The sequence below is a fragment of the Rhipicephalus sanguineus genome, chromosome 5 (assembly GCF_013339695.2).
Source record: "Rhipicephalus sanguineus isolate Rsan-2018 chromosome 5, BIME_Rsan_1.4, whole genome shotgun sequence".
NCBI lineage: Eukaryota > Metazoa > Arthropoda > Arachnida > Ixodida > Ixodidae > Rhipicephalus > Rhipicephalus sanguineus.
The window spans coordinates 19,748,502-19,815,176 of record NC_051180.1 but is presented as its reverse complement, the minus strand read 5'-3'; the positions used below and the strand labels follow the sequence as shown (position 1 = coordinate 19,815,176).

General features: G+C 48.5%; 3 protein-coding genes across 4 annotated transcripts; all 3 read left to right on the top strand.

Annotated features, from left to right (window-relative positions):
* Positions 1–6,968: 6,968 nt before the first annotated feature.
* On the top strand, positions 6,969–18,515 carry LOC119393336 (estradiol 17-beta-dehydrogenase 8). 2 transcript variants are annotated; one of them, XM_037660306.2, is made up of 3 exons: positions 6,969–7,260; positions 16,837–17,030; positions 17,654–18,515. In XM_037660306.2, exons 1-3 carry the CDS (start codon positions 7,110–7,112, stop codon positions 18,068–18,070), a joined length of 762 nt encoding a protein of 253 aa, XP_037516234.1. In that variant the 5' UTR covers positions 6,969–7,109; the 3' UTR covers positions 18,071–18,515. The 2 variants fall into 2 exon arrangements, 1 of the variants encoding a protein (XP_037516234.1); XR_005183891.2 differs by lacking the exon at positions 16,837–17,030.
* Positions 18,516–19,048: 533 nt separating this feature from the next.
* Positions 19,049–38,798, top strand: LOC119392779 (estradiol 17-beta-dehydrogenase 8). The gene is made up of 3 exons (XM_037659734.2): positions 19,049–19,225; positions 25,544–25,737; positions 38,311–38,798. Exons 1-3 carry the CDS (start codon positions 19,075–19,077, stop codon positions 38,725–38,727), a joined length of 762 nt encoding a protein of 253 aa, XP_037515662.1. The 5' UTR covers positions 19,049–19,074; the 3' UTR covers positions 38,728–38,798.
* A 1,131-nt stretch (positions 38,799–39,929) lies between these two features.
* LOC119393335 (uncharacterized) lies at positions 39,930–51,958 on the top strand. The gene is made up of 10 exons (XM_037660304.2): positions 39,930–40,310; positions 40,913–41,267; positions 43,053–43,227; positions 43,896–44,054; positions 44,635–44,697; positions 46,033–46,112; positions 46,805–46,884; positions 48,707–48,941; positions 50,332–50,413; positions 51,666–51,958. The coding sequence occupies exons 1-10, from the start codon at positions 39,930–39,932 to the stop codon at positions 51,865–51,867; spliced, it is 1,812 nt and encodes a 603-aa protein (XP_037516232.2). The 3' UTR covers positions 51,868–51,958.
* The last annotated feature ends 14,717 nt before the right edge of the window (positions 51,959–66,675 follow it).

The window sequence follows — 66,675 nt, the reverse complement described above, 5'->3', positions numbered from 1 at the left end:
CGTTAGTTATATGCAGTGGAGTAAAAGCCATCCTAACCTTATGATATGGTAATAATAATAATTATGGGGGTTTTACGTCCCAAAACTCCGATATGATTATGAGGGACGCCGTAGTGCAGGGCTCCGGAAATTTTGACCAACTGGTGTTCTTTAACTTGCCCCTAAATTAAGTACACGGACCTCTACAGCATTTCGCTTCCATCGAAATGTGACCGCCGCGGCCGGAATACGATTACGCGACCTTCGGGTCAGCAGTTTCGCTCCCTAACCACTAGACCACCGCGGCGTGTTACGCAGTGGTCTCGTGTATCACTATGTGAATGTCTAGCAAGGTGGGGAAATCTGTGTAAGAAGTGATAATGCACTCGATGTTCCAAGTTCAGATGTCAAGGACGAGATGAAGACACGATAATAAATATTGAGGCAGATGGAATCTGTAGCAGCAAGAAAATGATAAATTTAATCACCTTTCCAACTTCGAAAAACATATTTTGCCGAGAAGTGACAGGCAGCACTTTTTTTTTTCACGTAAAAGGCCCTAAACAACCTCTGAAGATACCAAGAGCGAGCACGATAGGTTGAAGAAACAGGAGAAAGTGCCTCAGACAGGCTGGGCGACGTTTCGGTAGGAGGACCTATCTTTGTCAAAGGCGCCTTGTCATCTCTGGCGCGTTAGTTTTAAGGGGTTAGTATTGACGTCATGTACATACAGCGGTGGCGCGGGTCGCTGTTGGTAATTGCTGCTTGAAAAAAACTACAAAGCACAAGAGTGTAACCCTTGCCACATTTCAAGAAAGTTTGCAACGGCGCTCAGGCATCTCAAATTAGAGATAAGGGGAGCTGGAAAAAAAAATACATTGAAGGGAGGAGCGGTACAACAAAGCGAGAGGCGCCAAAGGCACGACGAAGAAAACAGCGGAGCATGAAAGAAACTTAGAAAACCGGCATTGATCTTTGATCTGAAAGTCATTGATCTTTGGCAAAGATAGGTCCTCCTATCGAAACGTCGGCCAGCCTGTCTGAGGCACTTTCTCCTGCTTGTTCAACCAATATCCCACTCGCTGTTTCCATCTGTCGGCTCCCATCTTGACTCAAGAGCGAGCGCGTTATTCTCTTCTGGCGTTTCCCGTCCTTTCGGCACAATTCATGTCGACAGCAGTCTGCTCACGTGACGCTATGAGAAAATAAGCTCTCGATTGTTCCATATACGAGGGCAGTTATGAATTGTCTCCTACCCTGCCTTGCCACGAAGTTGCACGCCAGTGTTGCCTTGTATCCTATGGCTATCGTGCGCGATCAACTGATTTCGCATCGTTCTGTGCGTTTTCCACTGCGCAAGCGGAGATAACAGCCAGTAGCCGAAAAGCGCGAAATCCTGATAGGCTCAACGCTTAATGCTGGCATTGTCCGCGTGTTTTGTGAAGAACAAAGTGGCAAGGAGGAGATTGCTCCTGCAGGAAGTATAGTGAGGACGAGAAAGAAACCGCTCTCTCGCCTGTGAACTCGAAGTGGTTTAGAGGCCCTTTAAGAGTGGCTGTGATAATGTTCTCTACGTCGCAAGTTCGGGTGTCAAGGACGAGATGAAGTCACGATAATGAATATGCAGGTGGGTTGTATAAGAAAATTATGAATTTATTGCCGAGAAGTGACAGACAGTAATCACACAATTTTTTTTTGCTTTCCAAGGACATTGAAAATTATTGGTCACCGTAATCATCCCATCATAAGTAATGGCGCTCTTTGGCCGTAAATTGCCCTTGCGCCACGAAACCCTATGTATCATCATCTAAAGAAAATCTAGTCTGTTTCATTTATGTTGCCATAGAAACACGAAACTTCTCATGCATGTATGCATTGCTTTAATTGCATGTCCGAAAATCCCACGTGCACAAAGTCATAAATCAACTCCTATGACTCGTGCGCTGATTAATAGCCTTGTCATCTGTTAGGATCTATAATTTGTAGTTATAGACTATGAACACGTGCGTTGGATCGGCGCGTTGTTTTTCCTTACACGTCGAGTTTTCTATTTACTTCGTTAGGATGAGAGTAAATTAAATTATCGTTTATTTTTATGGCTATTATACTTATTACATATTGCAATATTATGAGAGCGTTTCCGATTTCATGAGCGCTTTCGACATCTTAGTCCTTCGTATAACGAATCAACGCTAGTCGAATTAAAACGGTAAGCTGTGCAAGTTGGCTTCGAAAATTATGTTCAACGTTAACCGTTCGTGCTAATACGCTGATATTTGCAAATAACTGAAGCGCACCTTATGGCATCTGACACGACCAACGACGGCACGATGCCCTTGCGTACACAGGTAACGCCGGAGAACACATGACATCTTGTAGGATCTTTGCTGAAAATTCAAATAAACTCTCTCTCTTGCTGAAAAATATAGAAACCACCGCGGTGGTCGAGTGGTCATGGTGCTCGAATGCTGACCCGGAGGTCGCGGGATCAGATCGCGGCCACGGCGGACGCTTTTCTAAGGAGGAAAAACGTTAGAGGTCCGTGTGCTTAGATTTAGGCACACGTTATGAAACCCCAGGTGGCCGAAATTTTCCTTCCCCGCGGCGTCTCTCACAATCATATCGTGGTTTTGGGACGTAAAACCCCAACAGTTATTTATATTGAAAATAGGCGTGTTCGGCGAAAACAGATGATACGTAGTTCATTTACAGTTTCCGTAAGTAGAAGTCTTCCGTGCTCGCTCTTCTTCAACAAAATCAATTCATGTTAGAGAAATTTCATTGTAAAGAAATGCTATTAGGCTTATTCTTATTTTTTCAAAGACATTTGACCTCGTTTAACAAGGTGCTGTTCAAAAGAAACATGAACGAGAAGGGAACGAGGACGGGCGTTCTAGTATGCATCTCGTCCATGTTGCTTTTGCGGTTTTGCGCAGCACCTTGCTTAATGATGTGTGACCGACTCGCCAAGTAACATGCATTAGTGAAAACATTTGACCTCGTTAGACATACCGTTTTGTTCAGAAAGCTAAAATCTTATGGCACAGTCTTAATTCGCTCCTCTTTACAACATAGAACTGTTTAATCGTTGCAGGAGCGTTGCTTCCGCACTTCGATCAAATGGGCGCGGTTGTGCGCGCGCCATCTCCGCGGAAATCACCAGACGGCTCATAGTCGCAGACTTTTTCTTCATTCCATATATATATATATATATATATATATATATATATATATATATATATATATATATATATATATTATATATATATATATATATATATATATATATATATATATATATATATATATATATATATATCTTGCAGAGCAGTGGCTCATACTCTAGTAAGTGCTGTGCTGTCACCGCTCGCTTTGCGTAGACAGCACGAAGGTGGCTTCGATCGTTGGAGCGGCCGTATTCCTTTATGCCAGCGTTTTGTTGAGTTACGCCAGGTCGGACGTAAAGGAGTCATCTGCTAGCCTTTCCTTGTATAACATTCCAATTGTTATCACATTCGTTGTTTCGCCCTTGCGGCAAAACTGTGACGTTTTTACCATATGTTACTGAGATCGTAACGATTTACGATACAGCCAAATTTATTGTATATGCAGGTGATACCGTTAATTGTTCGGGCTTTTCCTGTCCTCGTCTTTTCGCGCTGTTCCTCTACAATATGTTGAAACGACTAGCCTGCAACTTCACCCTTCGAGGTACACCTTTATGGTCCGACGTGGCGTCGGCACTCACATTACAGCACAGGTGTCACTTTCATCGAAACGAAATGTAAGCAGCGTTCATTGGCGTATCCCTCAGGGGACAAGCAACGCTAGACTGTATACGTTGCTGAGTCATAGGAGTATATATGCAATGGATTGAATTGGAATAAACTTTATTTGTCCAACGGTTATTGCTGCTGGTTCCCGGGCCTAGGCCGCTAGGGGTGTTCGTTGCTTCATTATAAAGCGGGTTTGTCTGCCATATTTAAATCGCCACCTATAACAAGCGGTAAGTCTTTCTCTTGTTTAAATCACGCTAAGTGTCCTAAAAAAACTTTCCAACGACTTTTTTCGCTGATCCTGGGTTGATATAGGCTGTGAACCACGTGTGACGCATACCCGCATACCGCGGGGTGGGGTATGCGTTACGCCTTGCAATAAGAGTCCAGGGCTGGGCAGAGATACTCGGAAAAGTATTCCGGAATACAGATATCGAAATACATGGACCGGAAGCCTAAAATACAGATACTGAGATACATTTGCCTTTAGCGTAACGGGATATTTCAGAGATACTTTTGCAATATGACGAAAAAAGTATTCCGGAATACAGATACTGCAATACAGATACTATAATACTTTTTTATTTCAAAGATGTTCGCACTCCGCAAAGACATTTATAAGTGCAGCATAATGGTGTAAATAAAGTTGCAGTGCATTGAAACTTTTAGTTTATTTGTTTATTACACTACCCTCAGCGCCATTCAGACATCACAGATGCGGGGGGGGGGGGCGGCTTACAAAGTACGTGATTAGTAATAATGACATAATTACATATATCAATCGCAATAAAAATGTACTCTATTTCACAGCAACAGTAACATGCATTGGGCACCGAAATCGACATGCTTGGTGACAACTAAATGAGCTATGCTAGAAATAGCATAGTTGAAGCAAATCACTCGAATCACTAATGAACACCAGTGAATTGAGAAAAAGTATACATTTACTTTGCACATAAGGTCGGCTTTGCTGAGCAGGTTGCTGTGTCAGCTTTTGAAGCAGGCTGTCTTCTAGACAGCGTCGATTCGGCCTCAGCAGAGGACTCGAGAAAGAAAAAAAGTCTATCTAGCGCTGCAGACGGGCACAAATTCGTGTTATAGTGAATAAATACCGCCCTCATTGCCGGATAGCCCCGGAGCGCGGTGACATCTCTTCTCTGGCCATCTATATATACCGAAACACTTCCTTCCTCACGTGGGGATGTGGACCGCTCAGAAGCCCAAGTCGGTCCCCATCTTCGGAATCCTCAGCCGTCTGGCCCGGTCGGCGCCGGGTCAGACGACTGAGGATTCCGCTGCCCATATAAGCCGGTCATAATTACATACGCGCAATGGATCACAATATGTCGAAACTGCACAATCCTAAAATTGGCTTCCTAAAATCACGTTCTTGGGGGTGGTAAGCGTGTAAGCCCTCCCAAGTCGCTCCAGCAAACTCTCTAAACAGACTCGTCGCCTGGGCCGAAAGGGTCACTCTTCAATAAAGGTGTCACTACCACCGACGCTATACCAGCACCCATTTCAGCAAGCCGCAACAGGCGAAGTCGCCTCCGGCGGTGGGGGAGCCTGGTACCACAAAAGACCGTTTCACGCTTGTGATCAATTAGGAACGCACACTGACCCGCTGAAGAGGTGGTTGAAAGCGCGACAAAGATAGCCATATTCTAGTCACTTCCGCCGCGATTATGGGAACTGCTTGTGGAAGTGCCGCCGCTCTGAGAACTGAACGCACGCGAAGCATTGCAAAACCTCTGTTGCAAGCTAGGCGGTAGCCGCGCGGTGGACCACGAAGTAACGGTTTGCCACCCGAAAAAAACTAGGCGAGCTGCACTGGCCTTGAGTGACATCGACTTTCGTCGGCAGAGGCCGACAACACTGCCTCCGCGATTCTGCCGTCAGCGGCGTTGCGCACTTTACCAAATGGGCCATTCTGTGCATGAGGGGAAACCATGGCCGCCCTTTCTGTCGGCGACCGGCGGCGCGCCTTTGCTTGTCTTGGCACAAAAACAAATGAAAAAAAAAAAAACCGTCGTACCCCCTTGGAAACACGCGTCAACTCATTTCCGACAAAAAGAAAATGTAACGAGATACCCGTGTCCTGCATTGTATCGCGATACAAGCGATACATCGTAAATGTATTTCACTACTGAGATACAAATACATTTTTCAAATGTATCTCGTTACAGAAATACAGATATTCAAAAGTATCTCTGAAATAATATCGCGATACTCTTGTATCGCGATACTGCCCAGCCCTGAATAAGACGAACTTCAGCAGGACGAATAGAGGACGCAATGTGTCTGGCAGGTAAGCAGGTTCGCGAACCTGCTTGTCTGTGATAGAGTAATAAGTAAACTACGCATACCTGCCGCTCACCCTCTTGCCTCTCGGACACACCGCGTTCCCTATCTGCGCAACACTGCCAAATGTGACAGACACTTTATAGATAAATAAGTGAGCTACGCATAGCCGGTTGCGGCAACGGGGTCGGCTAGGGTGAACCGCGCTTCGCATTTTATTATGTTTTACAGTATGTATTTTTTTCTGTTTCTTCATTGAAATACAGTGCCTCCTGACCCTTGAGCCAGCACACCGTACCGTCGTTCGCATCATGTAGGTGCGCCGCAGTGCCACGCCAGATAACATATTGTTTCTCATAAACGGTGTGATGAAACCTTCGTGGAAAGCATGAGTGGCGTGCAGGGGGCGTGCTGCAGGTGGTGTGATACACTTATACTGCACATATTGCGATGCACATATTACGCTATGCCACCTCTTATACCTTTATATTTCTCCTCCATAATAGCCCTTAGCAGGATAAAGCACGTGTGCCTACTACAGGTTACATTCTTGAACAAGAGGCTGCTTGTCGAACTGATTGGATTGCAATATGTGGCGACGAGGGGTTGTCTAGATATCCCGAAAAGAGCCCCCCAGAAATGATAAGCGCGCACGTGATCAATTGAACGGCGCTGTCTCCGATGTCAGGGACGCAAGTGCTATACAGCCGAGTTGCGCAAATGTTACCGCTAATGAATGTATTCCCGTCATTGCATCAGCGTTTTCTCTGTGGGAACAAAGAAAAAAAATTAACATTGCTTCATTTTCTACAGGAAGCAACTTGAACGAGTACGTAGCTCATACCACTGAGATATTTATATATATTTTTTTGCTTCATACGTACCTCAAAGGCTAAATGCCGTGTGCGTCTTTGTAGGACGGAACACACGTGCTCAGCCGCCGTACCTTTCCTCTTATTGCAGAGAAAGGTTGTCCGCGAGTATAAATACCGCGGGTCAGACTCGAGGCACATTCGCGTTTGTAGTGATTTTAACTTTTCAGTAAGCTACGCCATGTATCTCGCCGGACGGCTCGCCTTGGTCACCGGCGGAGCCAGCGGGATTGGCGAGGCTGTATGCCACACCCTGGCCGGTGAAGGCGCTACGGTCATCGTAGCCGACAAGCAGCTCGAGCCAGCGAGAAAAGTTGCCGCTTCATTGTCAGGTACGTCAGTCAATTCATGTCTTTTTGATGCAACGGCTAAGGTTATCAGTGCTTGTCTTTTTTTTTTTCATTGCGCAGGCAGTGACTTTGTTACTTTCGACCACGGTGTAAGAATATACTCAGGTGATGACACTCTTCCCCCAACGCATGGGAAACCGCAATCCACGCGCGTCCAGATAATTTTCGGGTTCTTATCAGATGACTTGGCACCGTCTTGGAGGGCGCTACGAAAAGCGGGGCAGTCGTCTCCATAGCAACGCGCATGCTGCTGATAACGTGCATTTTTCTGTGCCATTTTGCTGGATAATGTGCATCCGCCAAGCGGCGTCGAGGGGCGAAATCGAGAGAGCAACAGGAGAGGGCATGGCGAGCGCTGCGGCGATGACGCAGCACCACCGTGATTCGGCTACTCGCGGGCGCATCTCAGCCTCAAGCCATTAGATGGCGCACCGCTCAACGGACCGACGACCGAACATTTTCTGGCCGCCTAGGCGCGCGCAGTGTCAACACCTGAATATTCTTACACCGTGCTTTCGACGCTCATTAAACGAGCCGCAATCACCGCAGTGACAGTTCCGAATTCCTTCACGTGGAGTGACGACGATGACGCATGCCCTGTGTGTACGTGGTGAGATGTGAAAGAAAGATACGGCCGCAAGGATGGTCAACACTGAAGTGCCGAGAGTGCGTAAACCATTTCAAAGTAGGAGGCCAGGGGCGTAGCCAGCGAAATGCTTGGAGGCGAAATGCTCGAGGCCCGTGTGCTTAGATTGAGATGCATGTTAAACTACACCGGATGGTCAAACTTTGTTTCTTTCTTTCCCCTTCCAGGCTACGCTAGTGATGTCGGCGATCTGTTTTATATTTTCCCGGCTGGTGGACAGGGCCCGGGTTTCGCATACAAGCCATGGCTATTTGTTCTACGAAGCTACGATTGTTCTAAGAGAACGCGCACATGCTTGCAAACTAAGGCTTATCTGTGTTCTCTCGAAATATTCAGTGTAAACGCACAAAACTACTGCATGTTTCGGAGCTATAAAGCGGTGTAGGAAAATGAGTACAAAACAGAATAGAGAAAAAGGAAACGACAATTTAAAAAGGAAAACGAGACGAACCAGCGCAATTATTTTGTCCCTTGCGCAATCCACTTTCTAGTCGGGCAAAGACTCATAAAGTTGTTATCCTGTCTTATATCCTGTGTTTCAGTCCGCTCCGCAGAGCAAGAGCTTAAAGGGATATAGATTACGCAGGATTTGTATTTTACGTGCCTGCGATGGTGAATACATAGGTAGTATTGCAAGAGCACTCTTGTCTAGGCAGATAGGAGAAAAAAAAGAAAAAAAAAGAAATAATAATAATATCTGGGGTTTAACGTCCCAAAACCAGGATATGATTATGAGAGACGCCGTAGTGGAGGGCTCCTGAAATTTTGACCACCTAGTGTTCTTTAACGAGCACCTAAATCTAAGTACACGGGCCTCAAACATTTTCGCCTCCACCGAAAATGCAGCCGCCGCGGCCGGGATTCGATCTCGCGACCTTCGGGTCAGCAGCCGAGCGCCATAACCACTAGACCACCGTGGCGGGGAGAAAGAAAAAAAAAACTAAAGGCCCGTTATATTTACGTGTAACACTGTAATTGCGGCGTCCTTCTTAATATATGTCATGCGTTTCGAGAGCGTGTGCCGAGTGCCATCTTTAGCAAGCGAAGCTTGGCCTGTGCGTGCCCGAGTTTCTTTCTTTCTTTCTTTCTTTCTTTCTTTCTTTCTTTCTTTCTTTCTTTCTTTCTTTCTTTCTTTCTTTCTTTCTTTCTTTCTTTCTTTCTTTCTTTCTTTCTTTCTTTCTTTCTTTGGCATTACGCAATGCTCCTTCCTAACTTTTTCCTTCCTCGATACCGGGAATTGGACCTTCACCCACGTGCTTAGCAACGCAACACTTCGGTTGCCACATGCAGTAGCTACGGCCATGCGTGAAACAATGAAATGTAGCCATGAAAGGCAACAATGAAATGTGGCAACGTGAAGTGATAAACGGCCTCGATAAAAGGTCAGATTGCCATATCAGAAACGGCTTATTGCCGACAAAGCCCATGATCGAGAGAGTGTCAGTTATGGGAAAACGGCGCATAGAAATACGCGTGTGACCGACGCACCTTCGAGGGCCTCGTTTGTGTACACTGGCCGGCGCCGGGCTTTTCGCGAACTATACGCCGCCGCCACTGCCACGGAAATCTGCAACTCATAGAATACTCGCTCAATAAATAAGACGCTGAAATACGTGCAAGGATAGCAAAGGCTTGATTTATGAATCTCCAGCAACGTTTGGTGTCGAAGTTCGCGGATATTGCGAAATTCATTGCGTCACACCAACGTTGCCAGATCTACAGATAGTGAGTGTCAGTTACAGAAGGCGGCCTGACTTTAGGTTCCTCTGACCATGAGGAACCTTTTACCACAAAAGGCCTGTAAAGACCGTTTTCATTGTGCAGCCTCGAAGTCTAAATTAATATAATGTTGGTCACGGGCGTCTTAAAGGGACACCAAAAGCAAATAACAGTTTTCTGTCAGACTGAAAGCTAAATGCTTGAGAACCTATAAAGCATCAATATTATGAACAGAAGCGCTTTAGTAATTGATATTTCTGTAAAACTTCTTTTGGGCCTAGTTGGTTCATAATCCTAGAAGTACATTTACAGCGCAAACGTAAAGACGCACCACAAAGAAACGACACTGCCCCGACACACAGCGCTTGTGTGTGTCGTTTCTTTCTTTGTGGTGCGTCTTTACGTTTGCGCTGTAAATGTACTTCTAGGATTAGTAATTGATAAATCAAGGTAAGTGCGCCACCAGTAGGATATTCTGGAACAAGAGCCCGATGACGGCATTCAGTTAATCACTAATACTAAAAAAACTCGTGATAGAGAGAGAGAGAGAGAGAGAGAAACTTTATTTGCGTATAACGCGGAGCAAAGCAAATGGTCGGGCCCCTATTCCAGGGCTCCGCTGGCCCTTGCCATCTTCTCTGCCCGTTGGATCAGACAAAGCTGATCATCAAAGGCCGAGCTGGACAGCAGTGCCTCCCATTTTTCCTCTGTGTTATTCATGTTGTGGTGTTCTTCGTTGTGAAGTGTACACTCCCATGTAATGTGAAACAGAGTTGGTGGGGCCCCGCACCACGGACATATATCTCTGTATGCTGTGGGGTAGAATACATGTAGCCTGTGTAAGTTCGTATATGTGTTTGTCTGGAGTCTGCGTAACGCCGCAGATTCCATTGCTGTGAGGTTCTTATGCGGTGCTGGATAGAGTTTTCTATTCTCCCTGTAATACTGAAGAATTGTAGCAAAATTAGGGTCTAGGGGCGTTGGGTCCTCTATTGCAGTGTGCAAGGAAGCTCGGTGATTTGTGAAGCCTCGAGCCGCCTCATCCGCAAACTGGTTCCCGGTGACGCCCGCATGCCCTGGCGCCCAGATAATCGTTTGGGTGTATTCAATTGGAAAATCTCTAGGAGCTTTGGTTAGAATTTGGAAGGCCTTCGTACATATTCTACCCCTTTCGTAGTTCCTACATGCAGCCTTCGAATCCGTGATTATTGTCAGTGGGGCTTTTCGCTCCCTGCCCTCCTTGATTGCCAGTGCTAGCGCTATCTCCTCCGCTTCTGTAATGGAGGCTTGGGCTATGGAGGCACAACTTGTAATGTTTCCTTTTCGGTCTGTGACCACAGCCACCATATTTTTTGCATTAGTCTGATATGGTGCTGCGTCTGTAAATCTTGCCGTATTCAAATATTTTGTCTTTTTATCTATGTAAGCTGCTCTTGCTTTACGCCTTCCAGCATGTAGAATTGGATCCATGTTCTTCGGTAGGGGACATATCTTGTACCAGGCTCTGACTAAGCACGACAATTCCTTAGCTCTTCCATGTGCCTGTACTTGTCCACCGAGACCGATCCTCTGAAGAAGTTCTCTGCCGGTTGGCGTCTGTAGCAGGCGGTTAATCTGTGTGGTCACTTGCGCTTCAGCCAACTCATCAAAGGTATTGTGGAGTCCAAGCGCTAACAGCTTCGCAGTTGAAGTGCTTTGTGGTAGTCGCAGAGCCGCTTTATACGCCATCCTTATTATTTTGTCGGCTTTTTCTTTCTCCTCTTTGTTCATGTTGTGGTAGGGTAGCGAGTACGTTAGTCTGCTGATGACTAAGCTCTTTACCAAACGAAGCGCGTCTTGCTCTTTCAGTCCAGCACGATTGTTCGTTATTCGGACTATCATACGAACAATTTGTTGAGCTGTTCGTTTAATCATGTTCAGTGTGTGGAGACATCGCTGATTGGACTGTAGCCACATCCCTAGGATTCGAACGGTCGTTTTCTCTGGAATAATATTGCCTTCTAACTTGACCTCAAGGCGAAGGCTCGGGTCTGTCCTTTGTTTTTTTACTTTTGGAGAATCGAATGAGTTCCGATTTGTCTGCTGAGCACTGAAGTCCCCTTTCTCTAGTGTACTCTTCGATTGTTTTAGCTGCAAATTGGAGCCGTTCTTCTTTTTCTGCCAGGCTACCCTTGGTTGTCCATATAGTGATGTCATCCGCATAGAAGGAGTGTCGGATGTCTGGAATATCTTCGAGTTTTCTGGCTAGACCAATCATAGCTATATTGAAAAGCGTAGGCGAGATCACAGCGCCTTGAGGTGTGCCTTTGCTCGGTGGGTGGAAGACTTTAGATTCGTCTTCTCCTACTTTGATGACAGCGGTTCTTTTAGTAAGGAAGTTTTGGACGTATTGGTACGTCCTTTGACCGCAGTTCGTTTCTGCTAGCCCATCTAGTATGGCCTTATGGCTTACGTTGTCAAATGCGCCTTTTATGTCGATGGCCATGACAATGTTTTCTCCTGCTGTTGGAACATTTGTTAGTACTTCCTCCTTTAAAAGTAGAAGGATGTCCTGTGTCGAGAGGTTTGGGCGGAAACCAAACATGGTGTTTGGCAACAAGTTGTTTTGTTCAAGATGCCGTTGAAGTCTGGTATTTATTAATCTCTCAAACACCTTGCCTAAGCACGATGTAAGAGAGATCGGCCTGAGGTTTTCTATTGCCAATTTCTTTCCTGGTTTTGGTATCATGATTATCACAGCATGCTTCCATTGCTGAGGTATTGTGCCATTTACCCAGTGTTTGTTAATGAAGTTTAGAAGCGCTGTGATGGCTTCATCATTCATGTTGCGAATCATAGCATTGGTGATTTGATCCGCCCCAGGCGCTGTGTTGCGTTTCATGCTGACGATTGCCGCTCTTACCTCGGCATGCGTGAAAGGCGCATCCAGTTCTGAGTTTGGGAGCCCAGTGTATTTAGCCTGGTAAGGGGCTGTGATGGCTTGGGCTCCGAAACACTTGGTATAGATGTCTCGAAGGAGGTCGTCTCGTGTGCCTGGATATGTGTGCAATAATCTTTCTAAAGATTTTTGTCCTTCGCGTTTAGTTTTCAGTGGGTCAATCATGGCTCTGAGGATATTCCATGTCTTCGCTGTTCCTAGGGTTCCATTTAGTGAATCGCAGAATTGTTCCCAGTTGGCTGTCGCGAGTTGATTAGCATACTCTTCGGCTTGCTGCGTTATTTCTTTAATTTTCGCTTTGAGTTTCTTATTTCGTTTTTGCCTTTTCCATCTTTTAGTGAGGTTCCTTCTTGCTTCCCACAGGTGGAGGAGGTGAGCGTCTACTTCAGTGGTGTCGTCTGTTCTAGCGACAGTTTTGGTGTGCATTTGCTTTTCATTTCGGATTACTTTGCACCACTCGTCCAAGTCGTCTATGGCAGTCATGTGCCCTTTTAGTGATTTTCTATATGCATGCCAGTCTGTTATTTTAGCTGTGCCGATGTGTTTGCGGATTCGGCCCGTGCGGATTGTGGTGCTTAGTATGTAATGATCACTGCCCAGGTTTTCAATGGTGTTGCACCAGTCCACGCTGTGGCAGTTTTGTACTATGGTCAAGTCCGGACTTGTGTCCATGGATATGGTGTTCCCTGTTCGCGTTGGGATTGCAGGGTCCGTTAACAGTGTCATTCCCAGTGCCTCTATTTGTCTTGCGATATTCTGGCCTTTGGTGTCTTGGATCTTATATCCCCAGCTTGCATGCCTGGCATTAAAGTCCCCAACTATGATTAGTGGATTCCCTTTCGCCAGTTTTGCTGTCTCTTGAAAGAGCTTGTCGAACGTTGCTCTCTTTTGTCTCGGGGGACTATAGATATTAAGTACGAAGGCGCTCTTGCCATGGCTCCCTTTGTAGGCAATTTCTGTTATGAGATGCGGGATATCCGTCCCTTCTATGGGCTTATGGCGTATTGCTGTAATTGCGTTATCGACTAATGTTGCAACTTTCCATTCTGCGTCCCCGGTACTATAAGTCTCGTAGCCCCGTAATTTTGGATGTGTTCCGGCTTCCTGGACTGCTATGACAGCTGGTGGCCTTTGTTGCGACACCACCAGCTGCAACAGTTGCCCTCTTTTACGCCGGAAACCACGGCAGTTCCACTGCCATATTTCGCACTCTTCTGATTGCTGCGTTTGATATTTAGCCATTATGCGTCTCCTGGTTCATGGCCGACAAACCGGGCCTGTTGTAAACTTTCTCTGCTTTTTCTCTGATGTTGGCGCCTGTGGCGTGCTTTCGCAAGGCTTTCGTGAATTCAATGTGTTGTGCCTGGATTTTCTTGTCCAGAATCTCTAGCTTTCTATCTACCTTTATCATGACTTGCTCTATAACTGTCGGTATAACTTCCTTCAATGTTTCTTTCAGCATCGACAAGGTAATTAATGAGTCGCCTCCTGAATTCGGTTGCGTCTGCGATTTCTGGCCACTCTGGGCTGGTTTAGAGTCTTGTTGCGGTCGCTGCGTTTGTTGCTTTTTTAGTTGCCTATTTTCGCGTTCTAGGTCGCCTATCCTTACCCGCATTATCTCTAATTCGCGTTCTAAGCGCGTGAGTTGTGGTGTTTGATGTGAGTGTAGGGAGGATTTTGCCTTTGCTGCCCAGCTCACCTTGTTCTTAGCTTTCTTGTTCTGCGCCTTCTTGCCCTTGTGCTGTTGTTGCTTTGCTTGGGCCCGCTTGTGGTCACCATTCTTGGACTTGGAGTCATCTCGAGAGCCGGACCTGGATCGGGATGTAGACCGAGACTTGGATCGGGAACTGGAACGGGCCCCGCCTGGTGGTGCAGAGTCCTCGCGGTCCGTGCTCAACCAGCGTCTCTTGAGTAGGCCAGTGGTTTGTGGTGTGCTGTGCTTGTGCGACAGCGGCGGCCAGCCCCTTTGAGGGACGCGTTTGAGTTTTTTGGTGCACTCCGATGCCGCCGTGGGGTGGCCTCCACCGCACAAGGCACATTCCGGTTCGCAAGTGTGGTCTTCAGGTGGGTCTCTTAGCCGGCAGTTGCTGCACGCCTTTGTCATTGGTGTGGGGCAAACATCCGTCCTATGTCCCTGGCTCTTGCAGAGTTTACAGTACTGCCGTGTGGGTTGATAAGGCACGCACGGCATTTCTCCACCGTAATAATACACGAAGCGCGGCAGTATTGGTCCATCGAACGTGATCACTGCAGTTTGCGACTGTCCGAGCATGCGAGCTTGAACAATAGTCACTCCTTGAGTGCGCACTCGAAGATGGCTCAGGAGTTCAGCTTCTGGCGTTTCGCGTTCTAAGCCGTGTACCACTCCTTTCAAATATCCTGCAGGAGTGGATATGTAGGTGTTCACTGGGTAGTTGGTACCATTGAGCTCCAGTGTCTTGATCTTCAAAATCTTTTCCGCTACGTCTTCGTAGGGAGTGCTTGCAATGATTATGTTTGAGCCGTTGCGAAGGCGAAGCAGAAATTTGTGGCTGTTACAGGCCTCCGGGTCACCGCTTGCATGTTCTATCGCTCGCGCAACCTCGTAGGTTTTCAGTTCCTTCACAATTAACCCTGGTCTGGGCCGCATGATAATCTTCATGTCGTTTTTTCGGCAGCGGCGCCGCGCGCGTTCGTCGTCGGTCCCTTTCAGATGCTCTTCCGCGTCGCTCTTCTGCAAGCGTTCTGGCGCCGCGGCTGTTGCTCTCAGTTACGCCTCGAGCAACGCTGTCATCAAGGGCTGCGCGTTCTTGTTTTCTGACACGTTTTCGCTGTCGCAATGACATTGCAACCTGCCACTGACCATTCTTGGTTTCGTCGTCGCGTTCCTCCGCAGAGTCTTTGTCCTCGCACCCGGCGGCGCTGGTCGACTCCCCTTGTAGCACCTCGTCAGGTGAAAGGAAATCATCGTCCGCGTCCGCCGCAGAGCTCACTTGGGTTTCGATGTCGTGGTCATCCGTGTCCATAAGTGCCTTGGCTAGTTCCGGGTCGTTGTCCGTTGGGGTTCGGGCCGGTGCAGCGCTACGCGTGGGCCGAGAGCTGGCTGCCAGGGCTCCGCGTTCCGCTTCGCCGCGAGGCTTAGCGGGGCGGGTTGGCATGCTCTGGCGAAGGTCTTCGCTCCTCAGAGGAAACCGGGTTCGCTTGTCCAAAAAGTTGGTGTCAGCGTGTACCTGACGTCTTCCTGCACAATTCCCGTAGTTTCACTGGCAGTCACATGATTTTAACCGCTGCTAGGCACGATGATTGATGGAGCCGATGCGAACGCGTGTGCACTCCTCGGCGCCACCTGGCGGTCCTCCCAACTCGTGATAGAAAAGAACATTGCAGTGCGTCACAAGACGGAATAAAATGCAACTTGTGCGTTTCATGTTGATTCATGAAAGAAACAACTTCTTGACGTTACCCTTGAAAGCGGCGCAAGTTCCGTTTTCTCCGGGCTGTGCTCCTCTGCGCCGCCTGTCGGGCAGTGAGGGCATGGCGAGTGCTACGTCACAAGGCCGTTCTCGAAGGCGGGTGGTTTGAAATGCGCCAACCATATGCGGACCAATAAAACGGGATTTTCTTTCAAACTACGGGATTCCTGGGCATAAAAGAAGCACGACTAGGATTCTTGAACTCTATTTCAACAATCCACGTCGGTTTAATATTTGCCTTTAGCGTCTCTTTAAATGCAAAGGTATTAAATGCAATAATATTAGGCATGGGGACGTTAGTCAAAATATGACAACCGAACAAAGACACACTGGAAATGGACCAAATAATTCACATCAGGGTGTCCCTCTACATTTAGTGCGGCGTCCCGCATGGACGATGATTTTCATTCTCCCCTGTCTTAATGAAATTTGAGAAGTTAAGGACTGCGTAGCGTGTAACAGAACTGAAAGTAATTGGGCATTAAGAGACCGGAAGACAGCCGGGTGAGCGAGGTAGCAATATGGAGCTGGGTAGGCCACGCATAGTGCGTGGGACAGATAATCAGGGGCCGGTTAGAGTGATCGAGGGAATGGGTATAAGCGACGGGGAGCGCAGGCGAGGAAGGCAGAACGTTAGGTGGGATGATGAAATTAGAAAATTGGTAGAAATACGCGCAAGACAGTGTAAATTGGAGATCACTGGAAGAAACGTTCGTCTTGCAGTGGACATATCGATAGACTGACGATGATTATGATTACATATACGGATAGAAATTGAATATCCAGTTCCTTCTGCGACACAGGAGATGCGGCGCACCGTGCCGAGTACGTGGATGTCGGAGACTCCTCGTCCGTGGAGCAGCTGTTCGCGAAAATCAGAAGCTCGTCGGCACTTCCACTCAGCATCGTCGTCAACTGCGCTGGCATTCTTGCTCGGTCGCTTCTCGTCGACTCGACCGACGAACATTTCGACGAAATTATGAGGGTGCACCTGAAGGTAAGCTCACTGACCCCAGCATCTGCTCTCGCAACGTTAGACAGACAGACGGACGGACGGACGGACGGACGGATGGACAGACGGACTCATACAGAACACAGGCTTCATAGCCCACATTTAATACACATATGTCTTAAGGGCAAGCCTTAACGCAATAAAAAGAAAGAAATAGGCACTCACAGCGCAGCGAAGCTCTATTCCTGCTGTCTGTGTTTGATTCTCTACGTAATTTGAGTAATGCGGTACAAAACTAGTCAAATGCCCAACTTTCTTGAAGACCTAAAACGTTAACCTAACATACATAGATTGACGCCTGTAGCCATGTCTAGCGCTCATTTAATGCGCGAACATGCAGAGGGGCTAATGAAAAAAAATTTTTTTTTTCGTTTTAAGCATAGTTGGGAGTCCGCGCGTGTAGTTTGACACCTCCTATGTCAAGCCTGTCCTATATACTCGCATAGTGCAGGCACCGGCTGATGTTGCCTTACTGCTGGTGGATGCCGGCTAGTGTTAGGTATCATGATGATTGTATGTAATTAGAGGTAAGTAAAGGCAAGGCTTCTGTCATTCTCTCCTGCTTATCACCATATTGCCGCTGAATTTCTTTCCAACTTTCATTGCAGGGCACTTTCCTGGTTACCAGGGCAGCCAGTCGTGAGATGATACGTGTCGGGAAGGAGCTGCCCGAAGGAGGCGCTGCCATCGTTAACCTGGCCAGCTTGGCGGCTAAAAGCGGCTGGTTCGCCTACGGCGCCTACGCCGCGGCGAAAGCCGGCGTCGTGACCCTCACCAAGACGGCGGCACAGGAATTGGCAACGCACGGTATCCGTGTGAACGCTGTTCTGCCCGGCTGGACGGAAACAGCCATGACAGAGCCTCTAACCGAAGAAATCAAAGCGAAGGTCCTCTCAATGACAGCGCTTAAGAGGGCCGCGCAGCCCAAGGAAGTTGCTGAAGCTGTCAAGTTCCTTTGTTCTCCCGCAACAAGTTCCTACGTCACAGGAGTTGCACTAGAGATCACTGGAGGATTTAATATGTGATTTCCTGTCTTGAGAGTTGAAAGATAATAAACAATAAGGAAAAATAAACAAAAAGAAACATGGAACCTAAAATAAGCGAGAGCCAAGGGCGAAGCAATGAATGCGAGAACAAGAATTTGGAATGGTATACGAAGTAAGGCGAGCAGCTCACTCCTGTAGCATCCGACCTGGCGTGACTCAACATAACGCTGGCGTAAGGTGGCCGCTGCAGCGAGAGAAGCGACCGTCACGCTGTCTAACGATTCAACGCAAACTTAGTGGTGAGAACAGTGAGGTGAATCTTCGTACAGCTGCCATTGGGGGCCTCAACTCAGATGCCAGCGCCAAGTGCCCCTTCATTTGCGGCCCTTGTGGATGGCTGGATTCAAAGAAGGCGGCGCACACGGTGTACGTCGTCATGGCAGCAGGTACTGGAGCCGGCTGAGCATGTTCCTACAACATAAAACATTCTGATGACAACTCTTTCTCCTTTTGATTTATGCATTTACTATTGGGCCAACACGCGTGTCTGGTATGATGGTTTAAGAGCTCGTCTTCATGTAGGAGAGATAGAGAGAAGTGGAGAGCTCTCCTCACACTGGTTTTCTTTAACGTTAAAGGCGTGATATTCCCACGGAAAGTTTGTGCAAGTAACTCTAACGTGTTCCTTCTTTGTTTTCTATCAGTTACCTTCGATGTAGCGGAAATTTTGTGACTTAATTTTTTCTAGCCGCATTTAGCTTCACGGCGTGTCTGCAACGACAGCTTTGCATCGTATCCGCATACATTGCACTATCGGTCAAACCACCCCACAGATTTCAAGTCAACTACTCAGCGGAGAGATAAGCGTGCGTTGAGGCGCCCTTGAAGGCGCTCTTTAACAGCGTCCGCCCTCACCTATGAAAGGACTGTTTCAACACCCTTCTTTTCTCCACACTGTGAACTTGAGTGGTTATAAGTACCGTCCATTTTGACTGAATATAGCCTCTGTTCACGCTCGTTGAGGTAGAGCTTACGCGACATCCATGGCTCTCAGCGGACGACTGGCTCTTGTAACGGGCGGTGCCAGTGGCATCGGCAAAGCAATTTGCCAGACCCTGGCAAGCGAAGGGGCCACCGTGGTCGTCGCCGACAAGCAGCTCGAGGAAGCAACCAAAGTGGCCGAGTCTTTGTCAGGTTGGCTGATGATTGCTGAATCCAACTTTATTGTGTAGTATTTTCTGGCATATCTTACGACAGGTCCTAGCAGCTCGATACTTTAATCTCGCTGGCGGCTCGCTGAAGACGACGATTGTGGCGATGACGACGAGATCACAGATGCGCGGAAGATGAGGGGTGGTCGTAGCGCTTACAACATGGCGTATTTACTCGAAAACAGGTCGAGCGCGAGTATAGGTCGACCCCTATAAATAGCGCTCTCCAAGATATATATATATATATATATATATATATATATATATATATATATATATATATATATATATATATATATATATATATATATATATATATATATATATATATATATATATATATATATATATAGGCCGAACCATGAGAGTGAAATAACTAGAAGAATAACGATGGGATGGGGCTCATTCGGCAAGCATTACCAAATCATGAATGGTAATCTACCACCATCCCTCAAGAGGAAGGTATATAACAGCTGCATCTTACCGGTACTTACCTACGGAGCAGAAACCTGGAGACTTACAAAGAGGGTTCAAATTAAATTGAGGACGACGCAGCGAGCGATGGAAAGGAAAATGATAGGTGTAACCTTAAGAGACAGGAAGAGAGCAGAGTGGGTCAGGGAACAAACGGGGGTTAAGGACATCATAGTTGAAATCAAGAAGAAGAAATGGATATGGGCCGGGCACGTAGCACGTCGGCAGGATAACCGGTGGTCAATAAGGGTAACTGACTTGATTCCAAGAGATGGCAAACGCGTGACGGGGAGACAGAAAATTAGGTGGGTAGATGAAATTAAGAAGTTTGTAGGTATAACGTGGCAGCAGAAAGCGCAGGACCGGGTTGATTGGCGGAACATGGGAGAGGCCTTTGCCCTGCAGTGGGCGTAGACAGGCTGATGATGATCATGATGATAGGCCAAAACATATCTAAGAACGGCAGGCACGACAGTAGAGCTTCCTTAGCTCGATACTAATACTGGCTTTGATCACTAACGTGGGCGGGGTTTCTGTGGTCCCTAATATAAGTCGACAGCTAATTATGAGTGGCATTTCCGAGGAAAAAAAGGTCAGTGGACCTATATGCAAATAAGTACGGTATATATTCTGCAGGGCTTTCGAAGCAGCCGCTTGAAATAATCTGGGGTTGCTCTGTCTATGCTACAAATTCAGGAGATTACCGTATTTGCTCAATTATAGCGCTCCCCCGATTGCAACCCGCCCGTAATTTTACATTAGGAAAATTTTTAAAAAGAAAACAAAATAACTTGATGGCGATTTCGCTTCTGAGCCCGAATGTAACGCGCTCACAAATTTGAGGGCTACATTTAGTGAAAATATAGTGCGCGTTAGAATCGTAAAATTTGCGCCTCCTTTCGAAAGATCTGTGTATCTGGACATTGTACAATTGTGCCGTATAGAAACAAGGTTGCTATGTACAGAGACATGGTCAGAAAATATTGGACCACCCGCAGAGGAGCTGCCGGAATTATCCGTCAGTGCCGAATATATGGCAGCATTGCATGGCCCGGCAATTCAAACAGAAGTGTAGTGGCACCTAGAGGTGTAGGCGAAGCGACAAATCTGACAACAGCCTCATATTTTAACCGAAAGTATTGCGCAATGCGACCAGTTTATGTTATCGAAGGCATACATTTTTTTTTTTTGTTTAGGAGCGGTGAAGACTTTTGGGCTAATCCGCACAACTGTTCTTGCTGCAGACTTATAGGCGTACGTAGATAGGGGGGGGGGGGGGGGGCAGGGGGGTGACCGCCCCTCCCCCCTAATCCTCTAAGGGGGCGGGGGGGGGGCAAGCCTTTTTTGTCATTGCTTAAAGTGCAGGGCTACGGTCATGCAGGTTTTTGGCGATAATGGCAGCCGAGGACCTCTAATGTTGCATTCCAGGAACTGTTTCCCTCTCACCTTTATCCGCCACCAAATGCAGCCCGCTGTGAGAAGCACTTAAACGCTTCATTTTCATTTTCGAATACGTTGCGATGCATGTTTTCTTTAGGACTCGACCAACGAAGGGAGGGCGGGGGTGCTGCGGTGGAACTTGGCCCTCCATAATGAAGAACCCCGCGCAGGCCTCTGTGCAGACTATCGTGTTTCTTGTTGTCCGCGTACTTCGAATTGCCTCCTGTACGGAATGTCAAGTAAAGCATCTACGCAACACGTGTCAAGGAAACTTAATCTACAATGTCGTTCGCACAAAACGACCATTCTTTCTGCACGTGGACGGAAGGGCTGTAAACTTGCAACACACGATGAGACAATCTCGGTGCCCTCGATAACATTCCCGCTTTGATGTAGAAAGAAGCTTTACGGCCCGCCCGTGGACAATAGCGCGGACAGCGACCTGTGTGCAATCCCAATAACACGACTTATCAGAATGTCCGAAGCTTCGACGTGGGGTTTGTACGAGACACCGATAAAAATATTGAGCTTAGACTGAACGCAGGGTTCTCTGTCAGCCGTGGACAATAAAGTTTTTAAACTCAAAGTACTCCATTGATATGTTCGCGTCGGTTCTATTGTGAAGGTCTTGTCGTCAGTATCTTTTGTTCCTTTTACAAGCTTTGATGACTCCTCCACGGGTCACATCTTCACAGTAACTCCTCTTCGTAACGTAATTTTCCGATAGTGTAATACAATGTCCTACTCATGCGTCTTCTATCCTGGGCCAATAATCTCCTTTTTTTCTCTGAAAAAAAAAGAGCACATCCTCATTTTTACGAAGACTAGCTATTATACCTTGAACAGCAACTCTATCATGTACGAGGGTGACCAGCATTGCCATTGCTACCTCCCTTATCGAACGTTGCCTCAGAACAGCGCCACTGTGACGCAAAAGCGTGTTATCGCTCTTGACAAGGTAGTCAGCTTGCAGCCACTATAATATTGAGGGGACATCAATAGCTGTTCCCCTAACAAATAAATAACGGTTGGCTTTCTTAACTCTACAGTATATTTCTTTAAAAAGTTCCGGGCTTTCTTTTTTCGTGGCGTACTTACAACTACCACATGTTTTTTTCTGGCACTAATAACGCATTTCAGAAAGTTAGCATGCTCACCTGACAGCCGTCCCACCAGTAAATGTCAGGACACAGTCCTGTTTTTCTTGGCCGTCACCAAGTCTGGCTCCGCGTGGTTCCACTAGTGGGGCTGTGCTGCATTCAGGTGGAGCGCCATCATGAGGAATTCATAAAAGTTCTCATCGTACACATAATTCTGCTCGAAACCGTGCCCCTCCCTGTACACGCGTGCTCAAAAGTCAAGGAAGGATAAATGCCACACAAGTACAAGAAAAGCGTTCTTGGAGGAAGTTTTATTTCATCTGCTGTCAACAACAGCCACAAAGCGCAGAACCTCATTTGGGAGTTGTCTAAGCGTTGCATACGCGTAAATTTCTTTGGTAGGAAACTTATAGTGATTGTGGCCTTCCCTAGGACGTTGTTGTCGGGCGGCATCGGAACGGTGTCTTTCCTCTTTTTATCTAACTTTCGTCGGCGTCTGGTAAGGCCCAACGGAAAGCGCATCTCGCGACCGCTGAAACACGTGTCTGGCTTTAAATTTTGGCAAGCTTGAAATTTTCCTGGTTCGTTTTCCTGATGTCTTAGAGAGGGTTTTTACTCCACCATCAGGAAAATTTCAACAAAGCCTTAATTCATCGAAAGTGTTCTCTAAAAATTTTTTAACAGCGAAGCTTTTTAAGCTGTAGCCGTAATTTGCGTGGCCTATCAGAAAACTATCATCATCATGAACGGCAATGTGCCACATAAATTGGGCAAATCCCACTACTCACCACTGGTTCACAAAGATAGAGAAAGTTATAGAAAGAAAGAGAGAGAAAAACTGAGAGATATAATGGGAATAAAGACATAAAATGATAGACAGGAAAAGAGATAGAAAGAGAAAGAAAGAGAAACAGTAAAAGAGAGAATGAAGCAGAGAGAGAAGGTGATAGAAACTAAATAAAAAGATCAAGGGAGAAATAAAGAGAAAGAGAGAGAGGGAGAAAAAGCAGGGGTAAAGAAAGTGTCGTTCTATGAGAGGTGCGAACGCTCGGTTCTGGAGTTTGGACATCCCTGTCGTGACTAACCTAGCTAAAGCCTAGCAACAACCTAGAAGCAACCAGATTAGATTTCAGAATCGTCCAATTTCGCTGTTTCAAGCTTCGCCAATTGTATTTCTACCGCCGATAAAATGCATTCAAATGGCTCAGATATATTCGCCTTGTGTAAGAACTGGTGTTAAACCTAACAGGTAAGACACTCGGTTTCTGAGGGTGGGGCAGTTTGTTCGAAACCCATCAGCGCGAAGAACGTTTGTTTGATACCATATAGCGATTCTTACGTAACAGAAGGACGGACGGACACACAATGTATTCGTTGAGTCGGCAGAGAAATGCTCACGCATTCAGAAAAAAGATACTGTCAAACTCATGCGCGAAGCGTAACGAATGAAGAAGTTCATTTATTGAGAAGAGTTACGAAGAAAAGGCTCTGATAGATGAAGAGGTACATAGATAGGCCAGATAGAAGTGCGCTATAAATCACGCGCAGCTAGCCTCGTCATCGTAGCGGACCGTTTATCTCTCCACGATGTAACTGACGCCTGGGCTCGAACGCGAGTGCTTTATACGTTGCGTTGGACGCTACGGCATGACACTGTAGTTGACCTGCTTGGTAAGCGCACGTGACGAAAACAACTACTCATTTTACGCAAAGACGTCGATCCGTTTCTTAACGCTTGGCTCACGGTTATGCAGTTTTACGCAGCCAGCTCCTCGGCGAATGTCTCGCATGGCACCGATTTCCATAATGCTGAGATCGGCCACATTCTTTTTTTTTTGTTTTTTTAGGGGCGAAGCTTCTTATAGCATCATCTGGTGGTCGTCGCTCCATCCGGCGTTCCCCCGCCGTCGCGTCTGCCGTATCATTCAATAGATGGCGCTGTCCCATACAGATGCATGCAAACTGCAGTTGGGTGACGATATACTAGATGGCGCTGTCCCATAGAGATGTGTGCAATATGTGTGAAAAAAAAGAAAAAAAGGAAAAAAAAGAACAAAAAAGCAGCAGCACCCTGCACGCTAGATGGCGTGCAGTAATCAAAGCGGCGTATCGCTTTGATTACTGCTGGGCGAAACCACTGAACATTTCCCGGTGTAACCATGATTGCTTCAGGAGCTTCGCCCAAGCTCTTCATCATTAACCCGGGGATATGCTGTAATTTTTTGATGCAGAGTTTTGTGCTCGCTTCATCACGTCAATGGTGTCATTTCCCTGTTTATTACGGGTCTACTGTTGTTGTTAGTACCGACGAGTCGAAATTGCAGGTCGCGAGGCGACTGTTACTTAGCATCTAAAATAGCATTTGAACTACCCCTATAAGGATAGGACTGCTGAACGCACTCTTGCTCAACACGGCGCTCGCTCGCTCATCTCCTTCCTGGAGGACGCAAACCTGATCGTGCGTCTTTTCTAGCCGCTCGACACGGTGAACTAGCTCTTCACCAACCTCTTCGCGAGCTACGACCTTTTTTTTATTCTTTTTTTTACTACTTCCTTTTTTTCCCTTTTCTCTCTTTTTTTTCTCTTCCTTTATACTACCCCCACGCTCTCTCCTTCATTCCCATCCCCCGCGAGTGTTTCGGTTAAGGTGTCCTCACTGAGAGACAGTTATCGTGCACTCCTCCCCTCTTTCCTACCTTCTTCCTAGTTCTTTCCTGTTTAATGAAATAAAGAATCACTCACTCGCTCACTCGCTCACTCGCTCGCTCACTCACTCACTCACTCACTCACTCACTCACTCACTCACTCACTCACTCACTCACTCACTCACTCACTCACTCACTCACTCACTCACTCACTCACTCACTCACTCACTCACTCACTCACTCACTCACTCACACTCAATCAATCAATCAATCAATCAATCAATCAATCAATCAATCAATCAATCAATCAATCAATCAATCAATCAATCAATCAATCAATCAATCAATCAATCACTCAATCAATCAATCAATCAATCAATCAATCAATGACTTATCAATCAAAGGCTAGTTGAATATCATCTGCACGAAACATCTGAAGCCAAATTATTCCACCGAGGACTTGCGCGAGGAAAAAAAATTCTTGAACAAAATTGGTTCAAGCAGGGAATGGCGGCAGGTTACGTTTATGACGGTGAGTAGGTGTGCATAGTAAGAGACGGCTTTTTGTATACATTTGCGTGTTGACTTTCAGCTTGTTATTGTAAATACTATAACGTAACAATCGTCAACGCTGGTATGCAGGAGGCGCAAAGCACCATGCCCTGTACGTGGACGTCGGCGACTCCTCTTCCGTGGAGCAACTCTTCAGCTGCATGAGGAGTACGTTGGCTCTGTCACTTGCCGCCGTCGTCAACTCGGCTGGCATTTACATTCGGGCATCACTGGTAGATACCAGCGACGAAATGTTCGACGAGACTATAAGGGTACACCTGCGAGTAAGTGAGCATACCAAGTCAAGTCAGTGCTTAGCATGGCTAAAACAACGGGACGTGACATACATTACTCATTAACCCGACCGTCCTTCCCTGGTCGGCACCACTGTAATTAAGGAAGCGTTGAAGCGAAAGACAAGGTAAGGAGTTATGACTGGAATATGGAAAGCACGTGCGCTATTTGTAAGCATGTGTTTCAGCGCTGGACAAGAGCTGTGAGAGTTTGGAGCGCTGAGCCACTAGAAAACTCTACACTTACTCGGTATCGCCAAAGTGGTCGAGGGTGATACCGTTTCACGCTCACAATGTCCTGTCTAAATACGCGTCAAAAATGTGTATGACCTTCTTTGAAAGTGATAGTTCTATTCCTCCACGTCCAAATCAAGAAAACAGCTCGTTCCGTGAATATGACCTTCAAGCTCAGCCATGGTCATGCCAGCGTCTCTGAGCTGCGTCAGCGGTGCAGAAAATTTTTCACACACTGCCCGCTTGATGGCACAGAGTTGTCGCCGGTGAGCTCGCGCCGAGGTAAAATTACTGGAAATTCACCAGAATGTTCCAACAGGTCACTACTATTGTAAGCATGCGTCAGCTTTGACATGCAGTTTCGTTCACAAGATGAGGTTTCTTTTCCTTTTATTTTCTATTCAGTTACTGCGCGGTGTACAGTCGGCTTCGAGAGATGGCGCGACATGTGCCTGTCCCAAAATCCGGCATAAGCAAGCATATAAGCACTACCTATAAAACATATATAACAGCTGCACCTTTACCATGGAACAGAAACCTGGAGGCTTACGGAGAGGGTTCAACTTGAACTGAGGACGACGCAGCGAGCAATGGAATGGAAAATGATAGGTAACCTTAAGGGACAAGAAGAGAGCAGAGTGGGTCATGGAACAAATGGGTATTAAGGACATATTATTCGAGGTACAGAAGAAGAAATGGGCATGGGCAGGGCATGTAGCGTGAAAGCAAGATAAACGCTGGTCATTAAGAGTAACAGATTGAATTCCAAGAGAAGGCAAGCGCGCGAGGGGGAAGCAGAAAGATAGGTGGGCAGATGAGATTAAAGGGGCCCTGCAACACCTTTCTTAGTTATAATAGAATAGTCTCATTATTGACGTATGACTCTTCAGGAGTCATATGCCGCAAAAATTTTTCGAATCCGTCAAGTCTAAGTGGTGTTAACAAATTATACAGATCACGTTCCGCAGCTTTCTCCCTCAACTCAACGCTGCGAGCGCGCGGAAAGCTGCGCGGGGCCTGAAGGGAGGGAGGACGGAGGTGCGAGGAAGCGCCGAAGAGTTACGTCAGCGCCGGCGGCATTTTTTTCTCTCTGGCGTCTCGGCGCAACCACGTGGCCTGTGGCGCCACTACCGGTCGGCTTGCGTGGTCGTCGTCGAGCGGAGCCCATCGCACCGTGTATCGCGCGTGCTTGAAAACTGCGAGTCGGTTTGGTAATGTTGGGTGTGCACCTCGAACTGCCGTAGTGTTTTCATCGCTCTGCCAACCAAGGACGCAAACCTGCATGCGCGTTTGGAACGAATGGCAGCTGAGATGGGTTTCGACCCACACTCCGATACACCGCCTCGTCGCACTGCTCGCGCTTGAATCGTATTCAACACGCAAAGCTGCGTGCACCCTTCTCCCGGTGGCGGTACATCGACGCTGCTTGCTCTCCGAATGCGGGCGCACACAGCGAGTGCGGGCTGACAACAAAGAACTAAAGACTAGAAGAAAGGATCGTGGGGCATCGGGCCGGCGCGGACCCATCCCCCGGCTGTCTGCAGCTACCGTGAAAATGCGAGTCTGCTTGGTTGCTGTGTCGCGGTTTCTCAGGAACGTGATACTACGGGGAGGATACGCCGAGGTACGGCTCGATGACATACTGAACAGACAGCGAACGGGACTCTCGCCGTACAGCGAACACAGGTATCCTAAACTAGCCAGCGCCAGCGTTATCGGAGAAATGCTGCGCCGCTGCCTCGGTCGGTCGTGAGAACGTGCCGACGATGCAGTTTCCAGCTGACGAGGCAACACTCGAACGGCTGCCACTCTCAACGGCAACCGGCGATGGTCAAAATCACAGAAATATTCACAATTTCGGCACTGCGCATGGTGAAGGAAACGCAACCACGCAACTACGAGCAGACGAGCTGTCGGTGAAACCGGAAGTGCTAATATTAATGTTTGTTTGGTGTTTTAACGGCATAACACAATATAAACATACATATTATCTACTTATTGAACTCAATATTAACAACGAAGGTAATAATGAGGGTGTTATCTTGATTATAACATCAGCCAATGGTGGAACTGCCGACGATCGCGTCATGCATTGCGGACTAATACATCATTTGTCGAGAGAAGAGGGAGCGATTTTCAGCTGACTTCGAGAATTTATTGTAAGTTCCAGGCCGCTCACTTCGCTATATTTGGCTCGCGTGTTCTCGGGAGCCTCCACTACCGAGTGGCAGCGCTTTTTGACTCTGCTCAAAAAGTGTTGCAGGGCCCCTTTAAGAAATTTGCGGGGATGGCGTGGCCGCAGCAAGCACAGGACCGGATTGATTAGCGAAACGTGGGAGAGGCCTTTGCCCTGCAGTGGGCGTAGTCAGGCAGATGATGATGAAGCGCTGCTAAGTTCCAGGCCGCTCACTTCGCTATATTTGGCTCGCGTGTTCTCGGGAGCCTCGACAACCGAGTGGCAGCGCTTTTTGACCCTGCTCAAAAAGTGTTGCAGGGCCCCTTTAAGAAATTTGCGGGGATGGCGTGGCCGCAGCAAGCACAGGACCGGATTGATTAGCGAAACGTGGGAGAGGCCTTTGCCCTGCAGTGGGCGTAGTCAGGCAGATGATGATGAAGCGCTGCTAAGTTCCAGGCCGCTCACTTCGCTATATTTGGCTCGCGTGTTCTCGGGAGCCTCGACAACCGAGTGGCAGCGCTTTATGACCCTGCTCAAAAAGTGTTGCAGGGCCCCTTTAAGAAATTTGCGGGGATGGCGTGGCCGCAGCAAGCACAGGACCGGATTGATTAGCGAAACGTGGGAGAGGCCTTTGCCCTGCAGTGGGCGTAGTCAGGCAGATGATGATGAAGCGCTGCTAAGTTCCAGGCCGCTCACTTCGCTATATTTGGCTCGCGTGTTCTCGGGAGCCTCGACAACCGAGTGGCAGCGCTTTTTGACCCTGCTCAAAAAGTGTTGCAGGGCCCCTTTAAGAAATTTGCGGGGATGGCGTGGCCGCAGCAAGCACAGGACCGGATTGATTAGCGAAACGTGGGAGAGGCCTTTGCCCTGCAGTGGGCGTAGTCAGGCAGATGATGATGAAGCGCTGCTAAGTTCCAGGCCGCTCACTTCGCTATATTTGGCTCGCGTGTTCTCGGGAGCCTCGACAACCGAGTGGCAGCGCTTTTTGACCCTGCTCAAAAAGTGTTGCAGGGCCCCTTTAAGAAATTTGCGGGGATGGCGTGGCCGCAGCAAGCACAGGACCGGATTGATTAGCGAAACGTGGGAGAGGCCTTTGCCCTGCAGTGGGCGTAGTCAGGCAGATGATGATGAAGCGCTGCTAAGTTCCAGGCCGCTCACTTCGCTATATTTGGCTCGCGTGTTCTCGGGAGCCTCCACTACCGAGTGGCAGCGCTTTTTGACCCTGCTCAAAAAGTGTTGCAGGGCCCCTTTAAGAAATTTGCGGGAATGGCGTGGCCGCAGCAAGCACAGGACCGGATTGATTAGCGAAACGTGGGAGAGGCCTTTGCCCTGCAGTGGGCGTAGTCAGGCAGATGATGATGAAGCGCTGCTAAGTTCCAGGCCGCTCACTTCGCTATATTTGGCTCGCGTGTTCTCGGGAGCCTCCACTACCGAGTGGCAGCGCTTTTTGACCCTGCTCAAAAAGTGTTGCAGGGCCCCTTTAAGAAATTTGCGGGGATGGCGTGGCCGCAGCAAGCACAGGACCGGATTGATTAGCGAAACGTGGGAGAGGCCTTTGCCCTGCAGTGGGCGTAGTCAGGCAGATGATGATGAAGCGCTGCTAAGTTCCAGGCCGCTCACTTCGCTATATTTGGCTCGCGTGTTCTCGGGAGCCTCGACAACCGAGTGGCAGCGCTTTTTGACCCTGCTCAAAAAGTGTTGCAGGGCCCCTTTAAGAAATTTGCGGGGATGGCGTGGCCGCAGCAAGCACAGGACCGGATTGATTAGCGAAACGTGGGAGAGGCCTTTGCCCTGCAGTGGGCGTAGTCAGGCAGATGATGATGAAGCGCTGCTAAGTTCCAGGCCGCTCACTTCGCTATATTTGGCTCGCGTGTTCTCGGGAGCCTCGACAACCGAGTGGCAGCGCTTTTTGACCCTGCTCAAAAAGTGTTGCAGGGCCCCTTTAAGAAATTTGCGGGGATGGCGTGGCCGCAGCAAGCACAGGACCGGATTGATTAGCGAAACGTGGGAGAGGCCTTTGCCCTGCAGTGGGCGTAGTCAGGCAGATGATGATGAAGCGCTGCTAAGTTCCAGGCCGCTCACTTCGCTATATTTGGCTCGCGTGTTCTCGGGAGCCTCGACAACTGAGTGGCAGCGCTTTTTGACCCTGCTCAAAAAGTGTTGCAGGGCCCCTTTAAGAAATTTGCGGGGATGGCGTGGCCGCAGCAAGCACAGGACCGGATTGATTAGCGAAACGTGGGAGAGGCCTTTGCCCTGCAGTGGGCGTAGTCAGGCAGATGATGATGAAGCGCTGCTAAGTTCCAGGCCGCTCACTTCGCTATATTTGGCTCGCGTGTTCTCGGGAGCCTCGACAACCGAGTGGCAGCGCTTTTTGACCCTGCTCAAAAAGTGTTGCAGGGCCCCTTTAAGAAATTTGCGGGGATGGCGTGGCCGCAGCAAGCACAGGACCGGATTGATTAGCGAAACGTGGGAGAGGCCTTTGCCCTGCAGTGGGCGTAGTCAGGCAGATGATGATGAAGCGCTGCTAAGTTCCAGGCCGCTCACTTCGCTATATTTGGCTCGCGTGTTCTCGGGAGCCTCCACTACCGAGTGGCAGCGCTTTTTGACCCTGCTCAAAAAGTGTTGCAGGGCCCCTTTAAGAAATTTGCGGGAATGGCGTGGCCGCAGCAAGCACAGGACCGGATTGATTAGCGAAACGTGGGAGAGGCCTTTGCCCTGCAGTGGGCGTAGTCAGGCAGATGATGATGAAGCGCTGCTAAGTTCCAGGCCGCTCACTTCGCTATATTTGGCTCGCGTGTTCTCGGGAGCCTCCACTACCGAGTGGCAGCGCTTTTTGACCCTGCTCAAAAAGTGTTGCAGGGCTCCTTTAAGAAATTTGCGGGGATGGCGTGGCCGAAGCACAGGACCGGATTGATTAGCGAAACGTGGGAGAGGCCTTTGCCCTGCAGTGGGCGTAGTCAGGCAGATGATGATGAAGCGCTGCTAAGTTCCAGGCCGCTCACTTCGCTATATTTGGCTCGCGTGTTCTCGGGAGCCTCGACAACCGAGTGGCAGCACTTTTTGACCCTGCTCAAAAAGTGTTGCAGGGCCCCTTTAAGAAATTTGCGGGGATGGCGTGGCCGCAGCAAGCACAGGACCGGATTGATTAGCGAAACGTGGGAGAGGCCTTTGCCCTGCAGTGGGCGTAGTCAGGCAGATGATGATGAAGCGCTGCTAAGTTCCAGGCCGCTCACTTCGCTATATTTGGCTCGCGTGTTCTCGGGAGCCTCCACTACCGAGTGGCAGCGCTTTTTGACCCTGCTCAAAAAGTGTTGCAGGGCCCCTTTAAGAAATTTGCGGGGATGGCGTGGCCGAAGCACAGGACCGGATTGATTAGCGAAACGTGGGAGAGGCCTTTGCCCTGTATTGGGCGTAGTCAGGCAGATGATGATGAAGCGCTGCTAAGTTCCAGGCCGCACACTTCGCTATATTTGGCTCGCGTGTTCTCGGGAGCCTCGACAACCGAGTGGCAGCGCTTTTTGACCCTGCTCAAAAAGTGTTGCAGGGCCCCTTTAAGAAATTTGCGGGGATGGCGTGGCCGCAGCAAGCACAGGACCGGATTGATTAGCGAAACGTGGGAGAGGCCTTTGCCCTGCAGTGGGCGTAGTCAGGCAGATGATGATGAAGCGCTGCTAAGTTCCAGGCCGCTCACTTCGCTATATTTGGCTCGCGTGTTCTCGGGAGCCTCGACAACCGAGTGGCAGCGCTTTTTGACCCTGCTCAAAAAGTGTTGCAGGGCCCCTTTAAGAAATTTGCGGGGATGGCGTGGCCGCAGCAAGCACAGGACCGGATTGATTAGCGAAACGTGGGAGAGGCCTTTGCCCTGCAGTGGGCGTAGTCAGGCAGATGATGATGAAGCGCTGCTAAGTTCCAGGCCGCTCACTTCGCTATATTTGGCTCGCGTGTTCTCGGGAGCCTCCACTACCGAGTGGCAGCGCTTTTTGACCCTGCTCAAAAAGTGTTGCAGGGCCCCTTTAAGAAATTTGCGGGGATGGCGTGGCCGCAGCAAGCACAGGACCGGATTGACTAGCGAAACGTGGGAGAGGCTTTTGCCCTGCAGTGGGCGTAGTCAGGCAGATGATGATGAAGCGCTGCTAAGTTCCAGGCCGCTCACTTCGCTATATTTGGCTCGCGTGTTCTCGGGAGCCTCCACTACCGAGTGGCAGCGCTTTTTGACCCTGCTCAAAAAGTGTTGCAGGGCCCCTTTAAGAAATTTGCGGGAATGGCGTGGCCGCAGCAAGCACAGGACCGGATTGATTAGCGAAACGTGGGAGAGGCCTTTGCCCTGCAGTGGGCGTAGTCAGGCAGATGATGATGAAGCGCTGCTAAGTTCCAGGCCGCTCACTTCGCTATATTTGGCTCGCGTGTTCTCGGGAGCCTCCACTACCGAGTGGCAGCGCTTTTTGACTCTGCTCAAAAAGTGTTGCAGGGCCCCTTTAAGAAATTTGCGGGGATGGCGTGGCCGCAGCAAGCACAGGACCGGATTGATTAGCGAAACGTGGGAGAGGCCTTTGCCCTGCAGTGGGCGTAGTCAGGCAGATGATGATGAAGCGCTGCTAAGTTCCAGGCCGCTCACTTCGCTATATTTGGCTCGCGTGTTCTCGGGAGCCTCGACAACTGAGTGGCAGCGCTTTTTGACCCTGCTCAAAAAGTGTTGCAGGGCCCCTTTAAGAAATTTGCGGGGATGGCGTGGCCGCAGCAAGCACAGGACCGGATTGATTAGCGAAACGTGGGAGAGGCCTTTGCCCTGCAGTGGGCGTAGTCAGGCAGATGATGATGAAGCGCTGCTAAGTTCCAGGCCGCTCACTTCGCTATATTTGGCTCGCGTGTTCTCGGGAGCCTCGACAACCGAGTGGCAGCGCTTTTTGACCCTGCTCAAAAAGTGTTGCAGGGCCCCTTTAAGAAATTTGCGGGGATGGCGTGGCCGCAGCAAGCACAGGACCGGATTGATTAGCGAAACGTGGGAGAGGCCTTTGCCCTGCAGTGGGCGTAGTCAGGCAGATGATGATGAAGCGCTGCTAAGTTCCAGGCCGCTCACTTCGCTATATTTGGCTCGCGTGTTCTCGGGAGCCTCCACTACCGAGTGGCAGCGCTTTTTGACTCTGCTCAAAAAGTGTTGCAGGGCCCCTTTAAGAAATTTGCGGGGATGGCGTGGCCGCAGCAAGCACAGGACCGGATTGATTAGCGAAACGTGGGAGAGGCCTTTGCCCTGCAGTGGGCGTAGTCAGGCAGATGATGATGAAGCGCTGCTAAGTTCCAGGCCGCTCACTTCGCTATATTTGGCTCGCGTGTTCTCGGGAGCCTCGACAACCGAGTGGCAGCGCTTTTTGACCCTGCTCAAAAAGTGTTGCAGGGCCCCTTTAAGAAATTTGCGGGAATGGCGTGGCCGCAGCAAGCACAGGACCGGATTGATTAGCGAAACGTGGGAGAGGCCTTTGCCCTGCAGTGGGCGTAGTCAGGCAGATGATGATGAAGCGCTGCTAAGTTCCAGGCCGCTCACTTCGCTATATTTGGCTCGCGTGTTCTCGGGAGCCTCCACTACCGAGTGGCAGCGCTTTTTGACTCTGCTCAAAAAGTGTTGCAGGGCCCCTTTAAGAAATTTGCGGGGATGGCGTGGCCGCAGCAAGCACAGGACCGGATTGATTAGCGAAACGTGGGAGAGGCCTTTGCCCTGCAGTGGGCGTAGTCAGGCAGATGATGATGAAGCGCTGCTAAGTTCCAGGCCGCTCACTTCGCTATATTTGGCTCGCGTGTTCTCGGGAGCCTCCACTACCGAGTGGCAGCGCTTTTTGACTCTGCTCAAAAAGTGTTGCAGGGCCCCTTTAAGAAATTTGCGGGAATGGCGTGGCCGCAGCAAGCACAGGACCGGATTGATTAGCGAAACGTGGGAGAGGCCTTTGCCCTGCAGTGGGCGTAGTCAGGCAGATGATGATGAAGCGCTGCTAAGTTCCAGGCCGCTCACTTCGCTATATTTGGCTCGCGTGTTCTCGGGAGCCTCCACTACCGAGTGGCAGCGCTTTTTGACTCTGCTCTAAAAGTGTTGCAGGGCCCCTTTAAGAAATTTGCGGGGATGGCGTGGCCGCAGCAAGCACAGGACCGGATTGATTAGCGAAACGTGGGAGAGGCCTTTGCCCTGCAGTGGGCGTAGTCAGGCAGATGATAATGAAGCGCTGCTAAGTTCCAGGCCGCTCACTTCGCTATATTTGGCTCACGTGTTCTCGGGAGCCTCCACTACCGAGTGGCAGCGCTTTTTGACTCTGCTCAAAAAGTGTTGCAGGGCCCCTTTAAGAAATTTGCGGGAATGGCGTGGCCGCAGCAAGCACAGGACCGGATTGATTAGCGAAACGTGGGAGAGGCCTTTGCCCTGCAGTGGGCGTAGTCAGGCAGATGATGATGAAGCGCTGCTAAGTTCCAGGCCGCTCACTTCGCTATATTTGGCTCGCGTGTTCTCGGGAGCCTCCACTACCGAGTGGCAGCGCTTTTTGACTCTGCTCAAAAAGTGTTGCAGGGCCCCTTTAAGAAATTTGCGGGGATGGCGTGGCCGCAGCAAGCACAGGACCGGATTGATTAGCGAAACGTGGGAGAGGCCTTTGCCCTGCAGTGGGCGTAGTCAGGCAGATGATGATGAAGCGCTGCTAAGTTCCAGGCCGCTCACTTCGCTATATTTGGCTCGCGTGTTCTCGGGAGCCTCGACAACCGAGTGGCAGCGCTTTTTGACTCTGCTCAAAAAGTGTTGCAGGGCCCCTTTAAGAAATTTGCGGGAATGGCGTGGCCGCAGCAAGCACAGGACCGGATTGATTAGCGAAACGTGGGAGAGGCCTTTGCCCTGCAGTGGGCGTAGTCAGGCAGATGATGATGAAGCGCTGCTAAGTTCCAGGCCGCTCACTTCGCTATATTTGGCTGGCGTGTTCTCGGGAGCCTCCACTACCGAGTGGCAGCGCTTTTTGACTCTGCTCAAAAAGTGTTGCAGGGCCCCTTTAAGAAATTTGCGGGGATGGCGTGGCCGCAGCAAGCACAGGACCGGATTGATTAGCGAAACGTGGGAGAGGCCTTTGCCCTGCAGTGGGCGTAGTCAGGCAGATGATGATGAAGCGCTGCTAAGTTCCAGGCCGCTCACTTCGCTATATTTGGCTCGCGTGTTCTCGGGAGCCTCCACTACCGAGTGGCAGCGCTTTTTGACTCTGCTCTAAAAGTGTTGCAGGGCCCCTTTAAGAAATTTGCGGGGATGGCGTGGCCGCAGCAAGCACAGGACCGGATTGATTAGCGAAACGTGGGAGAGGCCTTTGCCCTGCAGTGGGCGTAGTCAGGCAGATGATGATGAAGCGCTGCTAAGTTCCAGGCCGCTCACTTCGCTATATTTGGCTCGCGTGTTCTCGGGAGCCTCCACTACCGAGTGGCAGCGCTTTTTGACTCTGCTCAAAAAGTGTTGCAGGGCCCCTTTAAGAAATTTGCGGGGATGGCGTGGCCGCAGCAAGCACAGGAACGGATTGATTAGCGAAACGTGGGAGAGGCCTTTGCCCTGCAGTGGGCGTAGTCAGGCAGATGATGATGAAGCGCTGCTAAGTTCCAGGCCGCTCACTTCGCTATATTTGGCTCGCGTGTTCTCGGGAGCCTCCACTACCGAGTGGCAGCGCTTTTTGACTCTGCTCTAAAAGTGTTGCAGGGCCCCTTTAAGAAATTTGCGGGGATGGCGTGGCCGCAGCAAGCACAGGACCGGATTGATTAGCGAAACGTGGGAGAGGCCTTTGCCCTGCAGTGGGCGTAGTCAGGCAGATGATGATGAAGCGCTGCTAAGTTCCAGGCCGCTCACTTCGCTATATTTGGCTCGCGTGTTCTCGGGAGCCTCCACTACCGAGTGGCAGCGCTTTTTGACTCTGCTCTAAAAGTGTTGCAGGGCCCCTTTAAGAAATTTGCGGGGATGGCGTGGCCGCAGCAAGCACAGGACCGGATTGATTAGCGAAACGTGGGAGAGGCCTTTGCCCTGCAGTGGGCGTAGTCAGGCAGATGATGATGAAGCGCTGCTAAGTTCCAGGCCGCTCACTTCGCTATATTTGGCTCACGTGTTCTCGGGAGCCTCCACTACCGAGTGGCAGCGCTTTTTGACTCTGCTCAAAAAGTGTTGCAGGGCCCCTTTAAGAAATTTGCGGGAATGGCGTGGCCGCAGCAAGCACAGGACCGGATTGATTAGCGAAACGTGGGAGAGGCCTTTGCCCTGCAGTGGGCGTAGTCAGGCAGATGATGATGAAGCGCTGCTAAGTTCCAGGCCGCTCACTTCGCTATATTTGGCTCGCGTGTTCTCGGGAGCCTCCACTACCGAGTGGCAGCGCTTTTTGACTCTGCTCAAAAAGTGTTGCAGGGCCCCTTTAAGAAATTTGCGGGGATGGCGTGGCCGCAGCAAGCACAGGACCGGATTGATTAGCGAAACGTGGGAGAGGCCTTTGCCCTGCAGTGGGCGTAGTCAGGCAGATGATGATGAAGCGCTGCTAAGTTCCAGGCCGCTCACTTCGCTATATTTGGCTCGCGTGTTCTCGGGAGCCTCGACAACCGAGTGGCAGCGCTTTTTGACTCTGCTCAAAAAGTGTTGCAGGGCCCCTTTAAGAAATTTGCGGGAATGGCGTGGCCGCAGCAAGCACAGGACCGGATTGATTAGCGAAACGTGGGAGAGGCCTTTGCCCTGCAGTGGGCGTAGTCAGGCAGATGATGATGAAGCGCTGCTAAGTTCCAGGCCGCTCACTTCGCTATATTTGGCTGGCGTGTTCTCGGGAGCCTCCACTACCGAGTGGCAGCGCTTTTTGACTCTGCTCAAAAAGTGTTGCAGGGCCCCTTTAAGAAATTTGCGGGGATGGCGTGGCCGCAGCAAGCACAGGACCGGATTGATTAGCGAAACGTGGGAGAGGCCTTTGCCCTGCAGTGGGCGTAGTCAGGCAGATGATGATGAAGCGCTGCTAAGTTCCAGGCCGCTCACTTCGCTATATTTGGCTCGCGTGTTCTCGGGAGCCTCCACTACCGAGTGGCAGCGCTTTTTGACTCTGCTCTAAAAGTGTTGCAGGGCCCCTTTAAGAAATTTGCGGGGATGGCGTGGCCGCAGCAAGCACAGGACCGGATTGATTAGCGAAACGTGGGAGAGGCCTTTGCCCTGCAGTGGGCGTAGTCAGGCAGATGATGATGAAGCGCTGCTAAGTTCCAGGCCGCTCACTTCGCTATATTTGGCTCGCGTGTTCTCGGGAGCCTCCACTACCGAGTGGCAGCGCTTTTTGACTCTGCTCAAAAAGTGTTGCAGGGCCCCTTTAAGAAATTTGCGGGGATGGCGTGGCCGCAGCAAGCACAGGAACGGATTGATTAGCGAAACGTGGGAGAGGCCTTTGCCCTGCAGTGGGCGTAGTCAGGCAGATGATGATGAAGCGCTGCTAAGTTCCAGGCCGCTCACTTCGTTATATTTGGCTCGCGTGTTCTCGGGAGCCTCCACTACCGAGTGGCAGCGCTTTTGACTCTGCTCTAAAAGTGTTGCAGGGCCCCTTTAAGAAATTTGCGGGGATGGCGTGGCCGCAGCAAGCACAGGACCGGATTGATTAGCGAAACGTGGGAGAGGCCTTTGCCCTGCAGTGGGCGTAGTCAGGCAGATGATGATGAAGCGCTGCTAAGTTCCAGGCCGCTCACTTCGCTATATTTGGCTCGCGTGTTCTCGGGAGCCTCGACAACCGAGTGGCAGCGCTTTTTGACCCTGCTCAAAAAGTGTTGCAGGGCCCCTTTAAGAAATTTGCGGGAATGGCGTGGCCGCAGCAAGCACAGGACCGGATTGATTAGCGAAACGTGGGAGAGGCCTTTGCCCTGCAGTGGGCGTAGTCAGGCAGATGATGATGAAGCGCTGCTAAGTTCCAGGCCGCTCACTTCGCTATATTTGGCTCGCGTGTTCTCGGGAGCCTCCACTACCGAGTGGCAGCGCTTTTTGACTCTGCTCAAAAAGTGTTGCAGGGCCCCTTTAAGAAATTTGCGGGGATGGCGTGGCCGCAGCAAGCACAGGACCGGATTGATTAGCGAAACGTGGGAGAGGCCTTTGCCCTGCAGTGGGCGTAGTCAGGCAGATGATGATGAAGCGCTGCTACTTGTTTCTGCAGGGAACTTTCTTGGTGACCCGTGCAGCCGCCCGCGAGATGACGCGCTCAGAGAATGTCCTGCCCGAAGGCGGTGCGGCCATCGTTAACGTCTCCAGTATCGGAACCAAGACTGGCTGGCCCCTCGCCGCTGCGTACTGCGCGGCCAAGGCCGGTGTGGTGGCCCTGACCAAGTCTGCGGCGCAGGAACTGGCGGCTCACGGCATCCGCTGCAATGCTTTGCTGCCCGGACTGACGGCGACGCCCATGACGGATTCACTGCCAGAGGAAGGCAAGGAAGAGGTCCGGTCATTGACTCCACTCAAGAGGCTAGCAAAGCCCAGCGAAATAGCGGAAGCCGTAAAGTTCCTCTGTTCGCCCACCGCCAGCTCCTTCGTCACTGGAGCTGCATTGGAAGTCACCGGAGGATTCATGATGTGATGCACCAGCCGGTGGCCAACCATCCTGCTGTATGAGATGTCTGAGAAAAATAAGTTTGGACTGGAATGTTGTATGCAAGTTCTGAGCATACGCGCTATGCGTTTGTTGTTGAACTGTTGGAAGCATCTATAAGCGTTTGTTTACCTTCAGTGATGCAAAAAATTGGTATATACAATATTAATACTATATATTTCCACCTTTATTGAATAAAGCTTTGTGTCTTTAATAAATTGTCTGCAGGAATTCTTTTGGCTAAGCGTCATTCAGTCCTAGTAATCAACATGTCTGGACTCGAATTCACATAAGCCACATAGCGAAGTTATAAGCAATATATACAGGAAGCTTGTTCTCGCTAGAAGTTAAGTGTGTTAGTATGTGAACAAATTACTGCTCGTAGGATTAGCTCAGAAGTACACACGTCGCAATTAGTGACACTGTGTCACCTGACCTACGCTTAAAATGCTTTCGACCACATAATAGTAATAATAATATCTGGGGTTTAGCGTCCCAAAACCACGATATGATTATGAGAGACGCCGTAGTGGAGGGCTCCGGAAATTTCGACCGCCTGGGGTTCTTTAACGTGCACCTAAATCTAAGTACACGGGCCTCAAACATTTTCGCCTCCATCGAAAATGCAGCCGCCGCGGCCGGGATTCGATCCCGCGACCTGCGGGTCAGCAGTCGAGCGCCATAACCACTAGACCACCGTTGCGGGGCACTTTCGACCACAGATGCAAATGTTACTTTACAACGCAGTTCTGGCGGGCAACCTGGTGCTCTAGCTCATCCTCCAATATTTACCCTTACCCTTTCCATCACACTACACTCAAACGCAAAGAAAGTAACGGAAAGTGTTTTCGCTTTATCGCCATCATTACTGCCAACATGTCTGAGTTACTGAGAACTTACAGGCGAAGCAGAAGCATGAGCAGTTCATCTTCATTTGTTCCCAGATTTTCGGTTTTCCAGTTATCCACCCATTTGTTCTTCTAATTATCTGTGCGCTCAAACCTGCTCCAGATTCTTGCTTTTCCTCATCTTCTCTTCTCGTTCCAATCACCACTGTGGGTACGTGCCATACCTTGAAGATTCATCATCATTATATTCGCTCGCGGCGGGGCTTCCGGCTGTCATTCTGTCAGCGTCGTTAGCTTTCAAATCACGGCTCCGCCAGTGATACGCCTCCCTCGTGAGTCGAAATGTCCCCTGCACTTGCGACGCTGTCTCTGATCAGCCTGGTGGCCCTGAGTTCAGCCCGTACGCCTACAGCACGCACTGCCAAGACGACGCCGGCGCCGTACACGAGGCAGTTCTCCGAGCTACCAGACTACGACACCTACCGCTTCGTGGAGCGCCTAAGGTCCGAGCAAGCTCGACAGCTTCGTGAGCGCGACGGCAGCACCAACGCAACTAGCCGCGCGCGCTTCCTACCTCGAATGCCACTGAGCAAGCCGATCTGGTTGAGTTTCAGCGGCAGAGGTGGACGGCAAGATCGGGCGGCTGGTGACCGTCGACGCGCCACCGATGATTCTAGTTCTGCCATTCGTCGCCAGGTGCTGCAGTTCATCCAGGACCACCAGGTATGTTGCAGAAGAGCCACCATCTGGACTAGTTGGCTCTCTTGTCTTGATGATTGTTGGAATTACCATACTCACCGAATATATCTAAGCTCTGCAGAAATGCGTTTTATTTTTATCTAACATCAGAAGGAAAGAGGAAGAGGAGCAGGAGAGGTTGACGAGAGGAAAAGACGCCATTTGTGCAGACTTAGTTGGGAGAAGGGCTCAGCGTACTCACATTTACAGCGAGCGTATTCATATTTATACTCACGACTCCGCGTACGCAAATATGCTTGCTCATATTTGTCGAGGTTACGGAATCCAAGCACGACAAAGAGCTCACTTGAAAACTGGGACTTGAGATGAGTAGCAACATAGTTACCATAGTGAAAACAGGTCCCGAGTAAAAACTTTAGCTTCAAGCTGAGAGTTCTTCTTTGCCCACAGTCAGTTACGAAGTTACGGAAGACACATACTATAAAGTTCAGTAACCGCCGTAGATAACGCGCGTCTTGAAGCTATAGCAGGCGTACAAGCGGCGCGTGCCTTGCCTTATTTCATTATAAGGTGCGCTCGCCCTTGAATTAAACCCCTCCATCCTATACCCTGCCCTTGCCTTACAGCTCATCCTTTACATAGCATGCTCGTGCGTGCTCACGGGCGTGGTTCTACTGGTCACGCTCATGGCCTTTCACGGCAACCATCGCGGCTCGGACGCCAGGAGCACGTTGTACGGCGAGTCGTACGCTTTGATGGACAGGCGGCCGCTGCTCGGCAAGAGGCGATCGGTACTCGAGGAGGACAGCGAGGACGAAGAGGAAACAGCCATCGACGGCAAAAACGCTCGCGGCACCGGAGAGGGACGACGACCACAACCCGAAAGACGTGCTGGCTTCGTGGACGATGGGAATTTCGAGATCACCACGTTGTCCGAGATCGGCGTCGGTGAAGGGGCAACCAGCTGGTCGGAGCCGGACGGTATCGGAGCTACATTTTATGTTCATTTTCTTGTCGTTATCTTTAGTATAGCGCCAGCGGAAAGGTATAATAATGACGTGTTACATAACTTACTTATTTATTTATTTATTTATTTATTTATTTATTTATTATTTATTTATTTATTTATTTATTTATTTATTTATTTATTTATTTATTGGTTGATACGACAATATTTAAACTTTCTTAGGGGACACGGTTAAAGGCAAACATTGCCTGACTGAGCCGTGTCACCCATAAAGCAGCAGCAGCAGAACGACGACAATTACAAAACACAAAAGCACCCTTGATTATCGATTAGTACACTTATTTCAGACAGATGAGATGTACAATTAATGAAAAATTAAAGGCAACAAACGAAAAAAAGAACATCAACGTTACACAGTGTGCTAGGCACTTGATAAGCACTTCAAAAGCAGAGGCACAAGCATATACAAAAGAACCATAGTTCACGAAAAAAAAATCAAAGAAAGGCAACCAAAAATAACCTTAAAAGCTCGCCAACCACCTGCACCGAAAAACAAACTAGTGTCATCAGTTCAGTTAATACTCAAATTTAAGGGCGCAAGAAACGATAGGCCAGGAGAAGTGGAGGACGCGGGCACAATTTAACAACAGGTTTAATGACTGAAAAATGAAAATATGCAAGCACAGTATTAACACAAAGCCTAAACATTCGGGGCCAGATAGAGTGTTTCAGATTCATGCCTCGCAGAAAGCGTCGCAACACACGTGTCACCGGACTCGTCAATGTAGAACGCTTCGATGGTCTCCCGCGTAATCTTATCTTGGTGCCTCGATAACACCTATTGGTGTCAGACAGCAGTGGCTTACACGTGCACGCCCTGCAATGTAGTGAAAGATTAGATGTGGGTTGCCCTTTTCTTTCAATAGAACATTCTTTCAATGGAACATTAATAATACCTGGAGTTTTACGTCCCAAAACCACGATATGATTATGAGGTACGCCGTAGTGGAGGGCTCCGGAAATTTCGACCATCTGGTGTTCTTTAACGTGCACTGACATCTTTTCAATCGAACATTAAGCACCAGATATTCCGTCGCTACAAGCCGCAACGTTCACATTATGAGACGAAGCTTTCTTCCTTGACACAGTCGTGCGCATCATATTCGGTTGTATAGCAACTAGACGCTTCACAAAAATTTCGCCTCATGATTTTCAGCATATGCTTTGTCCCTGCAAAATTTATTCTTTCTTTTCAGAGCCATCAGAATCCATCTGGAAGGACCAAGAGCCAGTGAACCGGGTAAGTACAGCTCAAGTGGTACCGCAATTGGACAATTACAAGGAGCCATATTTATTGTATTTGTGAGCAACGGTAAAATATGACGTACGTTCATTCATTCGGTCGTCTCGTCATCTTATTGTATTTGTACCAAGGCTAAAGCGCTATCGTAATGTCACCCTATAGCAACAGTATCGGCGTAACGCGTCAGCGAAGCGACGTTCTAAAAGCACAGATTTTAGGTATATTTAGCAATCAGAAACAATCATACGATTGAGAACACCCGGTACGTTACCTATGTCCATTCTCGGTATCGTTCTTGCCACCGTTTCAGTCTGCATGTTAGGAATACTATCGGCCTGCGATTCTTTGTACCGGCAATCCCGCTCAAGTCTGAGCATCTTTTGTAATGATGGTCCTACGCATTACTGTTGTATGGTGATGGAGGCGATACGCCTGCGGGAGTCCAGAGGGCAGTATCCCTTTTTCTTTTGTCAAACCAATCTACTCATGCGTATAGCAGGGCTAACGTCTCCAGTTTCACTGATCACGTGCTTATTTTTTTCTCCCTCTCTTTCATTTTTTTTCCACAACGATACACTTCTCACACAGCCCACGGACGTGTTCCCTAGCCGGCTGTTGGATCTATGCAATCAGGAAACGCCCCTCCCTTTCCTGGCTTTCCTGCCCAACGGGTAAGTACAGTAATGCGGTGTGGAGGTCGAAACTAACACTTGAAGTACGGCGGGATGCCAGTATCTGCAGTAGCCAAACAAGAACATATTCGAGTCAAACGGAGGCCGATGAAAAAGCTGTCGTCAAAAGGGACTCTGCAGCTTTTCTTTTCTTTATTTTTTTTGTGCAAAACTGTGCTTTTGATCACCTGGGCTGCAGTTTTCATGAAGCGGTAATGCTGAAAAATGCCTTGCATATAAGATTTAAGCTGACAGCGTACGGCTGAAAATGCAGTAGACACCTACGACATCGTCAGCAGTAATCACCGCTTAGCGAGGCATCCGTAGCACCTTTCTTTAGCTGCCCTTAGTGCTCAGGCAAAATGCGCTTGCGTCATGTCGCTGTATATTTTTCGAATCTGGTCCGGTCTTCCCGTGCTCTCAAGAGCGAGCTCATCGGCAGGCCTTGAGTAACGAATTGAACAAGCGGCAAAAGGTGGGCTAGTTGGTACATACATGTCTCATGCAAGGGATCAACAGCGCAAAGACGGGACGAAAAAAAAAAGGAATAACAGCACGCGTCCTCGTGTGTTTTTTTTTTTCGTCCCATGTTTGTGTTGTTGATTCATTCTTTGGGCCTTGAGTAAAATGAGCTGCATATGAGATGACAACAGCCGCTTGCGATGCAGATGCCAGGATCGATCCAAATGGCTTGCCCACGGCCACCACAGCGAGGTCTTCCAGGTGGCGTCCACGCTGAAGCGAACTGTCCTGAAGGTGATTCCCGTAACGGGAATATTCACAGATCAACGTGTGGACGCCATCGCAGCAGCCATAGAATGCAGCGTGTAAGTTGGCTTCAGAAAGTTAGGGTTTAAAAAAAACGACGAAGTCAGCGTTGAAGGACGCGTACGCAAGAGAGGATTTCACGAACACACAGCCCATCGCGTCCTTCAAGGCTGGGTCCTTCAAGGCTCAATACGCATCCTTCAGAGTGGGTTTCGTTGTTTTTTCAGACTACGTACCTACAGGCCCAGCACCAGACTCTTCTGAGTTAGGGTTCGTGTGTTGCTTAGTCCATTTAATTATCCACATGAAATACCAACCGAATGGAGTCAACGAGACAGTAGCGTGTAACTTGTGTACCAAACAAATGGTTCAGAGCTTCATAACCTCATGAACTTGAAGCATTCATCAGCAATCATTCCACAGTTTGTGTTGCTATCAACTTCACTTTGTTAATAATTCGTTACCGAAAAAAAAAATACGTTAAGGTCCTGTCTCTGTTAGAAAAATGGCCTTTATCCCTTTAAAAAGCTTTACAAGGGAAGATTAAATTTACTTAATATATTTCATTTTATATCGCTCGCGTAGAAAATACCCTAGATGCCGCGTGGTTGCGAAATTTTCTTTTTTTCTTTTTTTCAGCAAACTTAGCCTGCTGAGACACGGAGTGCGCTACAGAACGCCCAGTTTCGTCGAAACGCAAAGGTTGGACGCTGAGGCTCTCGTTTCGGTGTCATAGTTTTCTACCATTTAACAACGAATGCGCTGCCGATATGTACCCTGTGCACCTGTATGAACCGTAGAAGGACATTGCACGATGTCCTGCGCGTCCACTATACTTCAAGAGGCCTTTCTGCGTTCAGTAAGCAATGGCTGCATCGCGTTCTTAGAGGCCAGGCACACGCGAGATACCTCTTAAAGGGCCCCTCAACAACAACAAAAAAAAACAAAACAAAAAAAAAACAAACGAGCGCGTTATCCTCTCTCGGCGTTTCTCGTCTTTCTGGCGCACTTCTTGACGCAAGGACGGCGACTCACTTGACGTCATTACGGTACATACTCTCGATTGGTCCATACGCGAAATATCAGTTGTGAATTGTCTCCTACACTGCTTTGCCATGCAGTCGCCCACCCTTTATTCTTTGGCTCGCATGACTATTGTGCGCGATCAACTGATTTCACTTCATTTTGTATGTTTCCGACTGCGCAACCGGAGATAGCGTGTAGCCGACAAGCGCGAAATCCTGATAGGCTCAGTGCTTAGTGATGACATCGCAAACGTGCTTTTTATAAGTAAGTGGTGAGGAGGAGATATCGCTTGTAGGAAGCGGAGCGTAGGCGAGAAAGAAACCACTCCCTCGTATTTGAACGCAGGGTAGTTAGGGGCCCTTCAAGCTGCCACGGGAGTGTGGCAGCTTGCGCGCTCACAGTCTGTAGTTATGCGGCGTTACTGAACCGGAAGAGCGTTTGCTTGCTTACGGCTTTTATTTTCTTATTGTAAATGTTTTGAGGCCTTACTAACTTTTTAGGAAAGAAAACGTATCTGAGAACTCTTCAAGCCAATCATGAAATCATGCTTCATGAATGGAGGTATCAACTTTGTTTCCCACGTTCAAATAACTCGTACGCCAAGATCTGAAAACCGGGGCGCCTCACCGAAAAATATTTGTATGTTATTCGCTGAAGCCAGCATTCTTTATACCCTCAGACAAGCGATCAGGCTTGTTACTTTTCGACGTGCCTATAGACCATTTTACGGATGGGTTTCGGTGCCGCCTTATTAGGCTGTCAACCTTGCCGTTTTTTATCTTTAACAACTAAACGGTGGACATGTACATATGAAAACGATTGCGTTGGTGCATTCAACGTTTGCTGAGCTTATCAATTCACGTCACGATATACGAAAATAAGAAAGCATTCATTTGATAGCCCAAGGCGCCCATATGTCTTACGTAAAATCGTTCATATAGACTTCCGTGATTCTTGGTGCGCGCTGCAAGACACATTTGTCCTAATTTACACGACATCGTTTTACCATAGGATCGCATGCGTGTTTGACCAGTTCCCAAAGTGGCTGCTGCGCGGTGACCATGGTCTCGGGTCCAGGGACTTCCAGGCAGGTGCGGTCACTGGCGTCATTTTTTTTTACACGTGCACTTCCGCTCGTGAAATATTGTTTGAAGCACTGCGCTGTTCTGGTGCTTTTCATTTCCACTCGCTACAACTAAAATTCAATGTTCAGCAAACATTTATACTCGAGTCGAGTTAAGCAGCACGTCCTCAGACTCGACCCACAGCCTCACGTTCCAGAAAGTGCTATACGCAAGTGTACACGGAAGTATCGCTTGTCATGCACATATACGCCACGTCGTGTGGCGAAATTCGCGGCCACCGGAACCGCAACAACATGACTGTTGCCCGCAAGGTCATTCTCCAAAAAAAAATAATGGTAATAATAACGTGAGAATTATTAGCAACAGCGCGCTTCGTATTCTATGTCGTGTTTATATCAGCTAGGCAATGTATTCGGTGAGCTGAAGAAAAATGACATTGGCATTGGCCAGTGTTCTAGAATAAGAACTTGTACTTCGATCATTACAACTTTAATGCATACATGGCAGCTTTCTTCTTAGCAAAGTGTCACATTCCTCGGAGCACTATGTAGGGTGAAACTATCGCAGATGCCAGTTAAATTCTAGCGGAGCCATAGCGAAGGAGACATTGTATGCATCGGTGCGGAGCGGCGTTGCTTCCCTCTAATATACAGCACAACGCGCTCCATCTACAAGTAAATAATTTCTTTACATTCCAGGCAAAAACCAATGCTTCCTAACGCGACATTTCATCGTGCTTGAACTGGGCTACGCTGGAAAACCACTATCACGGATAACGGTGAGCTTTACGATTATGCGCCGACCTTGTGTGATGGCCCTTCACAACGAATCTTCAGTTCCGCCTTGCTCATTGCTGTCGCTCTTACGCCGTGAAATTTTGCAACTTAAGTGTGCCCTTATCATGCGGGCATTTTAACGATAGCGTTAAAGAGCCCGTGTCGCGTAAATTTCGAGGTCAGTGTCGTTGGTTGTGAGCGAAAAATTGTCGTTGTCCGTAAGAGAAATATCGCGATGGACGCAAATGAAAAAAAAAAAAATCATCCGTCCGAGCCGGAATCAAACCCAGGCCTTCTCCTTGGCAAGGAAGTGTTCTACCACAGAGCCAGACTATGTATACTGTTTCGAAAAATAAAGAAAAGAAAACCTATGCAGGCGTCACGTGGTGCCAGGAATCGGGTTAACACGTAATACTGCGTGGCAGAAGCGTATATAAGCGCATAACGCTTCACACCGTATGAATTGCGCAACGAGTGGGTGTTTTAAAGGCACATCCATTACGAAGCGCTCAGGCATAATTAATCATCATCAGCAGCATCAGCATTAACAGTGTGTGCAGCAGCGTAGGTGCGCGCATTGTCTTACAAACGCGTACTGGGTACTTCGCTAATTGCAAAAGGAATAATGGCCTACTGGGGACTTCGTAAGTGTACTTGCAGTAAGCGCGCATTCCAGGAGAGCTTGAAACGGCTAGTGTTACGCGCACAAACGTTGCTAATTCCCTCACGGCAGGGTTGAGGTGTCCACCGAGAGAGAGAGAGAGAGAGAGAACAAAACCTTTTTAATGAAAACCAGTGGCTTCCTCGATTGTGGGAGGCGACGACGGCTAGTCGGCCAGGAGCCCCTGCTCCTTGGCGGCTGCCTCTGCCCGCCCCGTGATCCAGACCTGCACGCAGCAGTGGGAGGCCACACTGCTCAGCTCCACCGAGAAAAGAAGCCTGGCTAGCGGACGAAAATTCGCCAGCCAGGCGATGCGAACGGGGCCTGATTACGTTGTCGCGTTCTACTCCTGAATGCGAAACGCAAGCGTCCTCCAAATTTTTTTTGTGGCGGTGTGTATAAAAAATTTACAATTATATTCCGGGCTTTCACGTGCCAGAGCAACGAAATGGCTATGAGGCACGCCGTATATTGGGGACCCCGTAATAATTTTGGCATTATCAGAAAAATCGATTAACGCGGAGGTTGTTTTGCATTTCTCCCCCATCGAAATGCGGCCGATGCAGCCGGGAATCGAATCTGCACTCTCGGGCTCAGTTATAACTGCTAAGCCACCACGGTGGGGCATAAAAAAAATTACGACTCTGCAAATGCGCATTACTTGGCTGCCTCCTGCGCTAAAGAATATCTAGTATTGCATTGCGTCTTAACATCACCGAAAAATAAGAAACGAACATTGCAAACAACAACAACAGTAACGACAACAACAACAACAACAATAATAATAATAATAATAATAATAATAATAATAATAATAATAATAATAATAATAATAATAATAATAATAATAATAATAATAGCATGTTGCGCATACACGAGTATAGAGCACTGTAGAACTTATTCTTCAGTACTGCGATCTGCTCTATTATGCATTTACATGTTTCGCTCGATTCGCCGGTACGTTACCCGCTTTGATAAGTAATGTCGCGGGTAAGTGGGAACAAGAGTTCCAAGCCGCGCTCACTTTGGTTGCAAGCGTTTGAAGAACTAAACGTTTTTTTTTGTTTCCTTATTCAGTGTACGGAACTTCGACGCGTTCCCTTGCATCGTCACGTTTGGCAATTCCAAGATATTCAGGCGATTTATTGTCTGTTTTCGTGCAGCTACGCAGTGCAGTGCAAGGCCGGAGCGTCGTATTGCAGGCATCTTGCTGCATGGCAGTGGCCGAACGCGCTCTGGGGTTCCGGCACCTTAGCGCGAACCCTGACAAGCTGCTGGTGACGGCGACCGATGCGGCGAGCCTCGAGTACCACTTTCCGGACAGGTCTCCGCTGTCCATCGACAGCGCGGGCCTCAGGGTGCACGTCGCTGGTTGCTTGTCCTTTGCGCTCGGACCAGGTAAGACAGCTTACGAGCTGAACGTCTTGATAGGGCAGCGCGCTCCACAACAACACAGGGAAAGAAACAACACAAGGCAGCTATTAGTCACAGCTATTACTTTATTACTTTATTAGAAAGCAGACAGATACTTAAAGGGACACTAAAGATACAAACGATTTTTCTCATATTAGTAAATTACTCTTTCACAATTCCGAAATCACCACGCTTGCCGCGAGAGGACGCTTGGTAAGCGAGAAAACGCGTAAAAAGAAAATGCGAGGGGCGACGCCACCTTGAAATTACTGTACCAAATGCCGTGACGTCATAGATTTTGACGACATATATTAGGTCCTACTTAGTTCCTAATCAGCTAAAATGAAGTACATTGTCATCTTAGGGAAACAGAAACGCCGTGACGTCATAGATATTAACTAGGACCTACGTAGTTCCTAATCAGTAAAAATGAAGTACGTTGTCGTCTGAGGGGAATATACACTTAACATTCCAAGTTGCAGGAAATTTAATTTAGCCAACGTCGCCAAAATACGTAAAATGCAATTTGAAATCCGTGACGTCGCTCGCGCAGATTTCGGCAAGAAATTTAAAAATGAAGCTTTCACCTTGATTTTCTCCTCTAATAAAATTAATTATAATAGAGTTCTCAGAGTACAATTTATCAATGTAAACCGATTCATTGTTTCAAATTAGTGTCCCTTTAAGATATCCGATACACCCTCGTGTTCTTACATCAGTGACGCTATTTACATTGCAGCAATTCTGCTTGCTCGCGCGCGCGCGCGAGTGCGTGTGTGCTAACACGAAATTACAACCCCTTCAGGCGCAACGTCCACATATGTGGACGCAACTTATTTTTGCCAGTTTTTTGGACGAGTCGGAAAGAAAGAGCAAGATACATTGCGCATAGCATCAACTGAACATTCTGCATTGTCAACGTGTCTTGACTTAACCTCAGTGTGTCATGTATGACCACAACCGATCACTTTGGTGAAGGCACTACGATGTTCGACGGGTTGTTCGACGTGCCGCATTCCAGGACCAACATCATAAGTATTATTTTCTCCGCACGAAATGAACACAACCGAACACAAATTGTGCATGCATTTTAAGCCAACACTTTCCTTATTCTTACGTCGAAATGGAACATGACGGATTGCAAAGTAATTAAACATTCAATTATCCACTAATTAGGAATAATTAGCAAAACTCGCACAAAACAGCGTATTACTTTATTTTCTTTCTTGAAATGTATTATTGAGTGCCTTAGAATTACGTTGTGCAAATTTGAGAGATTTGCAGACAGTGCATCATAATTCGCGCCTGAAGGGGATATAGACCTGCTCGCTTTCCCATTTTGAAATGTTCCATACTTCAACCATTCTTTCTGCAGAAGCCAAAGAAGACGACAACAACTCGCCATCTTCGCCACCTCGTGCTAAGAGCGCGCTCAGCAACGCCCCTTCTCACAGCAGGTGCGAATTTAGCAAACTGTGCGTAGCGGACTCTGCATGCTTGAGAGCGCTATAAGAGATCGCTGTGGATATCGCGACAGCTACGGTGCGAAGCTGTGTGAAGAAAGAGCTCTCGGAAACTCTTTGAATACGACAGATAAGCGTTATCGGTGACTCGGCAACCCTGTCGCAAACACCTGATCGCCGTTTGGGGATACTGGCACGTAAATAAGAAACGTCACGAGTATGCACTACAGGCGCGTGTCGCAAATCGATCGCAGTGATTATACGCGTGCTTCTATGACGTCCTATACGCCATTGTGGCCACCATATTCAGTGCTATAGCGCGGTCACAAGACGCGTCCGTGATGCCACATGAGAACCATTTATTACTCGCCTACACGCGACAAAACATAGCTCGAATATCTTTGCAAATGTCGACTTATGATCTTGCTGGTTAGACATATTCTCAGCGTTTAGCGCAGAGACTCGTGAACACGGGGACAACGAGGAGGAAGAACATACACAAGCGCTGCACCCTAGCGCTTGTGTGTGCTCATCCTCCTCGTTGTCCCCGTCTTCAGAAGACTCTGCGCTCAACGCTAAGGAGAATTGAATATTCTTGTAGCTTCACTTTATTCCAGGGAGAACGAGAGAATATAACCGGAACAGAACACGGGCGCGCGTCTATAGCTCCTGCGCTCGTCTGTAGCTTGGGGTGTCCTGACAGACCAGCGGCGGTCGACTATATGTAGCTTAAGCTGGTTTATCGAGTCTGAGCTGGACAGCGCTGCTTCCCACAGGCGTGTTGTGGGATGCGCTGCGGCTGTGAACTTCGCCGTGTGCTTGCCCATGGCCGCACAAACTCGTAGAGCGTTGCGCATGCTTAGTGCAGTGTGTCTAGCGTGGTATACAAACCAAAATGAGGACATTTCTATGCAGTTTCCGCCATACTACGGCTTCCTTTCTCATCGGAACGTTGTGCAGTGGTAATAGTGTCCTTCGTGCAGGCGCTAGTGATGAGATGGGTGTGTATGGAAACGGTCCCGTTATATCGTAGTAGTCGGTTAGAGTAGGCGTCTCCCATAATCATAACGTGGTTTTGGGACGTTAAACCCCATCAATTATTATTGGTCGGTTAGAGTAATGCGATGTTCTTTGTTCAGTGGTTTCCTTGCGTGTCTACGTTATAAGAGAGGTATTTCGTCAACACGCAATAGGGTAATTACAAGGTGCTCGCGTAGTTCTTACATTATACCCTGTTGTGCTGCAGCAGCAGCGAAGCACTGCGCTTCAAAAGCAACGTGACGTGGCTGGGCGCCGTGGTGGGCAGCGTGGTGCGCAAGCTGCGTTCCGAGTTGCCGGAGTCCCGTGCTCGTGCGGAACGCGGTCTCGTCGAGGAGTTGTTGATGCTGCAGAGGCGCCTGCAGCAGTGCGACTCTGTCGGAGAGTTCTTCGACACGCTGAGCATCTGAAGATGGCGCCTCGAGCGCTATTTTCTTCCGTCATCTGATCGACGTCTCTCGATGTTTTATTTATTTTTTTTTGTTTCTTACGTTACCTCTCGAATGCAGCCCCTCGTTGATTCCAAGCGCTGCTCGCTTTCGAGCGTGAAATAAACGAGACAACATTTAGTCGACTCGTTCACAAAGTTGGAAATATAGCTAAACCACAAAGTCAGTTACAAAGGGGGTCCTGTGTGCGCTACCTTTATTTACGCTACCTATAATTCCAAATGTATGTATAGCAAGCGAGGCAATGGACAGGTTCTGTTCGTTCACAGGGCATTGGACCAGTGGTAACACCACATTTAATCATCCCCGCATGCACGTGATTATTCTGGATAATGCCGGGATGGTGCAGTACTGTGTGAACGGTACGCCTACATTAGTATTCTCGAAAACACTACGACTCGTTGCTTCTCTGGCAGTGGTACCTGAACGGAACCACTCAAGCGGTATTTTCTTTAAAGTAGATCTGCGAACCGCGGCATGTCGGATCGTCTGTTCTGATCGTCTGATTTGCGTAATACGTTACCAGGGGCTTACCTCTTCTGCGTAACGAAGCTATAAATCGCGGCATGAAATGTTTTTGATGTCGTTTTATATTCATCTTTATACTACGCGAACCTCTCATAAAAATGTGGGAAAATAATTGGAACCGAAGGACAAAGTCGCACGGCCGCTTTTGCTTTCGCCTTGGACGATGCGAAGGCGAAAGTAGTGTTCTTCTCTTCTTTTTCTTAGTCAATTCATGTGTTGTTCGGGTGACTAAAAAAACGCCAGGCCTGCGCTGAAACCGCAGCACAGTTACAGCGAAAGCTGGAAGAGCGGCGTTCCTAGAGCCGGTTGTAAGCTCTCTTGGGGCTACTAATACAAGTATCCACTACGCCATAAATACAAGCAAGGTACCCACTACGCCATAGATCACAATTTTTGTGAAGTTGGGAAGCACCTACTAAGTCGTCATTCGTCATTCTGCGGAGAAGCGAGGCACCAGCTACACGTCTGTAAGGCATTATGTGCACTTTGTTGACGCGACGACTGATGACGATGAAGAATTATGGCTCAGCCCTTTGTAATGGGTTGGAAGCTTTAAACGGCCCACCAGTTATGCAATTTGCATTGGGTGACGCCCGGTCGTTATTTCCCTCTCCTGCCATGCTGTATAACATACGTTGACGTGGGAGCGCGAGGGGGGGGGGGGGGGCGAAGAACTTTACTGTTACCCCGAGGAAATATATCATGCGCTTATGGGCTTCCTTGGCAACCAATACAAGTGCACTTGCGAGGAACCCACTACGCTATAAATCAATACTATAGTTTCTGAGAAGTAGGGAAGCAGGCACTGTGCCATTTTTCGTCATTCTACGGAGAGCCGTGGTACCTGCTAGACGCATGTAAGGCATTATGCGCTTTGTTGATGCTGTGCCTGATGACGATGAAGCATTATGGCGGAGCCCTTTGTAATGGGTTGGAAGCATTCAACAACCTACTCGTTGCGCAATTCGCATTGTGTGACGCCTGGTTACAGAATTCGCGTTGTGCGACGCTTGGTGCTTATTTTACTCCTTTACCACGCTATAGTGCATATGTTAAAGGGACACTAAAGGCAAATATTAAGTCGACGTTGATTGTTGAAATAGCGGTCCAGAAACCTCGTAGTGCTACTTTTATGCCAAGGACGTGCTTATTTTGAAATAAAATCACGTTTTAGTGGTCCGCACCGCGTTAGCGCACTTCAAATCACCCGCCTGAAATCCGACTCTCATACGTCACTGCTGCCGTGCCCGACGTTGCCCGCCTTTACTGCGCGGCCGCCGACACTAGTAGCATCAGAGCGAAAGTAGCGGGACCCACAGCAGCAACAACGGCCATCAAAGCCATCGAAGCTTGCCGCAATCGCCGCAATGGATGTGGACGGAGAACTTGACAACGAGACATTGGCTCACGACGCTGGGCTCCAATTCAGCGACTTGAGCCCCGATGAACGCGGTATGCTGCTGAGGGCTCGTAGTGCCGGCGTCGTTGCATGCGGCATTTTGTCGAAGTGCCTGTCAGAGCGACTTTCACGAGCGCTCAAAACACACGCGGCAGTACGTGACCCCGAAACTACCACTGAGACGCGACCGCGTGAGCGAAGCAGCGCGCCGGGTGAAGCGCAGTTCGGCGAAAACGGAACCTTTGAACCACGCGCGCCGTTCCCCATGGCAACGCCACAGAGGTTCTTTTTTCCACGAATCAAATGGAAACGAACAAACAGCATTTTATTACGTCTTTTGATGCACGGAAGGTTCTTTTTTTATTGCTGCTTATTTGATTACTAGTGATTTATTGTAGGCCGACTTCCATACGTCATCGGGATCACTTCGAAAATGTCCCACTCGTGGCGCTCATCATGTGATACATTTAGCTTAATTTCTCGGTAAGTAGGGCACTGCTGTTGATAATATTGCCGTTTTAGAAGTTGTCATACATTGAGCTTTCACTCTGACATAAATTGTTATTTGCCTTTAGTGTCCCTTTAATGTGGTTCCTTCCCGACATGAAGCCTGTATAGGGTACGGTACGAAGAACTTTATTTAAAGATCCGGAGAAGTGCCACCCCTTAGAGTGACACCGCGGGCCGCTCCCACGTGGGGACAGTTAGACCTAGCCTAACCGCCGCATCGCAGGCTCTCTGGACAGCCCAAAGTTGTTGCTGATATTCCGAGCTCTTGAGGGCCGAGCTCCATTTCTGCTCTGTGAGGTCCTTATCCCCACGTAACGAGGGGCACCGCCAAAGCATGTGCTATTTTTGCAAAACAGTTTCAAGCACCGGCATGGCTCAGACTGCACCTTTCCCAGTTAAGGTGCAGTCGTACAAATTTGTTTAGAAGGGTAAAGAGTGGAGGCCTTGGACTGGTACATTTGTTCATAAAACAGTTGGTAAATAGGTTTTTCTTTTTCCGTGAGGCAAGCGACCCCTTCCTGTTAACAGTGTGCCAAATAAGACTTGGTCGACTGTTGCCCGAGTTTGTTGTCAGCACTCAAACGATGAAAGGTGCAGTACAAGGCTATATGAAGGAAGTCGTGGCAAGTGTGCGTTTTTTTAGCGTCCGCTTTTCAACCGAGTACCTTTTTTCTGTTGGAAAGAAAAAGCTTTATAAGGATGTACGTGACCTTGTGTTGCCCATCCCAATGTACAGAGCGCTATATGCTGCTGGCAAGGGTCAGAATGTACTTAAGCAAGTCAAAAAAATGGAAGCACCTCCAAATGCAAAATCTTTCTTCTTTTGCACACAGGAACACTACCGGTAAAAACCTTTTTAGAGGAGCGAGGTTTCTATATGCCATGGGGCTCCGATTGCTTAATATGTAGCCAACCTGAAACAATTGACCACGTCTTTCTGCACTGTTGGGAGGGGGTGCACTTTTGGGACGTGTTGCAGAGGACAATAAAAAAAGCATTTCCGTTAGACCCTCATGGAATTCGGTATTTAGCAATAGACAATGAGGACGGGCTACCTTTTGACTTAATCATGATGACTGGCTTGCACAGTATATGGCGCTCACGAATGGCTGGATTTTACTGTGACCCGGATAGAAGACCAGCAAGACAGTTTTTTCAAGAAAGTATGGCCTGGTTTCTTGAGGTAGAAAAAACAAAAGAATGTGTTCCTTCATGGTTGGCTAGGGTAGAGCCCCTGCTTACTATGAAGGAATTTTAAATCACAATGTTGGTTATCCAGTGGTTGACGGTACGTGTGTCTACATGTTTGTGGTGTCTTGTAAAATAATTCTGTTGTCCCCGTTTGTGTGATGTACAACCGGAAATAAAGACAAAAAAAAAACCGGCATGGCTCAGAGGTTGAATTCTGGGCTCCCACGTAGTGGGCCCAGGTTCGAACCTCGTTCCATCCTGGAATTTTTTTTTCTTATTTCGTTTTTTCTTATTTCGAGCGATAGTGATTACGGACACCGGCGGCGGCGGCGGCGGACAACTACGGCGCCAAAAACGGCCGCTGAAATGATCTCATAACAGCTTTCGCTGTAAAAAAGAAAAAAAAGGGAAACGAAAGAAAACTCACGGGGTCCCTTACGCATTCGCCTAAAACGACTGGAAGGCGAAAGCCATCCGGTGTGGCTATCTGGTCATCATCATCGTCACTACAATCGATGATGACTGTTTTTGGTACCATTCAAGTTGACGACGACGACTACGCGGACGGTCATTTTTCCTGTTTGTCGCGGCATATAGTGCTTTAAAAAAATAAAATAGCGGCGTTCGCGTGACTCAGCCTACTATGAAGTAACGCGGAAAGGGCGCGCGATGGAAGACGCTGAGCCCAGTGGATGGTGTGGTCAGCCGAATAAGTACGCAACGCCAGAGGGAGCCTCGGTAAGCACAAAATGAGGCACGACGAGCCTAATGTCTCATCGGATTCTGACGGGACGTCTCATTCTTTAATGCATCGGCACTCAGTTTTTCGCTTTCGAGTCGTCACAGCAGTAGTGTATGAGACCCTCGAAATTTCTGAGCAACGTCGCCACATTAAACAGCCTTGGAAGAACGGTGGAATCGTCTCTGAAGCGAGACTTGCCGGATGGGTCAGAGTATATCATGTTAAAGGTTGATAATGTGTGTAATTATTGTTTAGACAAATTGCAGGATGCGCAGTTAATTACCTTTGTTCATGGTCGTACTATGCCGCTGCCGACATGTCGAGACAGACACGGGCGCCGGAGGCACCGCCCTAACGTGAGAATAAATTGTTGCATAAGGGAGACTTAAAGGAACACAAGGTGCCTAATACCCAGGGAAGTACAGAAGTAAATCCTGCTGAGGATTCAGGGACAGCGTCTGTCACTTTTAACGCGATAGCGGTAAAGAGCTCGTTTCTCGGAAATTCCGGTGTCTGTGTGGGTGTCGTTGGTTGTGAGCGAAAAATCATCTTGTCTGTGACCGAAAAATCGAGAAAGCTGCAAATAAAATAAATAAAAAGGTTGGCTCCGAACTAGAATCGAACCCAGGCCGTCTGCGCGGCAAGCAGGTGTTCTACCACACAGCCAGTGGCGTAGGCGTAATTTTTTTTCGGGGGGGGGGTGGGGGGGTGGGCACCTCCTTGATCCGACATTGGGCCCGGGCAGATAAGTGGTGTCGAGTGTCATTTTGTCCTCTGTATCCCGTGGGGATAGAAATTTGGGGGGGGAGGCACAGGCCCGCTGTGCCCCCCCCCCCACCTGGATACGCCCTTGCACATAGCCACGCCTCTGCTTGGAACTGCGCTGAAAGTAACTGCCATGCTTCACAAGCGTACGCGTCCTGTATGCACGTGTCACAGTGCGAGATGTAATATAGCAGTAATATTGCGTGGCACAAGCGTACATTGCCATCGGACGACACACCATGTGAATATCATAACGACTTGGTGGTTTAAAGCCAGCCACCCATTACAAAAGGCACACACATTACTGCGCGTGTTCCCTTAAGATCACGTAGTGGGTGCATCGAAACTTCGAAAAAGTTTCTCGCGCATAATTGCCCTTGGTTTGAAGCATGCTGCGCGTTACATATGGCATACACATTAGTGCACATTTTGTTACACACACGTTGGTGGGTGCACTGATACTTCGAAAAAAATGTCACGCGCACAGACGTTCTCTCACGCCACCGGGCTCTTGACACGTTTGTGATGTATTCTGTGTCGCCTACAAGCGCCAACCACACTGCGGTGTCTTCCTCATCGGCGAGTTTTGGTGGGCATCAGTGTCAAGTAGCGCACGACAACGAGGGCGGCAGACACCAAAGCTCGGTGTGCTGGGGCTATGCGACCCCATTGTACTTTGTCAATTATGCTGCAGTAATGCACAATCTGAACTTCTCGAGTAACAACATACAATAAGTATGCACTAAGTTGTTCGGTACGCACTAAGGGCAGGATATCGCTATCACGTCCTACTCTTAATGGCGAAGCTTAAGCGTCCCCCATTTTTTATAATTCGACCCATGCACAAATGAAGCACCACGCCGCTGGTACAGTCAGTGCGCTTAGAATGAATACGTCAAACGTGCTTGCATATTGCACTTTACGAAGTCCTGTGTCAGCCTTAGTGACGCTGCTGATATTAAGCGAACTGCAATCTACAACGACACAACACAGTTGTATAATGGGAAACGAAATAGCAGAGCGTTTAATGCGGCCGATGAGGGTGAACGTGGAGCTTTGAAGTTTCGTCCTCTAGATGCCCATTGTAGCGACGAGCTCGTGAGCGCAATTGCACTGCTGCAGCCGAGCTTGCCACGAGATCAACTCGTCGAGGACGGCACGCTCGGTACGCGCGCGGTTCTCAGGCACCTCGGAGCGCACTTTGTGCAGCACACAGTCCACGACTGCACCCAGCCACATCACGTTCCCGTAGAAGCTAGGGGCCTCACGGTCACTGCGTGAGGCGTGCAAAGGCAAAGTGCGTTTTCAGAAAGAAAAAAAAAGTCAGTGGCGATTTAGTCGTTCAATGCGTCATCATACTTAATGAATAGCGCGAAGAAAACAAGAGACAAAATGTACACGGGATGAGCGCTGCAAATATACTATCGGATACAACTTAAGAAGTCCGGAGAGCTAGTCGACTCCGCGACTAAAGAAACAGTCACGCGCTCTTGCACTCGGCATTGTTCACCGAAGGCCGTCCGGCTCACGACGTCAGTCTGGAGAGCGCGCTTACTGGTGCAGGCTTGCGTGCATCCGCCTTTGAGAAGGAAATGCCGCGGACTTCTAAAGTTGTATCCGACTATAGTTACGTGGTGCGTGACCGATGTTATCTAAGCATTTTAAGCACGGTTTTGTGCAATAAATGTTTCAGTTGGCAGCATAGGCATGCGCAGGGTTCTCTAAATGGGGGAGGGGGGGGGGCAGTATAGCTGCGTCGCCTCCCCCAAACAAGCTCCGCCGCAACGGATGCAAAAATAAAATGAAGCGATGATGTGTTTCTCATAAAGGCCTGCCATTGGTCCCCGTCTTTCCGGGGTAAAAGTGGAAAGTAAACAGCGATCTGAAAGTAACATCAGGAGTCATTGGCCGCCATCATCGTAGAGAAACACGCATAACCCTGTGCATTATAATATGACGTGAAAGGGCCGACTGAGCAAAGGTATGGGACAGAATTGGCGCCCCCCTTTGGATGATTAGGGGGGTCGGTTCTACCTAACATTCTACGTGGCGTTATATAGACTATTTTACGGATGCGTTTCGGTGCCGCCATATTGGGCTGTTAACCTTGCCGTTTTGTACCTTGAAAAACTAAACGAACAATGCTACGGTGGACGCATACACATGAAAACGGTTGGGTTGGTGCTTTCGACGTCTCTTGACCTTATCAATTCACGTCACGAGACACAAAAAAATAACGCCATATCCACGAAGGGAATGATTATTGAGGAGCTGGCCAATCGGGTAAACCGTGAATGATCCGTAGAATTCTACTGTCATATAAAGACGTCACACGTTGTTATCGTAGCGATTCTGGTCAGGTTGTTGTCGAACGCTGTGGCGCTCCGTGGATGTCACTATTTTGCCAGCATCACTGCTGCCAGGAGCAGTGTCGACAGCAACATGCCGTTGTACCAGTGACGTCATACCTGACGTTTCTGCTCGAGTCACGTGAAACTCCCGCATGTGTTCCGCTATCGCTCTCTTTAGTATATGGAAACGCGCCGCAGGGACGGAAGAAACGATAGGACAGACGAGAGCTGTTATAGGTAACCCTCGTATGTCCTCTCGCTTCTTTTGTGCCTGTGTTTTTATACGCAGCAATTCACCGATATGCTGCACCAACGATCCCAAAAACAGGTTACCTTTAAATAGCTGTAATTGCCTTACCTTGATAGCGAACACTAGCCAACAGTTGGGCAACATGGCTTAATTGTGTCGGGTATTAGGCGAATAAATACGACAGGCTCCACGCGAATCCTTAGGTTTATCTGCTTTGCCACTCCTAAAACGTTTTTCTATGTCATGCGAGTTATGCAATTATAAAAACAGTAACATAGACACTTAACCGCTTACACCATGTATACGATTTCGACGTCTTAAACATGCAATGTTTCTACCTGCTTTCCGAACGAGGGCTGTCGTTCGCATTTTCTTTGAACTCAGAGTGGTCCCTGTCATTGTCCTCTGCACATGCAAAAATAAAGACAAAAGTATTATCGCCATGCGTGAGCACGTATCACGGCTAGAAATAAGAAATAAAAAAGAAATGATTTAGCTTCTTCGTCGTGCTTTCTGCAACTTAAATTGCGCGACAGGCTTTCTGTAGACTCATGCAGTAAGCGCGCCGCCCAAGATTACGATAGCTTGTTCTTGATAAGCACGGACCGTACTCTGTAACGTTTGCTCTGTTTCTACAACATACCCGTACGAAAGTTATACGGTGTGTATTCTTCACGATCTTTAGCTAAGTAGCGGACGAGGGAGGACAGGGGATGTAAACAGGTTAGATATTTCACGTTTATGTTCCTTCTCTCGGGTAAATCGTGATGTAAAAGAGCGGTGTCAGTATTTCCCGGCGGGGTGTGAAGTGTATCGTCACACTATCACAGCGGCCGGAACAGGCACCGCTCTGCTAGCGCAACCAGGTTGGCGAAAAGTTGGCGGATTTGGTAGCACATTTGTGAGCAGGAATGCGCAACTTCATTCTTGACAAAGTGTCGAGACAGCCGCATGCGCAACACTGTCTCGACTGTTTCGCGCTTGCTTTGTTACGGGCCACAGCGAGGCAATATGGCCAACGCTCGACAGATCACGCAACATGTTGGCCCCGTCGAATGAGTACGAGTTCAACCGCCTGTATACTGTGCCTTGCAGCTGGCAACGGTTCAAGCATTCTACCCACAGGTAGGATTGCCTGTAACTCGCAATGTATACGGTGCATAACCGTACACGGTGCATTAATGTACTTTCTTAATCTAGGGGTGCCTGAATTCTTCTACCATGCATTTACTATGCCACTATATTGCGCAACATCCGACTGAAGAAATGTGCATGAAAATTGTGTTCAATAATTTTTTTGACGATACAATATTTTTTTTAATTATCCCCTGTGGCAGATTGCACAATTGAAGCGTGTAAGTCGGATCACTCGAATTGGCGGAAAACACTCGAACGAAAATCAAAACGCATAGTCGACCAGTTATCAAATTTGGTTAAATAAATTTTTCATTAATTGCTCTATTGCGCACGATTGAAATTTCTTGATTGTAAGAGGCGAGTTTGCGATAGGCACCTGCTTGGAACAAAATTTGATGATGACACCATGGCATTCTTTTCCAAAGTGCGATGAAGTACAGGGGCGTCCCAGTGATGTATGACTCAAAAGAAAGAAAGGCAAGACGCCCGCCAGATAGTTATGCTGTGCGCGATTTTTCACTGTATAAATGAGCAAACATGTGCATTGCCTAAATGATGTGACAAATTAACACCGTGTTTCAAGTATGAAAGCATTTCACAATTGACCCTACCTTAAAAGGGAGCAATTGTTAATCGATAGAATAGTGAAATCTTTGTTTGAACAAACAACACGTGCCTTCAGAGCCGATGGCGAACGACAGGCACCCGGCCAGATGCGCTTTCAGACCGGCACTCTCGATCGAGATGGGCGTCGTCCTATTGGGCAGCCGGTACTCGAGGCTCGCCGCGTCGGTCACGGCCACCAGCAGTTTGTCGGCGTCCACGCCCGTGTGCCGGAATCCCAGGGCGCGTTCAGCCACTGCCACGCAGCACGCTGCCTGCCGCACCAGGCTGCGGCCTTGCACCGCGCTGCGCAGCTACCGCAAAGACAAAGGCGCGGTCACAATCCGTCACAATGCAATGTACACAATGCGTGGTCACAATACATGGGCGGAAATTCGGGCATAACCGAGGCGTTCGTCCTCATCCACACCGACAGAAGAGACAAAAAGGAACGGTTGGAGTATGCGAATACATCACTCAAAGCCACTGGGCCCAGCACAACAGGCGCAGGGGCAGATTGTGTAACAGAGCTGGTAATGAGGTCCGCCAGAAATGTTTTTGCATAATTTCTCTGTACCACTTGCCAGGGGACTTTTCGTGCAAGGAATTTGGCAAAATAATTACAGGTTGGTGACCTCATGAGACAAAGGGATAGTGTTGTCCCGCTTGTTCAAAGGCACGCCATGGGTCAATGGGACCCATACGTCCCACTTTTTTCACGTAAACTAATGGTTGTATTTTGGTGAAAATTGATAAGCACTGTTTCTAAGCACGTTATTGATCCGCAGGCATATTTTCTGTTTTGTTAAAAATAGAGGAACCCACGAAGGGTTAAGCATTGACCTTTTACTCTGACGTGAAATGTTGTTTGTATTTAGTGCCCCTTTAAATGCTGTCAGGTCGAACTGGCACTGCGCGGCAACTCTGCTCGGCATGAGCGAGCTTTATAAGCTCGCCAATCATCTTTAACTTAGTTTGTGTGAACGCAGTCGGGTCGAGCTATGCGATTCCGATTTCTGCATCGACCGCTTCTCATTGCGTTCATATATAGGCGGCTGCAGCGTGCTAGCGTGTCTGCTTTGCAGCAACGCTGTTTGCAGGTCGTGCAGCTAGACACTATAGCAATAGTGTCGCCTCCCGTTAACCCGGCAGGTAATCGTACCCGCGCCTTTTAGCAATTAGTTCGTGTGAGCGTGAAGTGCGTATTCTATGACTAAGCTAAAGATACAGAAGCACGAAGCTAACTGGCATAGCTGTAATTGTGCTAATAGAGCAGCGTTAAGAAACAAGCCCCGCGTAGTCCAAAGAATATGGGCCTTGTTCACGAAGCAGTTTGTTCGATAGTGACTGCTGTCTCCGATAGGTCGGCCACTCTTGGCAATACGAAGACACGTGAAGACTTCTACGCAATTTCGTAGTGAAATTACCCGCGTTCACTTTGCTGTTGAAGATAAGCGGATCGAGGTAGCTTACATGAAGATAAACTGCTGGTTTTAGTGAGGGCTGTGTACTGTAATACGAAGCACTCGCTGACGTCACCACGTACTCCAAGCGGCTGTACCATCACGACTGGAGGCCGCACTTCTTTATGAACACTTCAATGTAAGCGTTTGATTCGCACCAAAGATACATGTAAAGCTCCCAGGAGCCGTAAAATAAATAAATAAATAAATAAATAAATAAATAAATAAATAAATAAATAAATAAATAAATAAATAAATAAATACAACATCAACGAACTTCCTTGACCTTGCATAATCACGACCGAATTTACAGCGAAGGTCTTTAGAGTGGCTACAATACCAAATACTAAATTCAGTCGCCTTTAATTAATCTACATACTCCAAAACATTACACGCATATTGCAGCTGCGTTAGACCCTTGCCCGAATTTAACGTTGTTGAACTTGTTACAAACAAGGGCCGTAATTCATCCACTTACTAACAGCTTAGCTGTAAAATGAAAAATAAAATCCTCCTCCACAAGCAAGCACGCGTTCTCAGTGTCGTTCTTCAAATATAGGTGTTTGGAGGAAAGGTAGGTGTTTCGATAGAAGAAGTACGATAATGCGGCCATTTCAGCCCGCTGCACTTACCGTTATCCGTGACAGCGGCTTTCCTGCGTAACTTAGCTCGAACACAATGAAGTGCCGCGTTAGGCAGCATTGATTTGTTCCTGTAACGAGGAGAACGATGACAAATATAGAGTAACTTGTCAGCATGGCAACTCACTGGGCTACACATGCGGGACTATAGTGTGAATACTGAAAAGCACTGGCGTAGCCGGGAGGGGGGGCGGGGGGGGGTGCTCAATTTTTTAATTTTGCATGCGTGCATACACGCACACGTACAAACGCACGCACGAACATAGCCAATGTATGGGTGACCCCCCTCCCCCTCCCACCCGAAAAGAATGTCTGGCTACGCTACTGCTTGAAAGAGAGAGAAACATATAGAAAGAGGTGCATCGAAACAGAAGTCGTGTTTGAATGGTGACCGGAGGATTACATCAGTACAGTCACTGCGGTGTTCCCCTAAGAAAAAGTAAAAGCGTGGCGAAAGGCAAGTGGGCCACAAACAGCACAAACGGGCATACACAAGTACATATATGTATATATATATGAAATGTCCAGCAAAAGAAAGTGACAGTGTGTGCACCCTTCCATCGGCGGAAGGCTGCAAGCAAATCGGAGGCGTCGGGGCTGCCGTCTGCACCGGCTCTGTCGGAGGCGAGGCTTTCGGTCAGGGACTCGCTCGACGAGGCGATACCCTGACTGCCGCTGCGCAGAAGCCACTCCGGGAACTGGTCGAACACGCACGCAATCCTGCGTTCGCAGCACGCGTATTCTTTAAAAAACTTTTTCATATCTCTGCCGTAGAGGTTTCAAAAATCGCTGGCGCAGACAGTTTAAGTTTCCTATATCGTTGGAGTCAAGTAACCGAATTACAACCTAGAAAAATTTGCTTGTTTTCTAAATCTGCGGAAATTAACACCATCAACAACGCAATTTCCACTCATAAACAGTTTGGTAATGTAGCTCATAGGCCTTTGGCGAAAGAAAATAAGCAAGATGTTCTAACCTTTCAACCTCGATGAAATTTGGTGTTCCGTAGGAGGTTCCATGCTTCAACGTGCTCAGCTTGCTAGAAAGTAAAATGGGGAGGCATGTTGGCAACAGGCAGCGAAATCATCTCTTCAAATTGACCTGCGTAGGTCTACAGTCATACATGTGCTTAGAAAAAGGTTCTCTGGGCTTATGTTTACACGACTGATGCAGGATAGCGTGAGTGTTCCATATGATGTTACTGTGGAGGAACGCAAAGGATAAGATAGGAGCGTCACGCGGCCGTTTTGAGGTCCACTCGCAAGAGAAAAATACACGAGGATTAAATAGTTCACGGCTACGTAATAGGAAAGCGGCAGTTTCTAGTCGCCGATGGCGTGATAGGAAAGCGGTAGTTTCTAGCGGTCGAGCGCTAGAAATCTTTCCCTCCATCATTCCCTTCGCCACACACGCTGAGCCAAGCTCCATCCAGGGACAGCAGAGCGTCATTTCCCCACTTCAACAACCTCTACACAAAGGTCTCGAAAGCTTCGCGTTTTCGTATAATTCTGACACATGCATCACGCCTTCATTTCTTCCTCTCACCTGCGGGGAGCGTATCACGCCTTCCTAGCTAGCGTAATACAGGTGAACCAAACGCAGGGCAAGTGTAAACAAGGATTACCGTTCGCTTGACAACTAGAGGGGTGGCATCGCCGTTATCAGAAGTGGTTACTTTTAGGTAACAAATGTCATTGGTTGTGCACGCACTCTGCCTTTCAAAGCTAAACGTTCGTCCTTTGATCGTGGTGTTGAGATCCTGCAAAATTATCTTTATATTTTCCGGCCCCGGCCCAGAAGACATTGATCAAGGTCAGTAATGATGACTGATGGATACTTGAGGCTAAAAAATAAATTAAAAGCAATGTATCATTCTTACTGATGTTAAACATATGAGTGACTATTGGCTCAAAATCAATGCACGTAAGCTGCTCCTGTGGAAAAACCTGTAGGCACTAACGACTCGCTTTCCACGATCTTTCTCACCGGTAATCACAAGCTTAGTTAATGTCTTGCGGCTTCGCATTAGTAGATGCTTGTTTTTTAACAAACATACTGAAGCACTGCAACACATACAAGATATACTGGAGCACTAGTTTTCTCCAAGAAACAAACAACACAACATGAAACCCAGCTACGAGCGAAGCCCAACCTTTCACAACATCGCCCCAACTTACAGGCAGCACTCAATGGCGGAGGCGATGGTGTCGACCTGCTGTTCGGTGAGGTCTCCCGTGACGGGCACCACCTTGAGCACGGTCCGCCTGAGCACGGAGGCCAGCTGGAAGACTTCGCTGTTGCGGCCGTGGGCTAGCCATTTGGAACGGTGCTGATTCCTGGATCCCCCAGATACAGAGTAACAGCAAAAATAGTTAAGCGAAGCTTCTACGAGTTACTGATATCGATGGCAATGGAATATTTCGCGAAAGACCCTGCACCGGCGAGTGTACAGAAATGTGGGTGTACAGAAATAGGCCCTCGAAGGTCGCCGGTCACATGTGTACTTGTATGCGCCGTTTTCCAATAACTCATGTTCTCTCCACCATGGTCTTGTCGGCAGTCAGCCGTTTCTGATATCGAAATCTGATCTTTTCCCGAGGTCACCTCTCACTTAACTTGCCACACTTCATTGCAACCTTTTATTGTTTCACGCATGACCGTCGCCGTTGCCTGTAGCAGCAAAAGTGTTGCGCTAATAAACAGGTCCAATTCCCGGCATGGAGGGAACGAAAAAAGTTACGAGGGGGCGGGGCATTGCGCAATAAGAAAGAAAGAAAGAAAGAAAGAAAGAAAGAAGAAGAAAGGGGAAAGAAAGAAATAATAAAGGAGGAAGGAAAGAAGAAAGGAAAGAGGAGGGAGAAGAAAGAAAGGAGGAAAGAAATAAGGAAGGAAGGAAAGAAAAGAAAGAAAGTAGGTCAGGCACCCCCTGCGTTAGCAAATTATCTTTTCTCAATATGAAAGGAAGGCCATGTAAGCCAGGAAAGATGCGAGAATGTAAGACTGCTGACGACACCGTCGTGAAGCTGCCGTACCAGCTCGTTCATGAATTCTGGCTGCGGCTGCTCGGCTTAGATTAATTCTATTGGTTAAAATGAATTAAGTTGTATTATGACATAGACAAACAATAAACCTAGACAACTTCAAAAGCTTTTAGTGTGACGCCGTGACATCCCAAACGAGATTTCGGAG

Coding starts and splice junctions, on each gene's coding strand:
- LOC119393336 (XM_037660306.2), top strand. CDS start 7,110: ATGTATCTCGCCGGACGGCTCGCCTTGGTCACCGGCGGAGCCAGCGGG. Junction 7,261..16,836: donor AGTTGCCGCTTCATTGTCAG/GTACGTCAGTCA, acceptor TCTGCGACACAG/GAGATGCGGCGCACCGTGCC. Junction 17,031..17,653: donor TTATGAGGGTGCACCTGAAG/GTAAGCTCACTG, acceptor CTTTCATTGCAG/GGCACTTTCCTGGTTACCAG.
- LOC119392779 (XM_037659734.2), top strand. CDS start 19,075: ATGGCTCTCAGCGGACGACTGGCTCTTGTAACGGGCGGTGCCAGTGGC. Junction 19,226..25,543: donor AGTGGCCGAGTCTTTGTCAG/GTTGGCTGATGA, acceptor GCTGGTATGCAG/GAGGCGCAAAGCACCATGCC. Junction 25,738..38,310: donor CTATAAGGGTACACCTGCGA/GTAAGTGAGCAT, acceptor TTGTTTCTGCAG/GGAACTTTCTTGGTGACCCG.
- LOC119393335 (XM_037660304.2), top strand. CDS start 39,930: ATGTCCCCTGCACTTGCGACGCTGTCTCTGATCAGCCTGGTGGCCCTG. Junction 43,228..43,895: donor CTGGCTTTCCTGCCCAACGG/GTAAGTACAGTA, acceptor CTTGCGATGCAG/ATGCCAGGATCGATCCAAAT. Junction 44,055..44,634: donor GCAGCCATAGAATGCAGCGT/GTAAGTTGGCTT, acceptor TCTTTTTTTCAG/CAAACTTAGCCTGCTGAGAC.